At 38.9% G+C, this 59,473-nt stretch overlaps 1 protein-coding gene across 2 annotated transcripts; it reads left to right on the plus strand.

Annotated features, from left to right (window-relative positions):
- TMEM244 (transmembrane protein 244) lies at positions 3,134–42,264 on the plus strand. 2 transcript variants are annotated; one of them, XM_021088422.1, is made up of 7 exons: positions 3,134–3,398; positions 3,572–3,659; positions 15,900–15,985; positions 17,840–17,913; positions 21,785–21,910; positions 23,488–23,532; positions 25,740–26,993. In XM_021088422.1, the coding sequence occupies exons 2-7, from the start codon at positions 3,627–3,629 to the stop codon at positions 25,832–25,834; spliced, it is 459 nt and encodes a 152-aa protein (XP_020944081.1). In that variant the 5' UTR covers positions 3,134–3,398; positions 3,572–3,626; the 3' UTR covers positions 25,835–26,993. The 2 variants fall into 2 exon arrangements, with proteins under 2 accessions (XP_020944081.1, XP_020944084.1); XM_021088425.1 differs by lacking the exons at positions 3,134–3,398; positions 25,740–26,993 and adding an exon at positions 40,995–42,264 and having other exon boundaries at positions 3,422–3,659.

The raw sequence follows: 59,473 nt of genomic DNA on the forward strand, positions 1-59,473 counted from the left end.
TGGTTTAGGTTTATGGGAGGGAGTATGAAAATTACTGTCTAATAAGGGTTTAAATATTCATGCCAATTGTTTTTGATTCTGTGCCATTACTCTTTAGAGGTACTGTCCCTTACTGTGACTTTATCTTTCAAGACACAATTTATTACTCAATGAACCTGAAACGATGAAATCGGAGTGTACCTATGCATGTAGACATACATCTTCCCTTTAACAAGGGTCCAAATCTAAAGAAAACTCCATTAAGGCTAAAACCAGGAAAAAAATCTACTTCTACTTTGACTGGTATTTCTACAGCTCCCCGAGATAAAATAGAGCCTGTTTATTCTTAATATGTTTTATGATTTAGTGATATCCTGCAAGTGTTTTATTTTAATTTCAAAAAGCCAGTGAATAACAGATGTGGTAGAAGGCCAGGAAAGGGAGAAATGGGTTAGAGAAAATCAGTTAAAACTAAAAATATATAGCACTGGGCTTCTAAGCAAAGCCAACTATAATAAGAGGAACAGAAAGCATTAGTGGAAACCAGTTTCATTCAATGCTGGCACAAAGGGCAAAGAATTTTACTTTTTTACTTCTTAAGGAAATTTGACTTTGTTAAAGCAGCATCTTTATCTTTATCATATCACTTAAAATTTATTTGCAGCTCCATCATCAACACCAATCTTCAGATTCTTATAATTAAATTTGTACACCTCTACAATTTGTTAGCTGTGAATCCAAAATCTACAAAGCTCTGAAACTTAATTATTTTTATAACTCTAATGGTGGTAGAAAATTACCTAACCTGAGTTAATTCGGTGGCAAGACCTTACCTGAATTGATACAAAATTATTTCTATCTTTATTTATCCCACTTGGAGTAAATATTCGTATATTTTGCTGTTCAAACAATGCATCTGAATACAGCGTGAAGTTCTATCTGTCTTGGGTGTGTGATGTAATTACATGGACTATCTGTCTAAAATTCACATCTTTCTGAATTTGGAAATATATCTAGCCCCAAAGATTTGGGATTGGTGATTGTGGATGTGAGCTCATTTTCTAACTTTCTCAGGAAGATGTTCTAAATTATTTACTATTATCTTGAGACTATCTCTTTAATACCTTGAAGTTTTTTTAATGTCTCTACTATGAAGGAAGTAGCTAAATTAGGTTTTAACAAAGAACCTGATACGAGTTATACAAAGGGACTAAAAACACTTTAAAACAATTAAATGTCAAAGGGCACACAATTCAGAATGCAAGAATGTGAAGAATTTTTAATATTTTATTTCCTAACTTCCATATGGGTGTGCTGAATGGAAAGAAAAATATATATGCATATGTACACCTATACACAAAATAGAGACACAGGCATATATTTTATCAATCTAATGGCAAATTTGGAAAACAGAATTAGAGCTATTGAATGAGTATATAGGTTGTCTATATCATGCTGTTTTCTCACAATAGATCATAAATAAAATAAATAAATAAATAAAATAAAATAAATAAAAGATATTTATTGTTGCAGATGCAACCACACACACACACACACACACACACACACAACATTCACCCAAAATACTCTATTGGTTATCTAATTTTTCCAGTATAATTACAAAAAGTTAGTACTTTTTAATATTTTATACAGTAAGATGGTTGTAATGAAATTAGTATTAGCTCCCAATGCACAGTGCCAACTTTCCTGAGGAGATAGGTTTGGAGTGGATACTATTTAACTAGATAATTCTGATGGAGTCTGAGTTGTACACAGAACACTCTGAATGTACTGGAGTAGAGCAAGTGAAGTGCAAGTCCTTAGCACTGGGCTATGGCTCCCTATCCACTTTAGGGGGAAAAACTGGCGGTTTCTGTTACAAACAGGGCAAAGTCAATCAACATTTACTGAAGGGCCACCAAGAATTAAATTCTGAAGCAGACACTGGGAATTGTTACAAAGTTACCAGCAGGCAGAAAACCCTTTCTCTGCAAGAGCTCACATGTGAGAAGAGACCGCAGGGCAACCATATATTAATGGAATTATTTAAGGAACATTAATAAAAGAACACTGAGTGTTACTAACATGCATCATGAAAATCAAACTTAAAACATTTGGAGAAGAAAAATATCAAGCCTTGGGCTTGCTAAAGACACTCTTCTCACCTTTACCAGAGCCATACTCTCATGTGTGAGGATATATATTGTATAATGTGATCTATACAGAGGTTAAGAAGATGCTGTAATGGGAAAAGAACTATATAGAATACAGGCGAATTCCCATCTACAAGTGAGGGGCCAATCAAAAGATGGGAGATGAAACAGGATAAATAAAAGGCTGGTTCTGGAGCCCTGAGGCACAGAGAGATGCAGAATTCCAGTACTGACTGCATTCTGGCAGTTCTTGAAAACATTCCATTGACTGTATAAAAGCCATTATTTTAGAGCATGAAGATCTTTCTGCTTCCCAACAGATAGTCAGAATTTTTATACTGCTTTGCCATGATGTAAAAGGGACTGATGATTTCTCTTTTTTATTTTTTTGGAGTATAGTTGCTTTACAGTGTTGTATTAGTTTCAGGTATACAGCAAAGTGATTCAGTTATACATTTACATATCTTCATTCTTTTTCAGATTCTTTTCCTACGTAGGTATGACAGAATACTGAGTAGAGTTCCCTGTGCTCTAAGTAGGTCCTTGTTGGCATCTACTTTATATATAGCAGTGTGTATATGTTACTCCCAAATTGCTGATTTACCTCTCCCCCTACATTTCCCCTTTGGTAAACATTTCCCCTTTGAAAACCATTTGTTTTCAAATCTGTGAGTTTGTTTTGTAAATCAGATGATTTGTATCATTTTTAAATTAAATTGAATTTAAATTAAATTCCATATGTAAATGATATCAAATGATATTTTTCTTTCTTTGACTTACTTCACTTAGAATGGTAATCTCTAGGTCCATCCATGTTGCTACAATTGGCATTACTTCCCCCCTTTTAATGGCTGAGTAATATTCCATTGTATATAGGTACCACATCTTCATTTTTCATTGCTCTGTCGATGGACATTTAGGTTGATTCCATGTCTTGGCTATTATACACAGAGCTGCAATGAACACTGTGATGCAGGTATCTTTTTGAATTATAGATTTTTTCAGATATATGCCCAGAAGTAGGATGATTTCTTTCTCCATCATCTATGATCCTTGCAAATGAAACAGAGAGGACAGGTCATGCTTCAGCATGAATGGCAGCAGCATCTTTGGAGACAGCCTCAAGAATCCCTATCTGAGAAGCTATGTCTCTAATTTAAGTATGAGACAGCTCTTACAGCCAGGAAGAATTTCAAGTCCCTGCCTATTTGCAGCACTGCCTGAAAACAATCAAGTCATCTTTCAAACTTGACCAAACTACAAATGGTATGAGAACTCAGTCGCCTAATAAGGATGTTCATTTGGCACTCAGCAGCTTATGCTTGGCTCACAGATGGCTTCTGTCTCCTTTTCGTGTAATCCAATCATCCTGCACAACTGTGTCTCACAGTCTTCCAGAGTAATTGAAAAGCTCACATGACAATTGTCTCTTCTTCCAGATGTCGTCAATAGAAGATGTATGGATTTCACCACTCTTTGACATAGGATGTGTACATGGCTCTTCAGGTCAGAGTTGCTCCCAGCAAGGTAAAGAGAGAGTACTTCTTTGCATTGCCTTTAAATTACTACCTAGCCCTGGCGTAAGCAAATAAGTTCTATAAATGTCCTTTCTGTCCGTAGGCAACTTGTTTCGCTTTTGGCTGTGTACCATGCAGAAAACATTCTGCAGTAGTGCTCGCATTGTGTGGTAATGGTGGCAATATAAAGGCATCCGTGCCCAAGAAAAGATTCAAAAACATTTAAATAGTGGCTGTTTCAGAGGTGCCATTTTACTCACAGGCAAACTTTCTAGTATTAACACCTGCACTTCTGCTATCGTTTTCTGAAATCATGACAGTTTGTCCTCAGTCTTTTTTGGCAGGGGGTGGCTTTTATTCTTTCCAACTTTGAAAGGATGTACAAGATTTTAAAGGCAAAATATTGCAACATTTTCAGCTGTAAGTTTTTAGTTTCTTTTCCCTTGAGGCTGGTGTTAACAGTTGTATTTTATTTCAGCATAAAAATACCCCTTTTTAAAAAAAATCAAAGCACCTAAAACAAAGAAATATGCAAAACCTCAAAACAGCTATGTAAATTTACATAGGCCTTGGGCCTATAAACATCCAGCCTTAAGGGAATGACACTCTGGAAAGTCTGATTTTTATTTAAAAATTGAACGATGATTATGAATTAGTGCTACATTCATTTTAGTAAAATATCAGGGCTGTGTGTACTTCCTTAAGCTTTCTCTGCTTACTGCCATCATCACAACATAGATCATCAGTAAGAAATGTTAAGTATGGCAACAGCGAAGGAAATTTTTCTAGGTCAGTAAAAACATTATTTTAGGCAAATTTTTTGAAGAAACATTTTTAAGAGGATTTTAAACTGTTCATAACTTATGTACAGTTTGGGGCTTGGATTAACAATAATAACTTTACTGGAGAGATAAAAATTAAAAGACACTATCCTCTCCCTTAAGTAGCTTACATAAAGATTGAGGACGCTATATTTAGTCTGGGCTTACACACACACACACACACACACACACACAGATCCATGATCCTTCCAGTGGAAATATCCAGGTAATTGTTGCACTTTTTTAGAATCCCAGAGCTTTATATGCAGAATCACAGCCTTAGAACATTAAACCAATAGTGAATATGTTCAAAATGGGAGAGTTGTTGAAAAATCTCAATTCTCATAATACATCACCATAAACTGAGTTAGCGTAAGTCCCCATTCATTGTCAACATTATCAGCACAGGAATTACTGATATGCTCATAAATTAATAGTAATAGCAAAAGTGACCTTCATCTAAAGAGAATTCCAAAACTCAACAGACATTTATTGAGTGCATGCAATGTGCCAGGCATTGGGCTAATTAAATCCCCCCTAACTCTACACTTTAAATGAGAGAAAAGCTGACTCAAGGGAAAGAGTTATGGCCAAAGGCCATTTAATTAATTTGCTGTCTGGGGAAACAGCACAGGAACTGGGAAGAAAGCCCAGGTATGAGAACTGCTAAGTTGTTGTTCAGGATACGATGCATTGTTTCTCAGAACTCCAGTGGAATACACATTTCAAAACTACATGCAACTAATGTAAAATTCCAATTCTAAAATAAATGTTGCATGTAAAAATCTCAGAGGCAAAACACATTCCTGCATTTCCCTATGGTTATTGACCTGAACTGGAGAATTCATCCCTACAGACATTTTCATAGAGATCCAGCATCAGTATGCTGGAGCTCATGATTTCTCTAGGAATTCCCTAAAGAACCCAGCAGCAGGCTTTCACACAGGGAATAAGCAGAGGGCAAATTATTACCTATTTAGCACATATAGTACCTAATGCTAGGATTCTTATTTATGTTCTGAATACAAAATCCCTATAAGATTTTTACCTATATTTTACAGATAAGTAGAACAAAACACAGAGAGTAATTGGCCAATGTCACACACTTGCCTGTGAGAAAATGGAAAAGAACTCTGGTGTATCTGATCCTAGAGTCCACATTTTTTTATAAGTAGACTATCCTTTCCACTGAAGTGGGCTTTCATTGGTTTTTCCTTCTCTTCATTAATTATTATTCAAAATATATTTAGTGAACACTTATGAAGGGTTAAACAATATTTTTGTGGCTGACGAATCAAATATGATTAAATTAGCATCTCTGAGAGACTAGAGAAATGGGCACCTCCATAAATATGATACAACCATGTGATCCAATCTGTATGACACAGCATAATGCTATGGATGTAAAAGAAATAAGGAGGGGAGTTCCCTTCGTGGCTCAGAGGTTAACAAACCCGACCAGGATCCATGAGGATATGGGTCCGATCCCTGGCCTCGCTCACTGGGTTAAGGATCTGGCATTGCCGTGAGCTGTGGTGTAGGTCACAGACGTGGCTCAGATCCTGTGTTGCTGGGGCTGTGGTGTAGGCTGGCAGCCATAGCTCTGATTAGACCCCTAGCCTGGGATCTTCCATATGCCACAGGTGCAGCCCTAAAAAAAAGCAGAAAAAAAAAAAAAAAAAAGAAGGAAGGAAGGATTGATTCTGTCCTTGAGTGGAGGTGCAGTATGAATATGATATATGGACTAGACCCTGAAGAAAATACAGATATTTTCTCTATAGAATAAAGCTAGCTGTTCTAGTCAGTTGGAACATTCTGCTTGGCACAATCACTTAAGGTCTTCCAGCTTCCATAGAATAAAAAGAGAAGGTTGTTATGAAAGGACTAGGCCCAGTTCTCACAGGGGAACCCTCCTGAATCTGCAAAGATAATATACCCCCAATGTTACTTAAATTATTTCCGAGTATAGAGAAAGAAGAAAAGCCACCAGATATTTTTATGAAACAAGAATTCTATTGTCATCTAAACCTTATAAAGATAGCACAGAAAATACAATCTCAATCTCAGTATGGAAGTAAAACTCTAAATAACACATTTGCAAACAGAATCCAGGAGCTCATAGTAAAAATTACATCATAACCCAAGTAATATTTATTCTAAAAATCTAAGTAGAAAATCCTATGATCACTTTCATAGATACTAAAATGGCCTTTCACAAAAATTAACAACCATTCTTGTTTATCAAAACATTGAATAAAATGTGAACTGAACTATTTTTTTCTTTAGTGTTAATATATGATTATAACTATACACAAACACACAGAACACACACAGTGCAGTTCTGAGCCAGTATATCACTTACTAGAGAATACTGGAGGCATTCACATCTTTTTTTTTTTTTTTTTTTTTCTTTTTTTTTGCCGCCCAAGGCATGCGGAAGTTCCTGGGCTGCCGCGCCACAGCAGCGACTGGAGCCACAGCAGTGACAAGGCCTGATCCTTAAAAACTAGGCCACCAGGGAACTCATAGAAGTATTCAGATTAAGGTCAGAAACAAGGCAAGGATACTCGCTAACTCTAGGACTTTTAAAAAACATATTAGAGGTGGCTGGTGCGCCTTGGTCAGTGCACCGCGTTGGTGGACACACGGGCCCTGGGCCCAGGCTGCTTCCCAGGCAGTTCTTCGAGGGCACCTAAGGAAGGTGGAGGAAGAGAGGGGGACTTACCTTTGCGGCTTTGCACAGGCCGCGCCCTCCACCTGGCCAGGCTGCGTGATCTCCCGACTCCGCACCAACCCTCCTTCCTCCAGGGGTCTGGAGGCGGCGCCCGGGGCCTTGTGCGCCTTTTACACCAGAAAACCTGAGGCTCAGAGCGCAGGTCAGTCGAGGTCACGCCCCAACCCGGCAGAACCTCCGTGGAGTCCACGAAGCTGGAAGGCCCCGCCCCCGACCCCGCCCACTTCACCAAGTCCACGGCGGGTTGGACGCAGGTGCGAGGGTGGGCTTCTTCCAGCTACCAGTCACCAGGACCTGCGTGCACTTAGTCTTGGACCTGGATATAAAGGATTCTGTGGTTTTAGCAACTTTCACCTTCCGCTCTCGCTGCCTGAGAGTTTGGGGCACCCAGAGGTGAGTCCTTTTGGCCCACGGTCCTTATTCCAGACCAGGGGCTGTGGAGAAGCTTCTCTCGTTTCTGGAACCCAGTGAGACGAAGTAAGGAAGGGTTTCCAGGCACAAGAACTAGCATGTGCTTATTATGCATGCCCGTGGGAATGCTCTTGAAACCGCAAGTCTACGCTATGTCTGTTGGGACCAGAGAGCAAGTGGGCAGGAATGAGCCCTGCAATGGCATAGGCGGAGCTGCGCCTGCTGAGAGTGTGGGAGCCATAGAAGGTTTAGTGCTAAGGAGCGAGGTATCCTGACTCAGGCCTTTACAGATTCTCTCTGGTGCAGAGAAGAAACCAGACTGTGGGGGGCGAAGCTGATTGTTTCCCCAGTATTTAGTCCCCCCAGTATTTAGTCAGCCATATTTTCCTCTAACGAAATCCAGTGGTGCATATTTTATTTTTTTACTTTCTCCTGGATTTAATTTGCTATACATCTTAAGGATTTCTTCACTTGTATTAATTGGGACTATAGTTCTGTAATTACTTTTGTCTACTCATTAAAATTTTATATCAGTAAAAATATAAATGAAAATAAAAAGTAAAAAAAATAGTGGAGGCACTAAATACAATCAAACTAGAATAAACAGTAGAGTCATAAGCATTGGAATAGGCGTGATGGTGAAACTATCTCTGTTTACAGATGATGTTGCAGTATATTTGGAGAAATCCAAGACAGTGAGTGAAAAAAAACTACCATAATAAAAAATTCAGTAAAGTAATAGAATATTAAACTAAAAACAAAAATTAGAAGCTTTTTTATACACAAAACATAGCTGATTAGATGATGCAACAAGTTAAAACTTAAGTTATATTAGTAGTAAAAAAAAATTTATTTAAGAATAACAAGAGAAAATGCATAAAATCTGAGGAAAATATCTATTTTTGAAAATACAAAGGAAAACTTGAATGAATGTGGAGTTTTTTTGTTTTGGATAGCATGTGTAAACCTTATATTTCTATTATTTATTCACATCTTTTTTTTTTTTTTTTGTCTTTTGTCTTTTTAGGGCCACGCCCATGGCATATGGAGGTTCCCAGGCTAGGGGTCTAATTGGAGCTGTAGCCACCAGCCTACGCCACAGCCACAGCAGTGCCAGATCTGAGTCACGTCTGTGACCTATACCACAGCTCACAGCAATGCTGGATCCTTAACCCACTGAGCGAAACCAGGGATCAAACCCACAACCTCATGGTTCCTAGTCAGATTCATTTTTGTTGTGCCACTACGGGAACTCTTTATTCACATCTTATTAATAAATTTAGCATGATCACAATAAGAATAGCAAAAAGTAATGTTATTTAGGTTATTCAAGTAGATTTGGAAGGTTATATGGCAAAATAAACATAAATATAATCATTAGAACCCAAAATACTGAATAATGAGGAATGACTCTATTAAACCATGCTATAAACTGCTGTAATTAAAAGTGTGCTATTGATCCTAGAATAGATAGAAAGGCAGAAACTAATGGAAGAAACCAGAAAGCTCACAAGTAGGAGAAAAATCATATGGAACTATAGTGATGAAATAGTAGTATCTCCTTGAAATGTCAGGTTGTGGGGGAAAGCAAAGAAGTACCAAAAAAATGATGGGGTTACATAAAATGAACACAGGAGTTATCTTGTGGGTGCTCAAACTGGTCAAATTTGGAATAATTTTTTTTTTTTTTGTTATTTCTTTGGGCCGCTCCCGCGGCATATGGAGGTTCCCAGGCTAGGGGTCTAATCGGAGCTGTAGCTACTGGCCTACGCCAGAGCCACAGCAACGTGGGATCCGAGCCGCGTCTGCAACCTACACCACAGCTCACGGCAACGCCGGATCATTAACCCACTGAGCAAGGGCAGGGACCGAACCCGCAACCTCATGGTTCCTAGTCGGATTCGTTAACCACTGCGCCACGACGGGAACTCCTGGGATAATTTTAACATCAACAAGAATCATGATATTAATGCATTTGAACACAGAGAAAATTAAAAAGTTACCAAAAACAGATGAATAAATAAGTACATAAATTCAAAGATAAGAAAGGAAATCTCTTTATAGGCAAACGTGTACTAATATCCAGAGGAAAAAATAAAGTAAGAAAATCACCATTTTATAGCACCAGTGTAAGTAATTGATTCAGACAAGGTCTGTCAATGGATGATAAAAACTAATAGGTAAAAAGTTTTGAGGAAACAGGATAGTCCCATCATCTCAAGTACATTTCACAGATTACTTATTAACTGCAAAAGATAAACAGTGCAATTAAAATAGGGAGATCTGGCAAGTGATCAAACTGACCACCACTAAAAATGAGACAAAGTGATATTAGGTATCTCTTCATGAGTTACTCGGGAAATACACAGTGTTACCTGTGCAGAATTCTTTCCCAAAGACTGTAATCAGGAGGAAACTATCAGACAAATTCCAACTATGACACTAAAAGCTATGACAACCAACTGTAACTTGCAAAAATTTGATTCTAGGTTTCTCTGATTTTCAGGCCAATTGGAGAAATTTCAATGTGGACTCTATGGAAATAATATGTTGCATCCAAGTAAAATTTCTTGTGTGTGTTAGTAGTTTTGTGGTTATATAGGAAATGTCCTGCTCTTGTGAGAGTTTGAGAAAAAATACCTAAGTTCTTTGAAAATTTTATTTTCATTCTCTGCCTTTGAGAAATAAATGTTATGGTTTCATGTTACCCTTGTGTATTATACCTAGCCATCTTTTTGCAAAGGCTGTCAAGTTTTAAGCCATTTAAAAGGGGAAAATGTGAGTATTAATATAAAAAGGAAGATTTGTTTTGAAAATAGATTTTTGTGTGAAATACAAGATCCTTTGGTGTAATATAGTGTTAAGCTTGGTGTGCACAGATTAATGTGAATCTACACACCAGGAGCTGTTGGTTAGCATCTGAAATATCCCTATCAAGAATCATACTTGAAGAGGTTCTCAGGGAGTTCCTGTTATGGCATAGCAGAAACGACTCCGACTGGGAACCATGAGGTTGTAGGTTTGATCCCTGGCCTCGCTCAGTGGGTTAAGGATCCTAGGTCACAGATGCGCCTTGGATCCTGTGTTGCTGCTGTGGCTGTGGCTGTGGCCAGCGGCTGTAACTCCGATTTGACCACTATCCTTGAACCTCCGTAATGCTGCAGGTGTGGCCCTAAAAAGCAACAAAAGAAAAGAAAAGGTTCTCAGGCTGTTTAAAAATTATTATTTGAAGCCCATACCAGAGACGACTTTGTTAATGAAAATCAGAACAATTTCTTTTTTTCCCACTGGTGAGATGAATATTGTCAAAATATGCAAAAGTGAGTGGGCCTCACTCTCCTTACCTGAACAAGGGATCAGAATCTGGGAGGCTCAGGAACCTAAGTACCATCAGAGAAGCACCCAAGATCTAGGTCTTGCATTGTACCCCTACTTCCTGGAGGAACCTGTCAACCCATCTGGCCAGGGTCAGTCATCTGGCTTCAGGATGTCACCAGGCCTGCCTCAGAGTAAACCAGACAAACTCAAAGTGTTTGTCAAAGTGCTGAGAGACAGAAAGTGGGACTTCCCCAAGTTTTCCGAAATAGGTTGTATAAATATTTTTGTGTCTGTCTGCTAATAAATGTCTGCACACTTGGCACCGTTTTAAGTAGGACTTGCAGTTATTGTAACATTCAGAAATCTGGTCTTTTCCTTTCATTAGAAATGTATAAAATATGGAAACGGGAGAAGGGAACATTTATGATTTCCTCATCTAAAAACAAACACCATTAGGATACTCACATTTCCTATCAGATTTAGTTTTCAGATACTGAATTGAGGATACGGAAGAGGGACCCAAAAGCCCCCCACTGAAGTCCAATCTCTGGATGCTACAGATGTTGACCAAAGGAATTGATGGTTGTTGACTAGCAATGTAACCTAGATTTGTTTGGATCATGAATTATGGGAGATTTTCTTTTCTCTCTTTTTTTTCTTTTTTTTTTTTTTCTTTTTTGCTTTATGTTTTTGTTTGCCAGATTTTCCACAATGACTCTCTGTAGATCTCATTTTTTATCTTTTGTACCAAATACTTTTGGGTCTGAGTTAATGAATGTATGTTATTTAAATAATAGCTAGAATTTAGCAAACCAAAAAGGCAACTGGGGCCCTAGGGTATTTTAGAACATACTGAACTGTACAGGCTAGGAAAGAAATTGAGAAGACCTGAATTGTCTGAAACCTGCTAACCAGTATCTGCAAACAAGAGAATCTTCCCCTAACAGCCCCCACCCCCAAACTACCTCAATGCTGGTAAGCAACACTATCATAGAGTTTTTTAAAAGTCTATATCCGGCCTTGTTTTCAGATATTTGTCTTACTAATAGTTTAACAGCAGCAAATATGCCAGAGGCCTGCTAGTTCTCTGCCTCTTTCTGGAAGTTATTCTAGGTACTATCCCCTTAGCTCAGCCGGATTCGTGGGGTACATTTTACATAGGTTGCCATGCTTTATTTGAGGGGAACTCTGTAATTGGACACTCCTGTTTGCTTTAAAGAGGTTCATTTGACTCAAAGATAGCCATCCACGACTTAGCCAGCCAGCCATCAGCACCTGCTGAGAGCTCTCTATCCAACCAGGGTACCATGTACCAGGTAGTAACTGGGTTATATAATCAGATTCTCTCTCTCTTTTGTGTTTGCATCAGAGGGAGATGAATAATTAAGAGAAGAGCTAAAAGAAGAAATAGAGAGAACAGATACCAGAAGAGTTTAGTCCTAAGCATGCATGGCCAGTGTGTGCTTATCTTTTAGGTTGCTGTGGATCGTGAATGGTGGCAAAGTATAGTTGAAGAGCTACTAAGACAGTTTTCTGAATTGATTCTGAAAGTGTTTCAGTTATCACCATTAGGAGGGCATGCTCTTTCTGTTCCCTATAACTAGAGATGGAGCCTAATGAACATGTTGAAATTTGAAATATAACCTAAAATACTAGTCCTGCAAATATTATTTAGACTGCTTGCAGCCTCTGCCATAGTTGTTGATATGATGAGTACGTTGATGCTTTCCTTAGTTCTAATGGAGACTAGGATGATCTCTTCTCTATAAAATTTTATTTTTTTTAATTTTTTAGCTATTTCTTGGGCCGCTCCTGCAGCATATGGAGGTTCCCAGGCTAGGGGTCGAATCGGAGCTGCAGCCACCGGCCTACGCCAGAGCCACAGCAACACGGGATCCAAGCCGCGTCTGCAACCTACACCGCAGCTCACGGCAACGCCGGATCGTCAACCCACTGAGCAAGGGCAGGGACTGAACCCGCAACCTCATGGTTCCTAGTCGGATTCGTTAACCACTGCTCCACGACGAGAATTCCTTCTCTATAAAATTTTAAATGCACATAAATGGCACCAACATAGTTGGAGTTAGAATTACCCTTCAAGATTAGGAATTCTTGGAGGTCCCTTGTGGCACAGTGGAATAAGGATCTGGTGGTGTCACTGCAGCAGTCTGTGTTGCTGCTGTGGTACAGTTGGATGTCTGGCCTGGGAACTTCCATATGCCGTTGGTGTGGCCAAAAGACAAAACAAAGCAAAAAGATTATGAATTCTGGAATTAGGAATCTGAAGTCCACAGTGGGCTTCCGCGTTACTTGAAAACACTGAATTTGCACATATTTTTTGTGTTTACTTGAGCATATCTTTTTCTGCACAGTCTGTAGTTTACATTAAGTATTCAACAAGATAATGAGTGCAAAGTGGTTAAAAACACCACCACCACCTAATTTACAGATTAAAAACATCATTCAGAATAACTTGCCCAAAATCTAGCAGTCTACAACTGCTAAAGATTAAGTTTCTTTCATTCTTTCATTATAAATTTATAAAGTATAGTAAAAAAATAAGAAAAAGAAGAAATGCAATGCTTTTACAATGTAAAGACAAACACTATTAAGACTTTTCTGTTTCTTACCAGAAATATATATATTTGGGTTCAGGATCACACTTTTGAAAATATATATTGATCCACTGCTTTCTGATAGACTTGTACTAAATTCCACTCACATAAGCCATCTAGAACAGTGACTCTTTTATTCACCAGAACAAGTTATTCCTTTTTAAAAAAGAAAAATATTTTGACTAACTTGGCAGGAGGTTAATAGTGTCTCATCGCATTTTTGTTATTATTAGTGAAGTAAAGGATTATATTTGCTTATTTCTCTTGGAAATTTGTCTCTTGTCCATCTTGTCCATTTGCCTCAGGAACCCAATTTATTAGTTGTCCATCCAGTTCCCATTAAGAAATCCTACTTCAGGAGGAACCTATAGGAAAAATCTAGGTTTCTATTTATCCCTTGGACCTGTTCCTGTGTCCTCAGTAAATCTTTGCATTGGCATCATCGGAGAGGCTTATTAAAATGCAGATACCTGGGTCCTACACACTGTCTACAGAAGCCAAATATCTAGGTATGGAGTGCAGAGAATTTACATGTTTCATATGCAAACGCTTTGTATTTGAGAATCGCTTAAAGGACATATAGGCTGATATTAAATATGAAGAGTGTGGTTCATTATGATTCTTACTAACAGTCTATATCTTTATGAAACCTAGGTTATCTCTCTTCAGTGAGGCAATTTTGCCCTTATAATCATAACCATAAAGTTTGCTTTCTGCCTCAGAGTTAATAAACATGGTATAAAATTGCAGTTCTTCCAGTGACCAGCTTTGTGAATATCCTTAATGTCTCCGAATCTTTCTTAATCCACAAAGAGGTAATTATAATCCTAGCTCATGTGTTTATTTTGAAAGATGAGCTAATCTATACAAGTATTCTTTAAAAGGGCATATAAATATTGGATATATTTGCTTGTTCTAAATGTTTACTGTATGATAATTTTGTCTGTCTCACTTCCTTTGTAATGCCAGGAAGTCTGAAACAGCTTTGGGCACAATGTCAACACTTGATAATTATCTGCTGATTGATTACTATCTTGTTGTACATCAAAGATTGCTTTTATATGAGGTAGTGTTCAGTGTGGTCTGGGCTCTGAAAAGTCATAGTGGATGCCCCTTAAACAACTCGTGTGCAGACTGAAAGTCAGCCATTCTTCTATTAATCCTAAAACTCAACTCATTTCATTGAGTACCTACTACGTGCCAGGAACCATGCCGGACACTAAAAAATACATTACTGAGTGTAATGGATACATCCCTTCTCAACAAGACTGGAACCTAATGAGATTTTTCTACCTAGAAGTTAGACAGTTTTCATAGCACTGCTTGCTGAATAAGCCATCTATCCCTGAAAGTTCCCATTGTGGCTCAGCGGGTTACGAGCCAAACTAGTATCCATGAGGGTGTACGTTCAATCCCTGGCCTTGCTCAGTGGGTTAAAGATCCCGAGCTGCTGTGGCTGTGGCATAGGCTGGCAGCTGCAGCTTCGATTTGACCCCTAGCCTGGGAACTTTTATATGCACAGGTGTGGCCCTAAAAACCAAAAAGAAAAAAAAAAATCCATCTGTCCCCATTTATCTGCATTGCTTTCTTCTTAAGTCATATGAGAAAGGGTCCATTTCAGGACCATCTATTAGGCCAATTACTCTGTAAATTCTTACACAGGGGTTTAACTATTGCTGTGTTATTATGTGTAACTTTTTGTTCATGCTTTTTTCTTTTCTTTTTTTTTTTTGCCATTTCTTGGGCCACTCCCACAGCATATGGAGGTTCCCAGGCTAGGGATCGAATTGGAGCTGTAGCCACCAGCCTACACCAGAGCCACAGCAATGCGGGATCCAAGCCGCCTCTGCAAACCTACACCACAGCTCACGGCAACGCCAGATCCTTAACCCACTGAGCAAGGCCAGGGATCAAACCCGCAAAGTCATGGTTCCTAGTCGGATCCGTTAACCACTGAGCCACAACAGGAACTCTCTGTTCATGCTTTTCAAAATTTCTTAGGTGTTCTCATATTTTTTACTCTCATGACAGCTGAGATTTAGAGTCAGTCGGTCAAGTGAAAATATAAATGTTGGCACTTAGGAGCTTGTTGTGGTAGATGGAGGGTCAGTGGTTGTGGATTTATGTACTGCATTAATCCTTGCTGCAAATATGTACTGTGCCAGCCTCTCCCGTCAGCAACACTTTCATTGTGCACTTTGAAGTCCTTCTCACCCCATGGGTCTCCAAGCAAAACAAAACCAGCCAACGCTGTCTAGCAGTCATTCATCGTCTTTTGTTTGTCAGACTCATTACCAACAACCATATGAAAAAGCCCAGGCTCTTGGAGCTCACCCCTGTGTTCTCTGCAGGTTGTTTTGCAGAACCTTCTCGTATGTGTTATCCTCTTCTACACTGTGTACTATGCGGTTCTGGGCCTGTGCTGCTTGATGTTCAGGTAAGTAGCACATCGCCTTCACACAGAATTCAGAAGCTCCGATCTGATATCAAAGGAGTTCATGTTGCGTGAACTCAGCATGTTTTTATGGAATAGAAGGTGCTGATTTTTTTAATGGCATATTTCTCACTTTTACTTTTAAGTAGAAATAAGCAAATATGGTAAAAGTAACAACCATAAGGTGAATAGAACCAGGCAGGATTGTTTCTCTGAAGCTCTGGAGAATGAGCATGGAGGGAAAGTGAAGCTATTATTTCCTGGGTGTTGAATCAGAGGACATTTGAGCTAGAAGGGAATTAGAGGTGATGTACATCCAATTTCAGTATTTTCTGATAGATACTGGCAGTAGCTTTGGACTGTGAGTCGGGAGAGCTGCATTCCAGCCCAGGTTCTTACTAACTTCGTGGATCATCTTGCATAAACCATAGAGCTTTTCTGATTTCAACTACCTTTATTTGTCAAATGGAGGTAATAATCTGGGGTTATCATGAGGATAAAGTAATACATGTATTTTCAAAGATATGTTTGTGTAAGTGCGAGGTGTTTTTTTCAGATAATTTTTTTTTTGTTTAGCTATGCTTGAATTTTATCTTTACAAATGTAGCTTGCCAATACATTGATTTCCTTGAAATACCTTATGTATAGCTATGGAGAAATTTCTGGAAGTTGATTATTGATACAATTTAATTTTATTATGTAAGCAAGGAATCGGGGCCTTTTGATTTCAATACTTAAATTAATGCCCAGAAATGCTTATTCTGACTTTTGCAATGGGAATAATGTTAAGAGGCTTGGTTATAGGCAAACCCACTGAGGAAGAGTCTGGTGCTCACATCCTTTCAGCTATTGCCTGGGACTGGAGATGGTGGGGCCGGGCCTGAAACAAGGAAGGGCTGAGAATATTCAGGGCTCCCTAAGCATGGGATTTCAAGAGTTTGTAGTTAATATGAATCAGAGGTGAGGCATTTGAAGTAGTTGGGCCTTAAAGCTCTGGGAGGCAGCTTTAACTGATTGACCAGCTGCACATACTACCAACTTGAGCATGGTTTATAGACTCAGATTTTATTTTATTTTATTCCTCTATTATTAAATCATTGTATTTATTTTTAATTGAAGTATAGTTAATTTACATGTGTTGGGTTTTGATACACAGCAAAGTGATTCATATATGTGTGTCTGTACGTATTTCTATGTGTGTGTGTGTATATATACATAATTTCTTTCAGATTCTTTTGTTATAGGTTTTTGCAAGACTTTGAATGTATTTCCCTGTGCTATACAGTAGGTCCCTATTGTTTATCTATTTTATATATAGTAGTGTGTTATCTGTTAACCCCTAATTCCTAATTTATCTCTCTCTTACCCTTTCCCCTTTGGTAACCGTAAGTTTGTTTTCCATGTCTGTTTAGATTCAGATAGATTAATAGCTTCAATTTATAGATAAGAGACTATAGCCCAGAGAAATTTGCCCAAGTTCACAGTTAATATCACTGTCAGGATTGGAACCTGGTTCTTGTTGCTTCCCGGTCTGTGCCGTTGTTACAGTATTAGGCTCTTTTTCCATATTTGATGGAAGGGACGCACGCCCCCCCCCACCCCCGGACCACAGCTGAGACCTCAAATACAATGAAGTTCACTTGGGGAACAAAGTGGACTTAATTGGACAAAGAAGACAATGTGGATAAGAAGGGTATTTGGCTGCCATCCAAGTCAGCCAGTTTTCAGATGCGCCACAAGGTGATTAAAGCTAATGACTTATCCTTGGATAGGAAGACATGACCTTCCAAACCTGGATGTGCAAAGTTATGAACTGCCTCCTCCAGAGTAAACTGTTTTCATTTGTAACATCTTCAGGGTGTATGAGTTGGATGTCCGGGCACCATTTGATTTCAAAACAAATCCCTCCTGGCTCAACACAAATTATAAAGGTAATTGGTTTTAGTTTTCAATCTTTGTTAATTAGTGAAAAAATGCCTCCAAAAATCAAAATAGTTCTTGTTTTATAAAAATTTTAAAAGTATCAGGGCTTCTTCTCAGCCATCTGTATCCTATATCTGACTTCAAAAATGTGTAAAAGTGCCATAAAAATTTTAAATGACTCTTCCTAAAAGATGGCATGGGATGAAATAAATGGATAGTATTCCTATATGAATTTTTATTTGGTAATATTATGGGTAAAGTTTTTGCGTTAAATATTTTTCAAAGAAATGGAGGAAGAATGGCCTAATGAACTGATGTGGAAAGATATTTGTGAGATATGAAATGGGGAGTAAAGACTACAAAGGAGTTTGTGTAGTATAATTATTCATTTTTGTAGAATAGAGTAAAATACATCACGTCAGTGGTAAGAAATCTGGAAAATTATGCAACAAACTGTTATCTCCCAGCTGGAATGACAGAGGACTTTCATTTTCTGCTTTGTACATTTATGCTTAGTTTGATTTTTTTTCTCCCCAAAATAGTGTCAAACTTGCAAAGGAAAAATGATAATAAAGAATATACTAGGTAAATTTTCTCGCTTTCAAATTGACTGTTTTTCTTGAATAAGTAATTATTGTTAACATTCTGTTAACTTTTTTCCCAGAATAAAAATTTAAAAACTTAAAATTGTGGATTCTTCAAATAGTACAATTACTTAGAAAACCACTGGACATCTTTTTTGGAACAAATATGCAAATATACAAAAATGCCTAAAGCCAAATGTAACTTGTATGGGAAACTTAGTCAGCCAGAACTACTGAATTTAAATAAAAAGTTTCAGAACAGCCTCCTCAAATGCATAACCTTGTTTGGCAGCGTTACTGATTCAATTTGGAATAGACAAAGAATATGGTGGGACAAGAGACTTTCATTCTGATGAGATACAAGAGTGCTAACATTCTATCTTAACCTCCTCTTCATGCATTTCCCTGTTGAAAATTGAATGAACTTTTTTCTTCCAAGTCTACTCACAAATAATAAAGAAATAATCACAAGAAAGAGCTCAGTATGGGTTGTGTGTGTGTTTGGGATATGGAGAGAGATTTAAAACTCAACTTTTTTTATTCTTGTCTTTGAGTCAGTCAGTGAAAGACAGGACAATGACACAGGCTTATTGGAGAAAGCTGTGTTGTGACACAGCAGAGATGAGTAAAGATCCCTGGAATGTCTGGCACAGTTTACATCATTCTTTCCTCTCCCCAAACAACTAACATTTGTACAAAGATATCAATAAACCCTTAGCCTATTATATCTTTAGTTTTGGGCTTGGAGAGATAAGTGCCATAACTCTTCAAAGTTCTTACTTTGAGAATCCAGACTTGTTTAATCTTGAAGATAAAATGTAAGAGTAATCTCAGAGTCTTGGGCATACGTTGAGGGTCAGGATTCTTGTCTGTTTCAACAAGTTTGTCACCCAGGAGATCAGGGTTAGCAAGGACACTGGAGAGTGTGAATCCAGTCCAGACATGGACTACTAATTTCTTTCCCTTGCATCACAGAGAACAGATTACAAACTGCTTTCGTTTTGAAATAAAATCCTCCCAACAATTTTTTGAGGTAGATAAGATAGTACTCCCTTTCCCAGTTTGTAGAGAAAGAAACAAACTGACCCAGAGGTTAAAATCCCACTCAAGGGCATAACACTCTTAAGCTGTAAGGTGAGACTAGAACATGGGTATCCTGACTTCACATTTTGAACGACTTCCTTTAAATCAGGATGTCTCTCATATCACAGACAAAACATAATCCTTTTCTATCAATATATGCAAATACAGCTTGTTCAAGACTGAAATGGCTGTTTCTAAGCTGCTGCAAGTTAACCTATAAAATCTGTAAATGCTGATAAAAGAGGTATCTCTCTTTCCCTGTGATAACATGGAGGCTCTGTGAGCCACTGGTGGAGGCAGGAGTGGAAATGTGCTGGGCAGGGGTGGTGTCAATACAATACAGAAGTATAATTCCTTCCACAGCCCTGATTTTAGGGGCAGAACATGCTAAAATTGCATTCCTATACGATAGAAAAGGGGCTAATATGAATTCTCCATGCAGCTTTGAAACCTGTTGAGTTCAATGGAATTGAAGAGGAGGAAGTGTGACGCCTTTAAAAAAGCTGGCCCCTGAGACTTGCTTATTTGCTGAGTGTCTTGCTCACCCACTAGGCAATTGTTGGCATGTCACTGTAATGACTTCTGCACAATAAAATATAATGTGGCTATTTTCCTTTTTGCTTTGAAAAATATGGAGTTTGCCTACCTAGATTGGTCAATTCCTGAATTATACAAACATACTAATCATTTACTCTGTTTTAAACAGAAAGAAAGGTAATTTTTATGGAAAGTAGAATCAGTACAAAGGGACCTTGGTGCTATATCATATACATTTGTCATTTTAAAGTTTGATGGATCTCATCTTTGCAACCACCATTATCTTTTTTTTTTTTTTTTTTTTGTCTTTTGTCTTTTTTTTGTTGTTGTTGTTGTTGTTGTTGTTGCTATTTCTTGGGCCGCTCCCACGGCATATGGAGGTTCCCAGGCTAGGGGTCCAATCGGAGCTGTAGCCACCGGCCTACGCCAGAGCCACAGCAACGCAGGATCCGAGCCGCATCTGCAACCTACACCACAGCTCACGGCAACGCCGGATCGTTAACCCACTGAGCAAGGGCAGGGATCGAACCCGCAACCTCATGGTTCCTAGTCGGATTCGTTAACCACTGCGCCACGACGGGAACTCCTGCAACCACCATTATCTTAAAGGTCCATGTCGAAGACAAAAGGCAAAGGTTGAGCCTTCACATGTCCAAGGCCCTTAGAGATGTGGTACTGACCTGTAAATAACCAGCTCTTTATTCATGTTCAGGGAAAACATGAAACAACTGGTGGATTTAGAAGAGCACCTCCATGCACATGTGTCATTTATGAAACATTCTTTCATCCAGTGTCGTCGGTTATGTTTCCCAGATGACTATCTGAACACACCATTTTATTACAAAGACACAAAGGAACTCATTTCCAAGTGAGGCAATAACTGGTACCAAAGAGACATTATTGTTCAATAAACTCAACATTTGTTTGGTTTTTTTTTTCACTCCTGAAACCCCAGAACTGAATTTTTCATTAGTTTTTAATATATCTTCAAAAGAGATTTGCAATCTAGTTAGAGATCGGCGTGCATTGGTTACATTGTAATTTTCCTTTATTGTATTTTGCCTTCCAAAATGCTAAGTATAAAGAATATAAAACAGAAATTACATACTGTTATGTTTCTATAAGTCCAACAATTATTAAAAGATGGGATATTTTTAAAGTTCTTATTCAAATTTGAGGACTATTAAGAGGTAAAACGTGAAGAAATTCTTACCAAAACTGTGTTGCAGATTAAGTTGCAGTGGTCTTGTTACTCACTATATTTCAGAATTATTAGGTGCTCTCATTCCCAATAATTGTCTTTCCTTTTTTTTTTTTTTTTTTTTTTGTCTTTTTGCCTTTTCTTGGGCCACTCCCACGGCATATGGAGATTCCCAGGTTAGGGGTCCAATTGGAGCTGTAAGCCGCTGGCCTACGCCAGAGCCTACCTTTCTTTCTGTTTAAAACAGAGTAAATGATTAGTATGTTCATATAATTCAGGAATTGACCAATCTAGGTAGGCAAGGCGGGATCCGAGCCGTGTCTGCAACCTACACCACAGCTCACGGCAACGCCGGATCGTTAACCCACTGAGCAAGGCCAGGGATCGAACCCACAGCCTCATGGTTCCTAGTCGGATTCATTAACCACTGAGCCATGACGGGAACTCCATAATTCTCTTTCCTTTTATTTGCAGTTCTTTTAGTCTCAACAGAGGTCACCTACTTTGTTTGTGGATTGCTTTTCGTTCTGGTAGTGGAAGAATGGGTTTGGGATTATGGTATTTCAGTAACAATTCTTCATGTTACCATCACGTCAGCTGGTAAGCAAAATAAAAGAAACAAAATGTACTCGACCTGAATGTTGTGACTAAATTGATTCATAAGAGTAGAATTTTGCTATATGCATAGTGTCCTTTGATGACTAAGTAAAAGAAACTGATGATGAAAACTTCATCTCCTACCCTCCCTCCTCCTCCCCCACAAGCTTTCCTACCATTTCCTTTTTTTGATTAACTACAATTCAAAACTGTACTGAAGGTAGGTGTTTCCTATTCTCCTTTTGCATTCAATTTGTCATCCATTGTGTAAGGTTGCCTCTGTTAGAATATTTTTCCTTCAGATCCTTTCTTGAGGCAGAAATTGGCCCAAGACTAGGCACTGGGAATGGAGGAAACCTGTACCTGCAGGCTTGCAAAGTTCCCAACAATAGTTATTATTTAACCAGAATACTAGGTTCCAAGATTAAAGGGTTTTTATCTCTACTGTTATCTCTGGAGGCAGAAGAAAATGGACTCAAATTCTAGTCCTCTCTTTTTACCAGGTATGCAGTCGAAGGCAAGCCATAACATCACTTCTGTTAGTTGCCTCCTCTACAAATTTGGGGATAGCTAGTGAAGTTTCGGTGAGAGTGGGAAATTGTCTGACACAGGCTCTAAGCCTATAATGATTACTGAGTAACTGACAGTTTCACCAATTTCTTCATCCATTTATTCAAAATTTACCCTTCCATTGTAATGTTGTCTCTCTTACTGTCTTCTATTTCTTTTTTAAAAAAAGCATACTGTCAAAGTATGGATGATAATTAATCATGTTGTAATTCAAGGTTATTATTATTTATTAACTACTTAAATATCACTCATGTTTTCTTTTTTTTTCTTCACTCATGTTTTCAATGCCTTGATCTATTGACAGGTATAATCAGTCTCCGACATAAGAACACACAATTTTCAAATGAATTGCTGTGTGTCAGCATCAGTGCTATTAGAAACTGCTAGTATATCAATCCCTTAGCGTCAATTTCCTCAGACACAGATGTTTTTAGTAACTTGGAGAACCACCGAACCCCACCTCAAATTCTCTATTTTACTTTGGGGCTTAAAGATTCCAGGAAGACAGCTTAGGATATCTGCAAAAGGGTTCAGGATAATATGGTGGCTTGGTTTTCAAGAATCAAGATAGGCAATAGGTTCTAGATGGAGAAAAGTTACAAGTTAATTGCCTAACACATGGCATATAGAAAATACTTATGGAATATTGCTCAATAGAATTGAGTTCAGAATGAGGTCGCCCAGAACTGCAGAGAGAGCCAAGCACTGAGCATTCAGGACAGTTTTAGGATCATTTCTGCTGCATGTCACTACAGTTTGACTTTATGAGCTGACCTGAGAACCTGACAATTCATGACATCATTTCTAGGGGAGGAGTTTCAAATATCTGACATAACAAATGACTTTTTCAGACAATGACTTTACAACTTTGGAGCTACATGATTTCATGAATGTGGATAAGATTTTTCTTTGCTATGTGGAAATGATTTGACCAAAGAAAAGTATTTCTTCATGAGTTAAACAATAATGTATGTTTTGAAAATGAACAAGACCTTTTATTTCTGTTGTAGTTATGTTGGAATTCCCTTTGACATCGCATTGGTGGGCTGCTTTAGGTATGTATATATGATACCCATAAGTATTATACGTATACATTGTACAACTATAAATATAATAAATTCACTGAATAATAAAAAAGTATTATACATATATATGTATACATAGTACCTATTTAATATAAATATATATTTATATATAAACATCATAAAAGTATTTTATGTGGGTCTTGTATTGGACCAGAAGACTACTCAAGGGCTTTATCATCCTAAAATCATAAGAAATAAAACCCTGGATATATATTTGACACATTCTTTTAGTTTCTTTCCACATGAACGGCATTACTATCTTTAGAGTAGTACAAGAAGAAAGGAAACTATTTTATCTCATTAATTTTTTTCTGTCCACAACTGAAAAATTGAATTCATCAGTCATATATATAGTAAGAAAACTAATCAAGTGAAAGTAGACTTCTCTAAAGGTTTTATTTGGATTAAGCCAGACCACAAAATATTTTTAGATTTCCTCTTTTCAGTAAATTTGGCAGTAGTTTTTATCAAAGTATTGTCATATTTAGTGGTGAGAAACAGACATGTAGCACTTTACCACATTCTTTCCCCTAAAGTGGAGTTATTTTTAGTACCAACATTATTTATATTGCCTACTGGCCCCTTCACTCCACTTACCTTGCATATCCATAATTCTTCAATATTGTTTAGTGCATACAGAAAATACTTGTAAAAAGTAGGTGTTTTATTTTGCATAAGCCTTCCCAAGATGTATACATGTTTTGGCTCCTGCAGCATATAGACATTTCTGGGCCAGGAATGGAACCCACACCACAGCAGTAACCAGAGCCACAGCAGTGACAACGCTGGATCCTTAACCCATGGAACCACCAGGGAACTCCCCAAGATGTAGATTTTTAATACATCAGAAAAATGATACTGAAAGAAATGCTTTAATGAGCCTAAGTGGAATCTTTCATCTGTGAAAAACAAGAACTTCCCTCTTTTGGATTTTATTTACAATACCACAGAATTTATTGAGGCCTACCCATCTCGGTCACATATCAGATGCAACCCTGATAACAAGGAGAGTCAACTTTGGCATGATGCAAAACCAATAGCATTTGCTAAAATAGTTGGGTAAAAATTTAATTTCTAATAATCAAGTTTGGATTACTCAGAGAAAAGTTGCCAAAAGATGTTTAAAGTAGCTTTCTTTGATTATCTTTGGGTTAGCAATTCAGAGGTAAGAGAACAGTGGTCAAACATCTTAGAAATTCTACCTTGTGGTCTCATGTTGGGTGTGGCTCTTTATGTGTGGAAGCTAAGCCTCTGATTCACCAAAGACTCCTGCCTCAGGGACTTTTACCTTTCGTGGGAGCTATGCAGTTACTGGCATACAAGGAGTAACAGATTTCTGAAAGCCCTTGAAGGCCTGATTAATATTTTAGCACAAACAAGAATCATCGAGTCAATGAAATCAGAGCTAACAGCATTTTCATAAGACTAAATAACTCAGGTAGGTAGAATTTTTGTTTTTAACATCTTTTCTATACTCAAATATTTCTGCATTCATAAGCATGTTTTCCTTTTACAATTAGAAGAAAAAATGCCTTATAAAATATTTTTAGGAGTTCCCATCATGGCTTAGTGTAAAGGAATCTGACTAGTATCCATGAGGACGTGGGTTCAATCCCTGGACTCGCTCAGTGGGTTAAGGATCCAGTGTTGCCGTGAGCTGTGGTACAGCTTGCAGATGTGGCTCGGACCCAGCATTGCTGTGGCTGTGGTGTAGGCCAGCGGCTACAGCTCTGATTTGAACCCTAGCCTGGGAACCTCCATATGCTGTGGGTGCAGACCTAAAAAGACAATTAATTGGTTAATTAATTTAAAAAATGTAAATAGCAGCAATACAAACAAATGGCAGGTCCGAAGAGCTAAAAGAATTGAGAATTGTAAATTCCTAGCCATGTGCTTTGACTTCATTGCTTCAAATTTCTGAGTTTTAAGAGCTCCTTACTATTAATTTGACAGAACCATGCACCTATTCCCTGCAGGAAGTTTTGAATTTCAACAATTTACCAGCACAGAATATGTACCTACTCTCTCTTAGCTGAATCTATGAACTCCTCTATTTCAAATGCTATGTCAGTTTCAGGAACATTATTGTAGTCATGACAATTGTTCTTATTCATAATCTCACCAATGAATAATTCATTATTGGTAGTTAACCAAAACTTCCCTTTCATTCCTTACAGGATTCGGCTTAATTTCAATGATATGTGGAGGCCAGACTTTAGCATACTGTTTGTTCAGAGACAATTTTATTTATCCAGATCTGGAGGATTTTTAACGGAATGGCTGAATTAATTTGCCTCAGACTTTCTATATTATCACATACATTGTGTTCAAGCTCAGTTGTATTTTTTGTTCATATCTATATTCAAGGTTGAATTTATTCAGGGTACTTTTTAACTATAAAAAGAGGCGAGACCTTAATAGAAAGCAGAAGAATCCTAGTAAAGAACTCATGAGCAAAGTCATAAAATGCAGTGTTTCCCAAAGTATGTTACATAGACCCCCAGTTCTGAATGATATTAATAGTGCCATGTGGGGAAAATAAAATTTGCATATTTAAATATTTTTGTGGAATCCTGGGTTTTTAAGTAAAAAAAAACTCATTCCAGAACTTCTTAGAATCTTTAACATATTGCTGTGAACAAGACATCTCTAAACAGCAGTATATCTTTGAGTGCTCTTTCTCAGACCTATTTGAACAGTTTAGAAAATGCTGATGTATCATGTGGAAACTACAACATGGAAAAGGGCAGAATCAAAACTACTGCAAATCCCTGAACCAGCATTAGATTTGTTTTTGTTTTTTGTTTGTTTGTTTGTTTGGCTGCGCCTGTGACATACAAACGTTCCTGGGCCAGGCATTGAACCTGCACCACAGCAGCAACCTGAGCCACAGCAGTGATGACACCGTATCCTTAACCCACTGTACTACCAAGGAACTTTCAGAGTTTGATTCTCTTATTGTCCCAAAATATTTGTGAGAGCATTTCTTATGAAATTATTGCCTTTTTAAAAACATTAGTGTCTATTTCTTTCCTTAGTCTATAGTGTTCTAACATAGTGCTTCTCAACATTCAGTGGGCATATGAATCACTTGGGGATCTTGTTACAATGCAGATTTGAGTGAGAAGAGCTGGAATAGAGCCTGAAATTCTGTATTTCTAACAATTCCTGAAAAAATACCTGTGCTGCTGGTCCATCTTTAAATAGCAAGGCCTAAGTGGTTGGGATATTTTTTAAGGTTGTAGAATTCTGTACTGCTGGCCCTGTGTTTTTTATATCATGGTTATTCAATACATAATTGTTGAATTGTATCAAACTAAGGTGAGTTAAATTTGTATAACAGTCTTAAATATTTCCCACTTTTGAGTATATTCAAAACATCTCCAGATATGAAAGAAACACATAGTATATTACAACTAAAATATAAGTATAGGAGAAAACAACAGGAAATAGACAACTCTCCTTGCCGAGCCCCCCACCCCCAACACACACACACACACACACACACACACACACGCACTCTCTCCCAAAGGAACCTTTGGGGAAACAATTAGAAACTAAACAACACTATCTCTAGAATTTTTCTAAAATGAATTTTTTTAATCCTAAATGTCTATTTCCCCCATAAAGGCATGCATTCAGTTACTAAGAAATAGCATGCTAATGGTAGTATTCAGGGTAACCGCCCCAAAACTGCTTTGTGTTGATGAGTTACTGGTTAATTTAAGCTTCTCATGCACACTTAAGTATGAAAATAACGGTACTGTTTCCCTTTCTTCTGTCTCACATCTACTTATTCCCACAAACTTTTGTTTCCCATCCATTATTCCCATCCTTCCTGTTAATTTTATCCAAAATGTTTGGTTTTAGAAGTATCAAAATCTGTAACTCATCAAAGTCAGCCAAGGGACTGTAAATCCAATTAGGCATAACAATTATTTTCTTCTTTAAAGGAAGGCAGCATAGAGAAGCTAGGAAAGGGTCAGCATTATGATCTTTGATTCACCAATTAAAACCCCATTGACAGCACACAGAAAGAGTGTCTTGTTAGCAATACAAAAAACTGAATCTTGCTCTATGAAAAATGCACATATTGAACAAACCATAAACACACTGATGAAAACGCTTGCCCTTATAGTAACTCACACTTGGAAGAAGTTTACAGAAATATTAAAACTGCCCAAATAAATTTGATAATTAAAAAAGATTTGGTTAAGTACTTTTTAATATAATGAGAATTAAGTTACACTAGTAAATTAGAATAAGAAACTCTCCAGACTCAGAGGACCTTAATATCTTGTCATTCTGTAGTGTAGCTTAATTAGCATGTTTATTTCTAGGATTAGGAATCCATCTGCTCAGGTAATTACTATTATGCTAATCCTTCTCTCTTTTTTTTTCTCCTGATCACAAGAATAATCTGTGGTTTTCTTCTTTTACTCATTAAGATGATTATCATAATTTGATGACACCACTTATCACACAAAAATTAAAAATACAATTAGGATGAATATTTTAGCTTAAAAATACTATGCATCTGAAGTATCAGCTAAATATCCACTTTCTTTTATTTATTTAGATTCTTTTTTGGCCACCCCGCAGCATATGAAGTTCCCAGGCCAGGGATCAGATCCAAACTGCAGTTGTGACCTAAGCCACAGTTGCGGCAGTGCTGGATCTTTAATCACTATGCCAGGCCAGGGATTGAACCTATGTCCCAGTGCTCACAAGATGCTGCCAATACTATTGTGCTACAGCAGTAACTCCTAACTTTATTACTTATTTATTTATTTGGCTGCATACAGGCATGCAGAAGTTCCCAGGCCAGGGATCCAACACACACATGTTGTAGCTGTGACCCTGAACCACAACCGTGACAATGCCAGATTCTAAACCCGCTGCACCACCAGGGAACTCCTAAATATTCACTTCAGTTTTTGTTGCTTTAACCTATGTATAAGTTTCTCAAAGGTCAAGAGTCATGCCCATTTTATTTGCTTCCCCAGTGTTCCACATAGAATCATCAGTAGGTAGAATCCTATCCTATATTTTGCTGCATATTTTTTAGGCAAGACTGATTATTTTCATATTTTAAAGAAAGATAGTATTTTTGTATTACTTATAACCTTTTCATAAATGTACTCTAAAGTTATTATACAACTATTATCTTATAAATCAACTTACATATCTTTAAATAATGTTTTACTTAAAAGAATTATTTCTCAAATGAATGAACCTATCTTTACTTTTGCTGGCAGTGATCCTAAAATATATATGAGGACAATTTTCACATCTGAAGTCTAAAGATTAAGCTCCTATCTAAAATTTTATGGGTCTTGTTCAGCTGATTTACCTTAGTAGCTGAATTGATAAATTCAAAAGCTATTTGGAGTCATTCCAAAGCTGCAGAGATTATCTCACAGAAGTGAAAACATATATACTATGTGACAGAGAATTCTGTGACAAACATCCTAAGGAAATATAAAGGCACTTCCTAAAGTTGTTTCATAAACTTTATAAACCTGAATTGCCAGGTAAATAAATCTATAACAGAAGCATCCATAGATACTTTTTGTGAACACTGCGAGAAAAGGGAGGGAATACAATTTGGTTTATAGGAAGATAATGTATTTTTTCCATAGAAAATTTCTACTTCAGAAAAAGTCTTCATAAAAGATATAAAAATTTGAGAATTTTTCACATTTTAATAGAGGATAACACAGTTATAACTTTCCCAAGTAGCATGCCTCCACTTACCTGGCTCTTTCTTTTCTATTTTCTTTTATTCTGTCTAAATGTTCCTGGTAGTTCAGTAAAGCTAACTGTAACCAAAACATTTTTAAAAACAGAGCTAATTACCATCTGACTTTCTTCTTGTTGAAGAATATTCACCCTTCCCCATATGCCCAATAATTTAAACAGGAAGGAACTGAAAATAACATTTGAATAACTATCTTAAATGATAACTGCACAAAATATCAGTTTATTAATCTAGCTAGTATTTTTAAAGCACATTTGGTTGATTATCCCAATAATATACTAATCATTTTTCAAAAATAGGAAAATAAAGGCTTTTCCCAGTAGCCTAGTGGATAAGGATCCAGTGTTGTCACCTCTGTGGCGCGGGTTCAGTCCTGGCCTGGGAACTTCTGCATGCCATGGGTGCAGCCAAAAAACAAACACCCGAAATACAGGAAAATACAAAATGTTTGAGGGAGATAATTGGGGTAACTCATAATATAATAATCAGGAATTAGCATGCGCGTGTGTGTGTGTGTGCACGCATTTTTTTACTTCTTTGGATTACACTATGGTTTTCAGTTCTGCTTTTTTTTTTAAACTTAACATTATATCCTAAACATTTCATTAAACATATTTTTGATATATATTTTTTATTTTTTATAGTGATTTTAATTTTTTCCATTATAACTGGTTTACAGTGCTCTGTCAATTTTCTACTGTATAGCAAGGTGACCCAGTTATACATTTTAAACACGTTGTTACTGGCTGTATATATAATATAAACACTTTACAACTTATTTAACAATTTCCTTTTTATTGATGCTTAAGTTCTATATATTTTTTTCCTCACATTAAGTAGATAGATGTTAGATCTTCATTTGAAGTTCTCCTCTGGCACAGTGGGTTAAGGATCTGGTGTTATTACTGCATAGACTTGAGTAGCTGCTGTGGAGCAAGTTCAATCCCTGACCTGGGAACTTCTACATACCACAGCCATGGCCAAAAAAAAAAAGCAACCAAAATAAACAAAACCCAACTTCACTTGAGTTCTCAGATAAACTGGATCACTAAAAGTGAAATTATTAGGTCATATGGTATGCATATATTTTAATTATTGAAAAATATTTCCAAATTGCTATTCAGAATGTTTGAACCATTCATCTACCCCCTGTTTGAATGTACTCACCCACCAAAAGAATGAGAATATCCATTTAACCATACTCCTCTAACATTGAGAACTGTCTTTTTTTTTTCTTCAAGGGCTGCACTGGTGCCATATTGAAGTTCACAGGCTAGGCAACCAATTGGAGCCGCGGCTGCTGGCCTACACCACAGCCACAGCAATGCCAGATCTGAGCTGCATCTTTGACCTACAGCAGCTTATGGCAAAACCAGATCCTCACCTCACTGAGCAGGATCAGAGATCGAACTCGTGTCCTCATGGATACTAGTTGGGTTCGTGACTGCTGAGCCCAAGAACTGCCATTTTTACACTATTAATATGCATCTATCAAAATAATATTTTTACAATGTATATCAACTCCTAGGCACGAGGAGTGTTCAGGTTTAACATAGGTCAAGTGGCATACCTTGTAGTTGTTTTCTAACTAGCTGTTGTTGGGTAGATAGTAGGGAATTAAAGGAGAAGAGATTTAAGCTATTTGAAGGCAAGGAAATGGTCATTGTTCAATACTATATAGCCAGCTCCTGGAATAATGTCTGGGTTGTATCAGACATATGGGATGCACAATTAAATGAGGAGAAAATTCAGATTCATTTTTTCCTTGACTTGGAGCAATTGGCTACAATTCTTCTAATTAGTTGCATGTTGGAAGACTCCTCTGGTCCATGTGGAAAGAGATTGATTGTTGTACTGATGCAGCCAAAGTCTTCAATGTCACAAGGAAAAAAACATGCAGAGACTGTCCCAGGAGAAAGAGGATACCCAGTAACAAGGGAGTAAAATGTTTAAACCAAATATAATTGGACACACTGTGCTGTCACCATACTCATGTTGAGAGCAGACTCAGCAAAAACAACATTTTTCAATTCCCAAAGCACTGGTGAGTAATGTATATTTTACACTAGATTTTTGGAGGCGATGGAGGAGAGGGTTGCATTGCACTTAGCACAGCACACTTACTTGTCTCTTCATTAGGCACCCTGGCTTTCTTCCCTAGCTGCTGCTAATGGCCAGGTCTCTGTTCTCTTCTTCATTTTTTCTCCACACAGTCTCTAAAAATGCTGTGTATGTTCCAAGCCAATTGGATTGTGACCACAGCTAATATATACCAGTAATCTGAACAAACTCCTTATCATTGCCCTTCTGAAGAGTAATCATTCTTAGGGGTCTAATGATGTTACTTCAGGGTATCACCCTAACCTATCTCTAATAACTTTCTTTTCTTTTTCTTTCTTTCCTTCTTTCTTTCTTCCTCTTCCCTTTTTATTTTTGGCCACTGGATTGGAAATATTCTTTGTATGTTCTAGAGCATTTTTATCCAATAGAACTTTCTTCAGTGATGAAAGTGCTTTCTATCTGTGTTGTCCTGTATGGTAGCCAGGACACGTGGCTACTGAGAGCTACACATGGCTATTGAGCTCTTGAAATGTGACTACCGTGATTGGGGAAATGAATTTTAACTCAACTTTAATTAATTTAAATTTAAAACCAGGAGCTGCTGCACTGGACAATATGGGAGGATCTCCTTCCCATACAAGGGAATGTACCACCTGCAGACATTGTAACTCAGCCCATTAGGCCGAGTTCAAGGCTGAGTTACTAGGGCAGAAAGATCTACCATCAAAAGAAAGCATTAGAGGAGTTCCCGTCGTGGCTCAGAGGAAATGAATCTGACTAGTATCCATGAGGACGAAGGTTCAATCCCTGGCCTCGCTCAGTGGGCTAAGGATCTGGCATTGCCATGAGCTGTGGTGTAGGTTGCAGACATGGCTCAGATCCCAAGTTGCTGTGGCCATGGCAAAGGCCAGTGACTACAGTTCCAATTCAATTCCTAGCCTGGGAACCTCCATATGCCATGGGTCCGGCTCTAAAAACAATAATAATAATTTTTAAAAAAGCATTAGAGGTAATGGACATGCTTTCTTCCATGGTCACCACTAGATCTGAATCCCCCTATTTTCTGGGAATCAACTGTTGGATTGCACTGGGAAATTAGAGATTTAAAAAATTCATAAGTTGGAGTTCCCGTTGTGGCTCAGCATGTTAAGAAACCAACTAGTATCCATGAGGATGCAGGTTTGATCCCTGACCTTACTCATTGGGTTAAAGATACAGGATTGCTGTGAGCTGAGGCATAGTTTGCAGACTTAGCTGGGATCCAGCATGCTGTGAGCTGTGGCGTAGGCCAGCAGCTGCAGCCCTGATTCAACCTCTAGCTTGGGAACTTCCATATGCCACAGGTGTGGCCGTAATAAAAAAAAATATTAAGTTCCACGGTTGCAGACAGAGATGCACAAACTGAACATTGTCTTAGTGTGAGGGCAGGAGAATCTGTTCTCTGGCATGGCCTGGCATGGACATAGTGGGAAGAGAGCGGAGCCCAGCCCAGTTTGCTCGGACTTGGGGTGCACCAAAGGGAAAAGGGCACAGAAAACCCAGAGATTGTCATCCGGGTTATGATGCACACAGGCTGTGTGTACGTTGTCTAGTAAAGCACAATGTGTTGGTGTCTTTATTTTGTTCATATAAAAATGTAATTTCTGGAGTTCGCTTGTGGCTTAGCAGGTTAAGAATCCAGCATTGTCACTGCAGTGGTTTGAGTTGCTGCTGTAGCATGGGATTGATACCTGGTCCAAGAACTTCCGCATGCCGCATGTGCCACAAAACAAACAAACAAACAAAAAAAAAAAACAGTAACTTCTGTCTTAGACCTATGACTGAAACTTGATTTTTTTTTCTTTTATGAGTGTCTAGTATCAACAGGTCTTAAATGTTAAAATATGCTAGTCATGCTTTAGAAAAAAACAAAATTTTCATCTCGAAGCTTAGGTAAAATTTTGGTTGTAGGACTCTCTCTGAGAGGGTACTTAGTAGATGGATTGGGATTAGAATCTTTAATTCATTAAAATGGACTGCGAGGCATGAGGGTGTCTTATAGCCTGGGGTTTTCATAGAAATTAGCTAATAGAAAAATACTGAGGCAACTAGCGGCATAACAAATTGTATCGTAGATATACTATTTGGAGGACTTATCAAAGATGACTTGAGATTAGAAACTTTCAGATTGAAAATGCAGATGACAATATTAAGTGTTGTCAAGATGTGGAGAAAAAAGATTGCTCAAACCACTGCTGATAAGAATTAAATTGGAACAACCTCTTTTGGAAATAATACCTAGAAAGTGTGCCTCTGTGATATCCACCACCTCTGCAAGTCAACTTACATGTGAATATCGTAGAGAAACTCACGTCCAAGGACAAGTGAACTAAAATGTACACTGTGACATTGTTCGTACAAAGTAGAAGAAGCATAAATGTCCATAAATATGAGTATTAATTTAAAAATTATTAACAGGAGTTCCCGTCATGGCTCAGTGGTTAACGAATCCACTAGGAACCATGAGGTTGCAGGTTTGATCTCTGGCGTTGCTCAGTGGGTTAAGGATCCAGTGTTGCCGTGAGCTGTGGTGTAGGTTGCAGACGAGGCTTAGATCCCGCCTTGCTATGGGTCTGGTGTAGGCCGGTGGCTACAGCTCCTATTAGACCCCGAGCCTGGGAACCTCCATATGCTGCGGGAGTGGCCCAAGAAATGGCAAAAAGATAAAAACTATTAACAGATAAAATACTATGTAGCCCTTTAAAGAAACTAATAAAAGTTCTATAAGTGAACATGATAGATCTCAAAAATGGGGAGAAAGATCAAGATGGCAGAGGAGTATAAGATGTGCTCACCTCCCACAAACACATCAAAAATGTTTATGAAAAAAATGAAAATACACATTGATTCTCTCGTGTAGCTTTTTAACATGCACGCAAATACTACTACATATTTTATGTGGTGCATGTATGTACTACAGGAGGGTTGCAGTGATGCGCATCAAGTCATCAAGTTCGTGACACCGATTGCCTGGACATAGGATTGTGTTGTCTAGGAATGGAATGCAGAGAGGAAGATTAGTTTAAATATTGGGCATGTTAATTTGGAGCTAAAAGTAGGATTTTCGGAGTTCCCGTCGTGGTGCAGTGGTTAACGAATCCGACTAGGAACCATGAGGTTGCGGGTTCGGTCCCTGCCTTGCTCAGTGGGTTAAGGATCCGGCGTTGCCGTGAGCTGTGGTGTAGGTTGCAGACGCGGCTTGGATCCCGCGTTGCTGTGGCTCTGGCGTAGGCCGGTGGCTACAGCTCCGATTCAACCCCTAGCCTGGGAACCTCCATATGCCACGGGAGCGGCCCAAGAAATAGCAACAACAACAACCAACAACAACAAAGACAAAAAAGACAAAAAAAAAAAAAAAAGTAGGATTTTCATGGAGCACTGGGAACCATGTCTGGTCACTTATGATGGAGCATAATAAATGTGAGAAAAAAAGAATGTATACATGTATGTGTCACTGGGTCACCATGCTGTACAGTAGAAAATTGACAGAACACTGTAAACCAGCTGTAATAGAAAAAAATAAAAATCATTATATAAAAAAATAAGAAATATTTCGAATAAAAAAATAAAAGTAGGATTTTCAAGTGGAAATATCCATTTGACTTTCGTACATATGAAACTAAGTCTCAGGCAGCCTATTCCAAGGAGCATTTCCAACATGCTTGTGAGCCCAAACTTAATGAGCAGTCAAATTATTATGATGAAAAGACAATTTGTAGATGTTTATCCTAATTTGAAAACATACTAAGGTTATATATTCATTGAAGATTCTAATCCTTACAATTTCAGTTCCAGATTTAGAAAACCTTGTGGTATAAATAAGATAAATTATATATCATATTGTTTAAAATAAATATAGATGAGATTCATTTTCTGAAGCTCATCATCACATAATTCTTTTTTCCTGGAAGGACAAGTGTGCTATTGATCAGTGTACACTGTTCTATGACATCAGTCTTAAACACACTTCCAACTTTTACCGGATATTTTTGTATAAGGAAATATAATTTTTAAGCTCAGCTATATTTTTTACCACTTAATAAAACCTCAACTGAATCTGATTTGATAATTACATGAAAGTTGAACTCCCTCTGTTCATTTTTCTTTTTTGTGTTTCTATTTATAGTGAAAAGGATTGAGCAAGTGGTGCAAAGTGTTGATTTTTCTTTTGGACTGATTCATTTTTATACTTATTAACTGATGTTTTCCCTACAAGTGAGTTCTGCTTGTCACAAAGAAAATAGTCTCAGAAATATTGGACTCTTGCACATGTTTTACGCTCAAAAAAGTTTTTTTGAGTTGAATGAGTGAATAAATTTTCATTTGTAGAAAACGGCTAGAAAAAATAAATGCAGGCGCTCCCGTCATGGCTTAGTGGAAATGAATCTGACTCGTATCCATGAGGACCCTGGTTTGATCCCTGGCCTTGCTCAGTGGGTTAAGGATCTGGCATTGCCATGAGCTCTGGTGTAGGTCAGGTTGGATCTGACGTTGTGGCTATGGTGTAGGCCAGTGGCTATAGCTCCAATTTGACCCCTAGCCTGGAAATCTGCATATGCTGCGGGTGCAGCCCTGAAAAGACACAATTAAATAAATAAATCCAAAACTATATTCATGTAATTCAGTTCTATAGTTTTTCTGTATGAATAGCTATGTATCAGTGGCATTGTGGATGCTCATTGTGTACTGAATTAATAAATGAATGGATACACTGTATTATGTTTACATTTTTCACAAAAACTCAATACATAATTTTTTTTTCTTTTTAGGGCTGCACCTGCAGCATATGGAAGTTCCCAGGGTAGGGGATGAATTGGAGCTACAGCTGCTGGCCTATGCCACAGCCACAGCACTGCCAGATCCAAGCTGCATCTGTGACCTACACCACAGCTCGTGGCAATGCCAGATCCTTAACCCACTGAGCAAGGCCAGGGATCGAACCTGTGACCTCATGGATCCTAGTCGGGTTCGTTAACTGCTGAGCCACGAAGGGAACTCAGGAAATCATTTTTTAGCCCACCTCTTTACTACCAGTGAGGTACATCAGATACCTATTTAAAGTATATCACTTAGCACCTTTGAAGATGACAGAAACTGATCTGAAGAATAAAGGCATTTATTGACTTTGTGTTTGAAAAATCCAGAGCTATGCTGGCTTCAGGTGAGGTTCAAAATGGAAGCTCCAAGATTTGGTTGGTCTCTGTTTTCCAATCTGCTCCCACATATGGGCTCATTCTTGGGAGGTTTTACCTATATTGTTTCCTGTTTGATTGTTCATGTTCCTTATTAGACCCAGTGGGAAAGAGCAAGGATGTTTCTTTTCTTTTTTCTTTTTGTCTTTTTTGTCTTTTGTATTTTTAGGGCCACACCTTCAGCATATGGAAGTTCCCCAGGCTAGGGGTCGAATTGGAGCTGCAGCTGCCGGCCAACACCACAGCCACAGCAATGCAGGATCCTTAACCACTGAGCAAGGCCAGGGATCGAACCTACATCATCATGGGTGCTAGTCAGGTTCCTTAACCACTGAGCCACAGCAGGAACTCTAAGGATGTTTCTTTCCCAGATGCTTCCAGTCTTATTGGCTCATACTGGTCCTAAGCTAATCACTGCAGCCAGAGCAATGGGATGTACCAATTGGCTTGAGACTGTCTGAGTGCACCCTGTCTGGAGAGTAGGAGAGTTGAATAGAGTGGCATATCCTGCAACAATAGACCTTGGGACCCAGCTCCACTCACTAGTATGCTGGCAGTAGCTTGAAGACCTAGTTTCACTCATCAGTGGGTGGGCACCAGCCCCGGAACCACTGTGGCCCCACAACCAGCCATTTTTCTGTAAGTCTGATGTGTCAAAATAGACAAAGAGTATTTAACAAAGAGAGAGAGAGAGATGGAGAATTAGAGAATTTAAGTGACACGTCCAGAGTCATAAAAAATAGGCAAAGAAGCTGTCTGGGGCTCAAACTCATGCTGTTTTCAGCACACCTCCCTCTAGATGACATTTTTGTATGGTAGTAATAGTTGTTAGAAGAGAGAATGATTCCTAGAGAACTTGCTCGAACACTTCTATGAGTCATACTGGGATTCTAAGGTGGCCAGCACAGGAGGCCTTTGCTGGAGACACCATCCTGGCAGCATGCCTTGGCCTCTAAGAACTTGTCTAGGTGTCCAAGATACAATGTCTAATAAGGAACACTTGTGACTGGCTTTCACCTAAGAACTCTGATCTGCCAGATATAAGTAGCTACCTCTGATCAGCAGCAATACCCGTTCATGGTCAGGGTGGTGCCAGTGCCTTGATTGAAGAGAAGTCCCCTCAAATGGTTTGGGGTAGAGCAACATGGTTCAGCTTTGAGTAGAGAGGAATGGCAAAGACTGACAGATTGGCAGGCAACATTTGAGTTCAGGCTGGGCCCCAATGCTAGTTGGAGACCAGAATACAAACCAAAGAGGGGTTCCTGTCGTGGCTCAGTGGTCAGTAATGAACCTGACTAGTATCCATGAGGATGTGGATTCGATCCCTGGGCTAAGGATCCACTGTTGCCGTGAGCTGTGGTGTAGGTTGAAGACACTGTTGCGATGGCTGTGACATAGGTCAGCTCTGATTTGTGATTCGACCCCTAGCCTGGGAACTTCCATCGGCCACAGGTGCAGCCCTAAAAAAGCAAAGCAGAACAAAACCAAATAAAACAAAACCCACAAAAGAAAAAACCAAGAAGCCCAGGCTGAGGAAGGTGCCCCTTTCTGTGCTTCCAGTGTAATTTCCATAATTGTACTTGCCCCAGTATACTACAATTGTCAGTATATATCCTTGTCTTGTGCACTAGATTCAAGCAACTTAAGGGCTGATTCTCTGTCATTTGTTGGACAAAAGTTTATTGAGACCTGCATTGTGCCTGGTGCTGTTTCAGGCGCTGGAAAGAATCTGTCAGTGAATTGTTTTCAGATGAAAATCTGCAACCTTCTGAAATGTACTTTCAACATCACATATTCATCACCCAGAACAATGTCTGGAATATAGTGGGTGCTCAGCAATAAACAAGATGTTCAGCTGTAATGGGCAGTTGTGGTGATTAGAAGGAAAAGCTGCAGTGTCATGGCATTTAGAGACCTGCAGGTCTCAACTCAGATACCCTGGAAACCAGGCATAAGTCAGAAGACTTAATTCCAGTCCCCATTCCAGAGGTGATGCAATTCCCAGGTCTGATGTGTTTGTAACTGCCTGTGAATCTGGAAGCTGAGTGTCGAGAGGATGAAGTTTTTACCACCAGTAGTTGGGCAGTGTTCCAGCAAAAAGAAATTGAGGACAGTGCTCCATACATCATAGGCTTGCTATAGTTTACAGAGTCAAACGTGAAGGACAAGAGGGGATTTTCAAAAACATGTGGTCAGTCCTTTCCTCTCCCCGCCCCCACCGCTCCACCACCATTTTATTCTTTAATTCTTCCTTGCAGTAGCTATTGTGTTCACTTCAATCATACCGTGACAGGAAGTTCACAATTTACTAACACAAGCATTCCATTCTGAGGAGCTGTCATCATTAACAAGTTCCTCCTGAAGTCAAGCCAAACTTAGTCTCCTTTCGTTTCCTCATTGGTCCTGTTTCTGTCTTGTGAAACGACTCAAAAATTCCAATTGCTCCTCCTTTAATTTAGATATCAGACAATATTCTCTCATATCTGAAGACAAGCCTAAATTTTCTCTTTGTGAAAACATAAATGCATCCATCTTTTCCTTCCCTTGGAGCAAGTTTCCTTTCTCACACTGAGGTCCACCCTTCCATGTGTGCTCTCAATTTCATCCCTTCCCACTGGAACTCAGTTCCCAGTTATGTTTCAGCCTATTCAGGTCACACTTCTGCCTCCAGTACCCTTAAAACTACTCTAGGAAAGCTCAAGACCTCCTTCAGTCATACACTCAAGAGACATTTTTACGCATGATTTTATTTCACCCCTCCATGGCATGGCATGGCATGGCATGGGCACTACTGACCACTCCTCACCCCTGGCTGCCTTTCCTGCTCCTTCCCTGGTGGCTCCTGGTGGGCACCTCTTCTTCCATCCCTTGCTCAAGCATTGACTGCCTCAGGGTCCCATCCTAAACCGTCTTCCCACCTACACCCTCTCCCTGGGGGATTTTCCTCACTTGCCTCACTTTGCTTAACACATAGCAAGTAAAAGCTAATAACTCCTACACATCTATCTCTATCCCAAATTACTTTCTGGGGCTCTACATCTATTTATGCACTGATTTTTCAGACCTCTCTAAGAGAACACCCCACAAGGGCTCATGCTCAACACCCGCAGGATGGAAGGCTCCTGTGTTCCTTGGGGAGCTGGGCATCCAGGTATTCAGATTGCTGTCTCTTCTTGCCACCTGCCCCACAGATCCATTCATCACCATCCCTGTCAGGCATGGGACCCAAACGTCTCATCAGGTCATTCCACCACCATTATGGCTCTTGCTGTGATTCCTCCAATAGCCTCCTACATGGCTCTTGTCCAGTTTCTATACGAACAATTCTTCTAAATGTGAATGGGGCTCCATCCCAGACCTGGACAGGAGAATAAAGAGGAAATACCTTCCCGGGAACATCAAGACCCCTCAAGACCTTCAGCCTCATTTCTTTTCACTTTTTCTATAGCATTTTGTGCTTTGTCCATGTTAGTTTCCCAAATGTACTCTAGTCTCTCAATCTCAGGTCTTTAGAAATGATGTTCCTTCTACCAGAATGATTCTCAACATGCTCTGCCTCTGATCTTTACTCCCACCCCTTCCTAGGCAGCTACACAGGCTCATTCGTACTCTGCTTGGTCTCGGCTTGGATGTTCCTTCAGGAAGATCTCTGTTATGCCTTCTGCGTATCAGACCACTGACAGTATCCCATCTGTGCATCTGTATAGCTCCCTAGTCTTTTCACATCAAAACATTTGTCACATTCCATTGGAATTGGCTGGTTTCCTTACTACACTATGACTTGTGAGGACAGGAATAACTAACTCTGCCTTGTTTACAGCTGTCTTCTGGAGTCTAGTAAGAAGCTACCTTAAATAGGTACCAATAATTACTTTCTAATTGAAAAATACATGTTTTTGTACAGATCCAGTTTATGAATACCTTCTCAAATCACAGAGGAAAGCTTACTTAATTTTTCTTTTAAAGACATACCAAGTGAAATAACTTCATTTTGTTTTGTTTTTTCTTTTTTGGCCACCCTGTGGCAGAAGAAGTTCCCAGGCCAGGGGTCAGATCTGAGCTGCAGTTTCCATCTAAGCAGCAGCTGCAGCAACGTCAGATCCTTAACCGACTATGCAGGGCCGGGGATTGAACCTGTGTCCCAGCACTCCCAAGAGGCCACCAGTCCCAATATGCAAGAGCAGGAACTCCAGGAAAGCTTACTTAATTTTCTAAAGGAGTAGTTTTTCATTTACTTCTTAGCACACTGAGGGTTTGTGAGGATGCTTAAGGACTATGACAATGGGGAACAGGGGAGGTGGAGAGGCCAGCTCAACTAGCTTTGTGTACTAAAAGATGTTTGGTTTTCTAAAGCTACGCTCTCATATATCCCAATACAGGATGTGCCCACATAGCTGAATCCTCATCTGGGAGCATGAATGATGTATTAGTTTCTTATTGCTGCTATAACAAATCACCACAAACTTAGTGGACTACAACGATACAAATTCAATATCCTGGTTCTGGAAATGAGAAATCCGACACCAGTCTCACTGGGCTAAAATCAAGGATGAGGATGTGGACATCTTTGGGGAGGCCATTGTTCAGTCCGTCACAGATGGACTTCCTCGAAACGGATATGTACATATGCATCTTCTGGATTGTATGTTATCAGAAAGATGAAAGTCTACATCTTTCAGACACCATCAAAAAAGATCATGGACCCTGGTATATCACATTTCTAGTGAATTTAATTTTAAAAATCTATTTCAAATAATTTATTTACATACATATTTTTAGGACCATATCCAAATGCATAACATACCACTAAAGTAAATCAGTGTAAACTTTGGGGATGGTGATTGGTAAAATATATGAAAGCAGAAAACATACGTATCCTTTAATTCAGAAATTCTACTGCAGGGACTTTTTCTTACAGACAAAAGAGTAAAATCAAAGACTGCAAAAAAAAAATCAGTTATATGACATAGTACATTTATACAATGGGACATGACACAATTATTATAAAGAATGAGGGTGATATATAGGTGTGAATAGAAAAAGATACTCAAGAAAAATTGGACAAAGAGAAAGACAGGGTGCAAAGTCTGATCTCTCTGTGCAGTTTCAGAAAGGACTGTATATATGCTGGTTTCCAAACTAATTTGGGGGCAGAATATAGGAGAAGCCATCAGCATAGAGTGGGGAAGGCAGAGGCAAGAAAAGAAGGCTCTTCAATTTATGCTTCTCTCCCATCTACATTTTCTATTGTGTGTGTATATTACTTTATTTTACAAAAGAAGGTCAGAGGCAGTTAATAACAAATGATAATAACAGTGAAATCAGTAATAATGTTCACAAGTTTGTGTGCTTTCCACAGTTTTAAGCACTTTACATGGATAATTTTATTTAATTCTCACACCTCTATAAAGCAGGAACTGTTATTATACCATCTTGGCAGATGAAGAAATTCGGGCTCATGCAGGTTAAGAAAATTGTTCAATGTCATGCATGGTAGGGGGAGAACTCAGATTAAACTGAGGTCTAGGAGTTCCTTTTGTGGTTCAGTGGGTTAAGAACATGACATTGTGTCCCTGAGGATTGCTCAGTGGGTTAAGGATCCTGCGTGGCTGAGAGCTGTGGTGTAGGGTGCAGATGTGGCTCAGATCCAGCGGACTGTGGCTGCAGTGTAGGCCTGCACCTGCAGCTCCTATTTGACCCCTAACCTGGGAACTTCTGTATACCACAAGTGCTGCCCTAAAAAGAAAAAAGAAAAGAAAAGAAAAGAAAAGTTAACTGAGGGCTATACAACCTAAACCGGAGCTTTTAACGTTGCTTCTGCTTTTGCTTTCTTACATATATTTTTTCATCTTAAAAATAAAAACCTTAGGAAAGGAGGCACAGTGGTTAACGAATCCAACTAGGAACCATAAGGTTGCGGGTTTGGTCCCTGCCCTTGCTCAGTGGGTTAAGGATCCGGCGTTGCCGTGAGCTGTGGTGTAGGTCGCAGACGCAGCTCGGATCCCGCATTGCTGTGGCTCTGGTGTAGGCCGGGGGCTACAGCTCCGATTAGACCCCTAGCCTGGGAACCTCCATATGCAAAGGGTGAGGCCCTAGAAAAGACAAAAAAAAAAAAAGATGAAAAAGAAATTTAAAAATAAAAACCTTGCCAAATATTACCACATATGTTTTAATATGGGTAATAACTTTCTCAAATGTCAAACCTGAAAGTATCCTTTTCCCTAACATGTAAATAGAAATTGCTATATCACAAAGGCCCAAGATTTTTGAGGCTTGCTATATTCAAAATGTAAAATTATTTGAAAATTTTTAATGAGAAGCATTACTCAAAATGACACCTTGGATAAACCCTTATAAAGGAGGACAATACAAAGAACTAAAGAAGGGAGAAATGTAAACAGGGAGAAGAATAGAAAAAGAATGAGAAGAAAATTTACCAGATTGTACTAACACTGGTGATTTACAGCTTTAAGGAAATGCTTTATAAAAGTAGTCTAGGCTATCATTTCTGACAGCTGTAATTTTTTTCCATTATATGCACTGAAGAAATACTCTATTTCCATTACAGATAGAATGAGGTTGGGGTATTTTTCAATGAGAAGATTATGTCGCTAAAGTCATCCAGAGCATGCTTTATTGAAATGGCTTCCACATGCCAGCACCACTATTATTTTTTAGGGAAAATAATAAGAAAAATAAACAAGCAACTCATGGCCACTCTAGATTTGCATATAATCAGAAATAATTTGCCCAAACCTTTCCAGGTGAAAATGTTAACTATATCTGCCCACTCTATTCAGTGCTTCATGAAGGCTCTGGTGTGAGCCAGTGACTTGTGCCTCACTTTCTGATTTCTTCTACCCTTGCTGAATCTCTTACGTTAATTCGCTTGCATCATTGCCTTCCAAACAATCCCAGTGGGATTTTATTTTTATTTTTTGTCTTTTGTCCTTTCGGGGCCGCAGCCATGGCATATGGAGGTTCCCAGGCTAGAGGTCTAATCAGAGCTCTCACTGCCAGCCTACGCCAGACCCATAGCAAGGCGGGATCTAAGCCTCGTCTGCGACCTACACCACAGCTCACGGCAACGCCGGGTCCTTAACCCACTGAGCAAGGCCAGAGATCGAACCTGCAACCTCATGGTTCCTAGTCGGATTCGTTTCCACTGTGCCACGACGGGAACTCCTTTTTTTTTTTTTTTCTTATTTTTTTATTTTTATTTTTTTTTTGTCTTTTGTCTTTTGTTGTTGTTGTTTCTAGTCCATTCTTAACTACTAAATGGTCTGCGGGAAGAGTACAAACGGAGACCCATGCACCACATAACTAAACATTAAACAGTCAAATCCATCAAACTGGTAAATAAAATATGTTTATCTCCCACCTTGACAAAAATATCTTAACAATAAAATTTTTACAAACATGTAAAACATGACTTTTACATACTAGAAGAGAACAAGATTTCACAAAAATGTAATTTTGTTATTATTATACAAGTTTGGATGTTTTGTTGATTGAGCTAGTAATGTTTGAGTGGGTAATAAAATGAAGTTGCCTCATAATTCATAAATTGTTATATAATTATTCCATATAATTTATTTTTCTTGCTTTTATTTCAGGAAGACAAATGCCAATTACGTTGTTAAGATCAAGATTTTCTTACAATTTGTGTTCTATTAACAGTAATATCAAATTGAATCACTGTGGTTCCTAGATTTTTTTTTAGCTAATTTAAATTCAGAGAAACTCTCTGGCTGAAAAATCGCAAATAAGATCAATAAAATTTGTGATATACATATTTGGGAATGAAACAAAAACTTTGCCAAATTTAAACATTATTAAAGAAAATGTTATGAAATCTTTCATTATGTAATGATTTCACCATCTCTTACAGCAATTGTTTCATTAAATCTTCAATTATATATAACTGTGGGACTTTGATTTGTTCAAAGTGAAACTAATAAAAATAATTTTACTTAATCTTTCCATGTTTTGGTCAGTAATTAAATCTTTATTTAATAAAGAATTTATAATGTCCTGTTTGCAAATTGTATGTGGGCCGTGGTCAATAAAATCTCACTTTTATTGTTTGAGTTTCTAAAAATTTAAGCAAGCTGTCTCTCTGAACATTTTCTATTTCTTCATGCTTTTCAGCTTTTCCCCCCAAGCTCTACTTTTGTATTTTCTATTTCCGGCATGATCTCAACAAGAATTCATTCTCACTAACCTAAAGGATTAAGAAACAAAATGTAATTACATTCAAACTAAACTCAGTTTGACCTATTTTCATTAAAAATGGAAATTAAAATTTTGTCTGTTTTCAAAATGTTATGTTCTAAAACATTCAAAATGGTATATAAAATTTTAAAATTACAATGATTAACACAAACTTTAATATAAAATTATTTAGATGAAGCTGAAATTATTTATATGGGGAAGATTAATAAAATCTCATTAAATACTTTCACGAAAACCAAACTTGCAATTCTAGCTTTTAAGGCTCATCATTTGAAAAATTTAGATTATGTTTTACTCATGTTCTGTCTATACTTATATATATGTAGATATGGATATGTACACGAGCCAATATAAAAATGATATAGACTGTTTAATACTGCAGAGTGTTCCCTGGGTGATATGTGCAATAATGAATGTAAGAGAGGAGGAAAGCAAAAGAGCTTGGATGCTCGATACCACTGAAAAGGAGTTTTTCATTCTGCAAGAGTTTAAGGCAATAATTTTATTTGAGAGGAAGGTTTAACAAGTGGGTTAATTTGTCTTTTCTGTTTTCTATGTGCTTCCACATCCAAAATCTGCCTGCACTCAGAAGCAGTGTCAGTGACACAACCCACAAACCTTGACAGCATTCAGCAGTGGCCAGCGTTTATCTGCAGGATATAGGACAAGAAATGTGCAGTGTTTCTCTAAGGTTGAAAAGTGCAACTCCCAAGAGCAGATGTTTAGGATTATGGCTTCTGCCATGTCAGCACCGAGTGCCACACAAATGGCAAGTGACAGAAATGCCCTCGTTTGCTTTCATGGAAATCTGGGATACCCAGGGCCCTCTGAAATGCCAGACCCAGGGCAGAGGCCTTTTTTGTTCAAGTCCTGGGGGAAGCAGGTTGGGAATCCTGTGCCCATGGTCTGACTCAGCCATGGCTGTTGTCCCTAAGGGCATTTGTCAGGGCTGCTGTCCCCAGAGATATACCAATTATCACATAGAAGACCTAGGACCAGATGCAATGACACAGCTCTTCCGTAATGAAGAGAGCTTGACTGGATTTACACGTGTCTCTGATACACCAGAAATCATGCTTTTTCGACTAGGATAACAGTCTGTCTGCCATTTTCTGCTGAGACCCCAGGCAAGTTTTTAATCCTCCAAGTCTTGGTTTCTTCAGCCATAAGATGGGTTCGGTAAAACTAGTTCCTAGAGTTGTTATGAGGATTAGATGAGTTGATGAATCATAAATTCTGTTGCCTGATGGAGACTTATTCTTATTATCCCTGATGTTCAGTGTATCCTTCCACTCTCCCTCGTTCTGTTCAACCAACAAGATCCATGAATTTCACTGACCTACCCTCGGAAAAGAAAATAGATGGGTTCTTTTCTTCTCTTTTCTTTTTTGCTTTTTTTTTTTTTTTTTTTTTTAGGGCCACACCCATGGCATATGGAAGTTCCCAGGCTAGGGGTTGCATTGGCGCTTCAGCTGCTGGTCTACACCATAGCCACAGCAATGTGGGATCCAAGCCATATCTGCCACCTATACCACAGCTCATGACAACACTGGATCCTTAACCCACTAAGCTAGGCCAGGGATCGAACCCACATCCTCATGGATACTAGTCAGGTTCATAACCTGCTGAGCCACAATGGGAACTCCTTAGATGGGTTCTTTTCTAAAGAAGGAAATGCTATGCCCAAGAAAGTCACTTTACTTCCCTAAAACTCTGAAGGAAGCAGCGACTGCCATTCTATGTCAACCCTAGATGAACTCAGCTTTCCCTCTCTGCTTGAGCAACTCCTTCAACTCTTCAGGGTGCACCCCTCTAAATTCCTGGGCATAATTTTATCTAGGCCCTCAATCCCACCCAACAGTCCAGTGTTATTTCATGTGTTGGCCCAGTGAGTACTTCAGATCTTGCCTGCTTTAGTCAGATGTTCCACATCTTATTATTCTCAGTAGATAACCCTGCCCCTTATTCCACGTGAAAATAAATTTGTAAGATAGGAACTGTTTCATATGCATCCCTACATTCACAGGAGCACTATTCACAATAGCCAAGACATGAAAACAACTTAAACCAACAGATGAAATGGATAAAAAGATGTGGTATGTATATACAATGGAATACTATTCAGCCATAAAAATAACGAAATAATGCCATTTGTAGCAACATAGATGGACCTAGAGATTATCATACTAAGTGACATAATTCAGGAAGAGAAAGATAAATACCATATGATATCCCTTATATGTAGAATCTAAAATACAACACAAATGAACTTACCTACAAAACAGAAATAGACTCCTTGACATAGAGAGCAGACTTATGGTTGCCAAGTGGGAGGGAGGCCAGGGGAGGGATGGATTGAAAGTCTGGAATTAGCAAATGCAAACTATTATATATAGGATGAATAAACAACAAAGTCCTACTGTATAGCACAGGCAACTATATTCAATATCCTATGATAAACCATAATGGATAAGAATATGAAAAAGATGAGTTTCCATTGTGGCGCAGCAATAATGAACCCAACTAGTTTCCATGAGGATGTGGCGTCAATCCCTGGCCCTGTTCAGTGGGTTAAGAATCCAGCATTGCCTTGAGCTGTGGTCACAGACTTGACTCAGATCCTGTGTTGCTGTGGCTGTGGCATAGGTGTGTGGCTGCAGCTCTGATTAGACACCCCCCAGCCCAGGAACTTCCATACACTGTACATATGGCCCTAAAAAGCAAAGACAAACAAACAAACAAACAAAAAAACAAAACAAAAAAGGAAGAAAGAAAGAAAGGAAGAAAAAGAATATTATGTATAACTAAATCATTTTTCTATACAATAATAATACAACATTGTAGATCAACTATACTTCAATAAAACAAATTTTTTAAGAAAGTTCTCTCAACCAAGCCTATAAATCCAATTTCAATGTATCCACTCTATGTCACCACTTTTTCACTTTGTATCTAAGGGCACCCTTTCAATGTGTTCCCGATCACATTTCCCCTACTGTCTCATGGGTTTCCCGTTATAAATTCTTCGACTTCTCTACTTTGGTTTCTCTCTTTTCACTAGATCCTTCCCATTAGTTTTTAATTATACTCATGCCTCTCTTTTCTTAAAACAAAGAACTCAAAAAAGAAACATTCCCAAGACCAGTCCCCTGCTAGCTTCTATGCAATCTCTCCTCTTCTATTGCCTCCATTTATTGTCTCAATTTTTCCAACTCCCAGCCATCCCCAAGCTATTCCTACTAGGTTTCACTTCACCAAAACTGCTCTCATCATCATCTTCAAGGTCAGGCCCGTGATGCCAAAGCCAATTTTTCAAGGTGTTGATTGACCTTGGGCCACATAAGTACTGTGGACTCCTTTCTGCTACAGGAAACACTGACTTTCTTCTCACAGCCATCAAGGGCTTTTCCTTTCCTTTTTTTTCCTCCATCTACCCAGCATTTTCTTCGCAGTCTCTCCTGCCACTGCTCCTCTATTCACAGTTCTGAGGCCTGTGAGGGAGTCTTCTAGATACTTTCTCTATTTACCCATCATGTTCTCACAGCAACCTCGTCCACTTCCTCTCATGCATCAGGACCCCATCAGGAGCAACCCAGACCATCTCAGGAAGGGAAGCTATTGGCTCACATAAGCAGGGAATTCAGAGAATGAAACTTGGCTCTATCCAGGAGGGTGACTAACCACAGTAAGAATCTGTCCTGTTTTCTCCGTCTCCTAGCCCTGCTTTACACAGTGTAGCCTTCATTCTCAGCCAGGCTCTCTCCCTTAACAGCCAAGAGAGCCCCGGGCGGCTCCAGACTTTCCTGGCCCAGGATTCTAGAAGGAAAGAGATGAACATTTTCTCATCTCCGTTCCCACTTTTTCTAAAAGGGTTCTTCTGATAAACACACCCCAGTTTACATGCTCATCCTGAACCAAGCCCTGTGGCCACAGGGACGGGTTACTTAGAGGGACAGGCGGGGTCCTATCTTTGAAGTCAGAGTAGAGCAGAGGGAACGGCAGCCAAGACACATGCGTGTCCTCAAAGAAATTCAGAGGAAGGGAAGGAGTTTTTGGACAAGAAAACCAAATTTATATCCGTGGCCTTATGTGTCACTTTTTGTCATTTTTTTCCCCTGTAATTTCTAGCTCAATTATGGGTCTTGAGCTCTAGAACTTCATCGAAAACAACCTCTCTGTGCTACCTCATTGGGGGAAATGCATAAGCAAATTACAGTATTTTTTTCTCCTACAATTTGCCCCTCCCCCTTGATTCCATCCTTCAGCAAATGCCAGTACCCCTTCCCCACTTGTTCAAGCCAAGTCCTTAGTGTATGGATGCCTCATTTCTCTCCAGCTGCATATCCATATCTAACTCATTTTCACATGTGGTGACTTTTACATCGTTTGCCTGAAATCACATCAAAGCATCTTTTCTGACCACAATGGCAGAAATCAATTAAATAGTTCATCTGTCCACTTTTTTCAATTTCCTCGACCATGATCCTAATCCAAGACATCATCATTTTTGCATAGACTTCAAAAAAGTTTTCCAAATGATATGCCATTTGGGGCTCCTTTCCCCCTTCCCTTTTTTTCTAAATTAAAAAAAAATGCTGACGTTATGCACATAAAGCAGCAAAAGATTTCACCAAATTTGGTTTGAGAAACAATACCAGTCCTTTCCTCACCCTTCCTTCGTTTCCCTAGAGGGAGCAACCATCAACAATTTTAGCTGATGGGAGTTCCCATCGTGGCGCAGTGGTTAACGAATCCTACTAGGAACCATGAGGTTTCGGGTTGGATCCCTGCCCTTGCTCAGTGGGTTGAAGATCCGGCGTTGCCGTGAGCTGTGGTGTAGGCTGCAGACGAGGCTCGGATCCCGCGTTGCTGTGGCTGTGGTGTAGGCCGGCGGCTTACAGCTCCGATTTGACCCCCTAGCCTGGGAACCGCCATATGCCCATCACGGCCCTAGAAAAGGCAAAAAGACAAAAATAAATAAATGAAAATAAACAGCCAAAAATTTTAGGTGATCATTTAGGTATTTACCTCCTAAATAATAGACTCTATTGCTACTTTTTGATATTTTTCAATTTTAGGTGTTTTCTATTGACTTCCCACGGGAAAGGCTGAGGACTTTTTCCTTCACTCTCCATGTATACTTATATCATACCCCCTTTTCCCAATATAATGGAATTGCATTTTTGACTTGATATTTTGTATTGATATTCAATATTATACACTATTAAAACTATATAAAACTATTCAGAGCTGAAGATATTAATGGTCTTTTTTTCTTCTTCTTCTTCTTCTTCCTGTTTAATATATGTCTCTCCTAAGTGGCTTCCTTCTGGGGTTTTTTTTGTTTTTTGTTTTTATATATATCTTTTGTATCAGAGGCTCTTCTGAGATGCCCACTAATGACTGCTTGTCTGTGGGCAATGATGAGGGAAGGATGATTGGAAGCTCTGTGCTCATGAGTGGGGCTTGTTAACCGTGAGACTGGCGGTCAGGTGATCTTACTGGGCCATTTAATGTGGGATGTGGTATTTTTTAGGACTTTCCCCTGAGTCAGGAAAGAAAACCATTCCACTTTCCTGCCGCAGGAAGAAAGCGGGCTGGCTTTCAGCACTCTAGGATTGGAGAATAAAGTCTCCAGGTTTCAGCATCCAGTCTGCCTGCATCTTCTAATTGGCCCATTTCTCGTAGATCATGCCTTCTTCCAGATTCCCGGTCCAGCCTCCTTCTCCCTAGAGAACCAGCCTGCAGCCTTTTCCTGCGTGGGTGGGAAATAGTTGCCTGGTTACGTGGCATGGAGGCGTGGCTTTGACAGCTTCTTAAACAGATCTCAGACTAGTCCTTCAGTTTACTGAATGAACAAATGCCACTTGCGGTTAGGGAAAGTACAGGAAAGGGCTAGCCTGAACTAGGAGCCCTGGCCCTGAGAAGAACATAAGGCAGAATTATGACACAAAAATATAAGGGTGTGCCAAAGTTCTGAGTCGGGAGAGATGAAACTGATTAAGAAACCCAGGGACAAAGTTGCAGGATGAATAGCAAGTAGGGGTTTTTTAATTTTTTTAATTTTTATTTTTCGTCTTTTTGCCTTTTCCAGGGCCGCACTCACGGCATATGGAGGTTCCCAGGCTAGGGGGCTAATCTGCACCATATGTCCAGCTGCTTCTGCAACCTACACCACAGCTCATGGCAACGCCAGATCCTTAACCCACTGAGTGAGGCCAGGGATAGAACCCACATCCTCATGGTTCTTAGTCGGATTTGTTAACCACTAAGCTAGGACGGGAACTCCGGCAAGTTTGTTAAATGGGGCGAGAGAATGTCCTAAGACTCAGGATACAGAACAGGTTAAGTATTTGCATTTTGCTGCAAAGAGGGTCATAGATCCACGCTGGACAGGGTGTGTGACAGTTATAGATTATGAATATAGCCTGTTTTACATTTTGAGTTTTTAATAAATGGTTGTATTATATCATTTTTAGTTAAGATGTTACCCTACTCACTTTTTGGGGGGGAAATAAACATATTTTTATACTATGACCAAGAGGAACACATCTGGAATGTATTTATGAAGGGAGATGCGTGCTTCTGGAAACACATACTAATAATACATTTGAGTGGGAACTCATGGACATCTGTATCTGAAATGACTCATGGTGCTTCCTTTCCTACATGTTGCCTCTTCACTGCAGATTCAAACCCCAGTCAGGGAGAGTCTGGTTAGCTTGGGTCTCAGTGTCTACCTCAAAAAGATAGTTCCCCAGATAATAATGATAGTAATAATAAACAGTAATAAGAATAGGCAACCTAATGCTCCATGCATGAATTTACACCTGAAAACGTAACATTAATAAACTGTGTTTTTGAAAGTGCTACAAAGGTTTCCTTTTTAAGATGAGAATTCTCCATAGCACTGAGAACTGCATCTAGTCACTTGTGATGGAGCAGGATGGAGGATGATGTGAGAAAAAGAATGTAAATTTGTATGTGTGACTGGGTCACTTTGCTGTATAATAGATAATTGACAGAACACTGCAAACCAACTATAACAGAAAAAATAAAAATCATTTTAAAAAAGATGAGAATTCTCTTAATTACTGCTAGTAACTCTGCATCCCTCAAGTCAGTGTTTCTATACTTAATTTGCAAGTCATATACTAGGTAAGAGTTCTCAAGGGCCTGAAAGAAATATGCCCCAAATGCCTTTGTGAAATTCACTCTCCCCTCGTACATATGACATTGGATGAGAAGAACCCCCTAAATGGCTTCCTAAGCTACCAAAAACCTCTCACCTGTAGAAGTCCCTGGCTGGGCACAGGGAAATTCTTGACATAGGACCTTAGGTTGCTCCAGTTTTGAGGGTCATTTGTCTTTGGAATCAGAGCAATAAAACGTTGGTTGCTATTTTCATATACTATATCACTTGATCATGGTTATCCAATCCCTTGTTTACAGTTTAGCACATAATGCCCTAATAATTATATCATTTCACCACATTTAGAGAAGTTTGTCTTAAATGTCTATTAATGAATAGTTAGAGAAATATGGCTAATTGTCTAAGTTCAGTAAATCAGTTGTAATTATTATGTCATCATTTCAGCCCAAAAAAATCATCAGATTACATATTAAAAAAAAAACAAACAGGAAAAATGTCAGGTTATAATGATGCTGAGGGCCAGTTTATTATCTCTTTTCTTGACTTTGGCTGCAACTGTTGTCATCTACATCTAAGTTCCACTCATTTAAAATGATATAAATTTTATTAATAGAAATAATTAGGTTCTACTGAACTCTATGAGTACTTAATGCATTTATTATATATTTCTGATTTTGACACACAGACACCATTGAACACTTCTACGAAGACAGAAGAAAGTGAAATAATCAGAAGCAGCATTCTTTGTTAGATGATATATATTTTTAAGGTCTTGTTACATATTACCTTCTTGTTCATTAGAAAAATGGCACCCATTTATATTACCATCAGCCATAAAAGCATTTACCCTTTTCCTTGCAGTCCTGCCAATACTAAGCTAAATCATTTTTATGTCTCTAAGAATTGATGAACAGCAAACATCCAGAACCATTAATTGCACACTAGACCTTCAAATTTCTATGCTAGTTTTGTTAGAATCAAGATCGCTTAAGAAAAGATTTTGCCTGAGAATAATTCAGGTTATTCACACAATTATTTCAACCTGACCATTTCTGTATTCACTGTTTTCCTTAAAAGAAACCATTTGCAAAAATTCTAGATCACTACACTGTTTATTAACCTAGTATTAGTTTTTTTTTTTTTTTTTGTCTTTTCACATGAACCAGGCTCCTAAGGTCCCTGTCTTTCAGTTCCTTTGGCCAGCAAAGATGGTTCTATCAGATTTCTACCAAGATATCACACATTTGTTGTATTTTTTTGTTCTCTGACCTATTATGGGAATTAAATATTTCCTGACACTGACTGATTTGGGCTTTCATCCAATGAACTCTACTAGATCATAATATTTTATGGTATTAGTATTTTATAGTTAAATTCTACATGTTAACATTTTCTTTAGGATTTCTGCATTAATATTTTCTCTCACTATACACACACACAATTTCTATGGATTGACACTTTACTCTCAAAATTCACATGTTGAAGATCCAACCCTCAAAATGATGGTATTTGAAGATGAGGCCTTTGGCAAGTAATTCGGTTTAGATGCGGTCACAAGGTTGGGGCCCTTATGATGAGATTAGTGCCTTTGTAGGAAGAGACATCAGAGAACTTGCTCTATCACGTGGGACACAGTGAGGAGGTGGCCATCTGCAAACTAGGAATAGAGCCCTCACCAAAACCTGACCATGCTGGCACCCTGCTCTCCGACTGCCAGCCTCCTGTTGCTTAAGCCATCCATCTGTAGTATTTTTTTAGGGCAGCATGGGGTGACTAATATACACATCCTATTGGTTCTGTTTCTCTGGAGAACCCTGACTGATACAGATGCCTGCCTTCTTTATGCTCTGAATCAACTTAACACTGAAATTCTCTGTACTCTGAAAATTTGAAAAAAAAAAATCATCCACAAAATCACTTTTGGATTGTGATTTCTCTAAATACTTTCTGTGTTTTTTATGTGGTTGTTCATCTGTTTGGGCTTTATATCTCTTCTGGGGGGTCAATGATTTTTAATTTCTATAAAATCATCTCTTTCAGGTTTTCAAATTTTGTTTGCAAAGTTCTGTAACATATTGTCATATATTATCTTGTCCTTTTTTTTTTTTTCAATTGTGGTTATTCCGTCATTACTTTAGTCTTCAAAATGAGGGTGTCACACTGTGATTTCTAAATAATTTCAAGTTGCATCTCTATTTCTGTTCCTCATATATTTGATTTACTCCAGATAACATTTTTCAAACATTACTGATATTATTACCACCCTATGTTGCAGAAAGTTGTGACCATGTGATGATGTTCTAGCCACTGCAATTGAGTGGAAGTTCAAATCAACATCACTTCCTTCAAAGGGAATTACTACTTATTCTCTACTTTCACTCTTTCCCTTTTTATGTGGGCTGGAACTGAGAGGCTCAAGGCAATACTAGCATAGAGTGTCTGTGCTGAAATTTCCACTCCAGGAAAATAAAGGTGTCCTTGCTGTGCTATTGAATTGGATTAAAAAAAACAAACAAACAAACAAACAAAAAAAAAACCAACTCATTTGAACAGATGATTCACAATTTTGGACAAACTCATAACCAAAGCTGTTGTTTCCTCCCTTCCCCCTAAGCCAATGGTACAGTAGAGTTTGGGCTAAATTTTGCCAGTGAGCTGTCTTCTACCATAGAGACAAGATGACACCCTAAGAAATGGCTAAGCAACAAGAAAGCAACAAGAAAGACCTGAGTCCCTGGAAGACTTAATGAAATCTGTGCCTACCTCACAGATGTAACATAAGAAAGAAACTGATTTATGTCTTTTTTGAGCCACTGTGTTTTGGGGTTTCATTGTTGAGTTGCTAAGCCTATACTTCAATATACTTAATTTCCATTCTACACAAAGATTGACTTGATACTTGATATTGACTAAATAAACTCATCTCTCTATTCAACTCCGGACTCATTCAGTGCAGATAATACTTTCAACATGAGATAAATTCAGTCTAAGTCAGAATGTCACAGAAATGGATCTTGTTGACACATACTTAAGCACACTGAACTTCTGTTATCTATTTGAGTAGTTTTATTATATCTTGTTTTTCCATTTTACTAAAATCTATGTGAAATGGGCATCATTCTGTTTAATGGTATAATTGCCTTTTCATTTATTTGGTACATTTCTGAGTAGAATATTCTTCCTCTCAAAAGAAGGGTTCCCCCCCCCCCAGTAATTCATGAAGGATTTCCAGTCAGTCAATTCCAGCCAAAGTTCCAAGGAACTACAAAAGTTCATTTTTAGGAAACAGTGACTCTACAGATGTGCAACGTGTCAATCGCACTACTGCAATTTTCCTTCTTTGTGCAAACAATGAAAATAAAAGCAGTAACTCCCTTCATGCCAACTGAATGTGGGCACCCCAAGGGCTCGTCAGGCCAAGTGAATCTTTCAGTGCAGAATACAATATTTACGTTTATGCAGTACTACATGTTGATAAATGTTCGTTAAATATATATGTGCCAAACACTATGCCACATATAAAATACAAAGATTATCCTTACCTTTGAAATCCTTACATATTATCTGCTAGTGGGAGAGACAAATGAGAAAATAGATAGTCTTAATACAGAGTAGTGATTTGACAAGAGGACTGTGCCAGTCAGTTATTAATTTATTGCCGTTCTGCTCCAAATCCAATTGCTCTTTGCCTGCTTGTGAAACTGAAAGTTTTTTCCAGATGGTGTAATGTTAAGCTTTGTCAGTAGAGGGCGCTGGAGGGACACTGCAGGAGGTAGGATGGCTCTTCCTGGTTCCCTTGTACTTCAGCATTCATGCTCCTGGAATGCTGGGCTGACACTCAGGACTTCCAGTGGAGATCACCTTCAGTGAGTTTCAGCAGCACCCTGCAGAAGTCTTGTCGGTGAGTTCCAAAAGTGCCCCAATAGGATTTCCAGGAGTAATGCAACAGTACCTCCCAAGGCAGTTTACAAGTGAGTTCCCAGTTATCTTAGACAAGTTCACTGGCATCCCTGCATCTCCAAACAGCAGCTTCTGCAGAGTTCTGCAGTCACTCCAACTAGCGTCTCATCAGTAAATTGAGTGGCACATCCTCACGGGTGAATTCAGCTGCCTTCTGGGGGCGTCCAGAGAGTTCAACAATACCTCTTGCAGGTGACAAGGGCAATTTTCTGATGAGTCCAGCCAGCTTCCCAGACAGTTCAACAGCAGCTTCCACAGGAGCCTCCAGCAAATTCATAACCGCCCCAGCAGGCAGTATCCCCTTAGCATCACTGCAGAAAGCTTCCAGCCTGTGAGTCCCGGCCCCTACAGTCCAAGGCCACCAGCCTCAGCTTGCTGACTGTGGACCAGCTCTGGCCTGGGCACCTAGTGAACCTCTCCACCATCCAGTGGGCAGCAACTACCGCAAAGAAGGCTGAGTCCCAGCCTTGGGGACAGCCTCCTTCCAATATTCTTAATTTCCTTACAGGAGTTTCCTCTGAAAACAGCTAATAATTCTTCATATTAAGCCCTCTTTTCAAATTACTGTGGGGTTTCCATCTCTCTACTGGACTCTGACTTATAAACATTATCATTACTATTATTATTTTGCTTTTTTAGGGCTGCACCCACGGTATATGGAAGTTCCCAAGCTAAGGGTCAAATTAGAGCTACAGCTGCTGGCCTATGCCTCAGCCACAGCAACGAGGGATCCGAGCAGCATCTGACAGCGACCTACACCATTGCTCATGGCAACGTCAGATCCTTAACCAACTGAGCAAGACCGGGGATTAAACCCTCATCCTCATGGATACTAGTTGGGTTCATTAACCACTGAGCCATGAAGGGAACTCCTAAACATTATTATTTAAAAAAAATTATATTTGATTATGTTCTGTCCATTTCTGCTTCTAAACATTATTATGCCTTACCCATAAATAAATTGATTGACTCTAAATTTAAAATGATATATAGCAATTCTTGCTGATGCTGAAGAAGCCCATCTTTGCTAGAGAAATACCTGGCAGTCTCTTTAAGTCAACACACACCACCTAAAAATGAAAGCTAAGGAAAGAGTGTATCATCCAGAGAAAATTATTTTCCTAGTCAAGAACTGAAGCACATCATAAACTTAAAAAGTCTGATACTCCACTGGCCTTGGAGATTAAGCTTGTGAAACATGGTGTATTAAACAGCCAGTGCTCAACTTGACTGCCTGACCTGGACACTGAAGTTTCAGAATAGAACTTCTGTGTGGAGACACAGGTCCACAGGAGTAAGACTGAATTCTGTTTTTAATTATTTTTTATTTTGAAAAATATATTTATTTATGTATTTATTTAGGCTTCCCCAAGGCATATGGAGTTCCCGGGCCAGGGATCAGATGTGAACAGCCATTGAGACCTAAGCCACAGCTGCGTCAACACCAGATCCTTAACCCACTGTGCCAGGCCAGGGATAGAACCTGGCTCCCAGCTTTCCCAAGACACTGCCGATCCTGTGTGCCACAGCAGGAACTCCTTTTATTATTTTAAAAAAATTCTTTAAAAATATGAACCAGAAGTTCCCATCGTGGCGAAGCAGAAATGAATCCGACTAGGAACCATGAGGTTGCGGGTTCGATCCCAGGCCTCACTCAGTGGGTTAAGGATCCGGTGTTGCCGTGAGCTGTGGTATAGGTCGAAGACACAGCTCGGATCTGGCATTGCTGTGGCTCTGGCGTAGGCCAGCAGCAAAAGCCCCAATTAGACCCCCTAGCCTGGGAACCTCCATATGCCACAGGTGCGGCCCTCAAAAGACAAAAAAAAGATTAAAAAAATATGAATCATGGAATAGCATTTTATATGTGGAAGCAAGCTCTCATGGAATTTAGGAGGGCATTAAACCTATTACTTTTGTAAGCATCACTAATAAAAACATTTGAGATCATATATTGCAGGATCAGCTCAGTAACGTAGTCTCTACATTGTGTTATCTGCAAATTATGTTATCTGAAACACATAGTAGGACACATCAGTAGGGAAGAGACTCATGGATATGACAAACAGAACTTAGGAGAAAATGCAGGATGAAGGCAGGATGGGTTGTGGAATAGCAAAGGAGAGGGTTAGAGCAAGTAGCCCAGCACAGCCAGAATGTAAAACACGTGGCAGAATATAATGGGAGTCAAAGGTATAAACACAAAGAGTCTCAAATCCTATGCTAAGAAATTAAATTAATTCTTTTTTTGTTTTTCCAGAGCCTGGGGCATGTGAAAGTTCCTGGGCCAGGGATCAAACCCACACCACACTGCAGGATCCTTAACCCTCAATGCCACAAGAAAACTGGAAGTTAATTCTTAATCATTTTAGCGTGTTGAATAAGAAAGTAAAAAAAGCTTATCTCAGGAGGCAGAAATCCAATTTAAAATGACTTTAAACAGATTTTGCTAGCTGACCTTCCAAGAGGTGAGGTAAGGGAGGCATTTGGGTGAATTGGTCAATTCAATGATACTCACCAAAGACCCACGTTTTCCATTTCTGCTCCCCACTTTGTAAAAATGTTGGCTTCTTTACAAGGCTGATCTTCTTAAGGTGGAATGTTTTTTCTTCCTGGTGGGATCTGCTATCTTAGCAGGGTGTGGGGGCTCCTAGGAGTGGCTGCAATCTCCACTATAAAGCTCTGATGAACTTTGACACTTGACCCTGGACTTCCAACCTGGCTCCACCTATTAGCTATATATCTTGATCCCTTCAAGCCTTGGTTTCATCATCAGAAGTGATAATATTCTATCCGTATCCATTACTAATTACTATTTGCGCCTGTTTTCTTTTGACATCAGCAAATATATAATCATACACTGTAAATTTAACACGTAAAACTGCTAAGTGCTATTCAAAGACACTTCTTGTGGCAATGAAATGTGATGTTTGTAAAAAAAGAAATTTGCTATGCCTGGCAAAGAATAAGATGCCGAAGGAATAATGTCTGTGATTTTGCCAACAAAACGGAGAAATTCTTGGCTTCGATGATTTGGACACACTAGGTAACCTTTGAGAACCAGCTTTAGTGAAATTAATGAACAGCAAAAAATTGTAGGAGGTGAATGAGGGAAATGGTATAAGGAGTCTCTGATATAAAATAAAATGAGTGGGTCCATCGTCCATGGTAAAGGCAGATGTGCTACCTCTGCTGCTTCTATTTTTATTCAGGACAGAGAAGCAGGGATTAAAGACCAAACACTTCCACATTGATTATTTGGACTTATCAGGTCTGCACAAAAAGATCTGCATCTTCCTTTCTAGCTATGGAATATCCAATTTGGTTATACTGAAAACTTTACTTTTCCATCTGGAATCGCTTCCCCTAGGAAATGTCCCTAAATGAACTCCATCAATTTTCCAATTGGTTACCGCAATTAGGATTGCCACCTGTGCTTTAACCTAAACTGACAAGTGAAAACCAGTCATTGTGCAGATGTATACAATTGTATAGATGCAAATAGTCAGTGGT

Source organism: Sus scrofa, chromosome 1 (assembly GCF_000003025.6).
Source record: "Sus scrofa isolate TJ Tabasco breed Duroc chromosome 1, Sscrofa11.1, whole genome shotgun sequence".
NCBI lineage: Eukaryota > Metazoa > Chordata > Mammalia > Artiodactyla > Suidae > Sus > Sus scrofa.

Excerpts from the sequence above, each read along its gene's own strand:
- TMEM244 (XM_021088422.1), top strand. The coding sequence starts at position 3,627 with ATGGCTCTTCAGGTCAGAGTTGCTCCCAGCAAG. Across the intron at positions 3,660-15,899 it reads TCAGAGTTGCTCCCAGCAAG|GTTGTTTTGCAGAACCTTCT; the intron begins GTAAAGAGAGAG and ends TGTTCTCTGCAG. Across the intron at positions 15,986-17,839 it reads CTGTGCTGCTTGATGTTCAG|GGTGTATGAGTTGGATGTCC; the intron begins GTAAGTAGCACA and ends TAACATCTTCAG.